Consider the following 68405-nt stretch of genomic DNA (forward strand, 5'->3'; position numbering starts at 1 on the left):
CATACGATCGCCTTTGTGTAATGAAATTTTTTAGGGTTCCGATCCTTCATTGCCACCAATCTTACTATCTTCAGCAAGTCTTCTGCGTTTCTTCTTTGTCAAAGCGTGAATAAGCGCAAAGAGCGATGGGAAGGAAACCTTACTACATTTTGGGAGGGGAGGGTATGCTGAAAGAAGCATCTTTTTGCACAGGATTGGATAGCCGAATCATGTGCAAACTAGCGCAGGCCAAGTGTTGAGAAATTCGATTAGCATATCAGCTCCTGAAAATATGTAGATCAGAGTCTCTCTCATCGGTCTTACTTTCCTATTGCATTTAATTCTAGAATTAGGAAATGACACTGGGTCCTCAAAATCTGTTATTCCCCCTTCCCTACCAATGGGGCTAAAGATAATGGTGCACTAGCCCTCTGGGTTGAGTTATTTATAGCAGGATCAGTACTAAAACTCGGTTAAAATCCAATCAAAACCTATTATTAGGTGGCTGGTCTGCTGCAGTGTCACATACCTATACAGCATGCCCCTCCAGCCCTCTCTAAGTTATATTTGAGAGAAAGACAGTTTTTGGTCTTACCTACCATACAAAAACACAGTTAGCCCAAGGCATACAATTGTTTTTAGTTAAAGGTACTGGTAGGTCACTCGCATAAATACCAACAACACCCACAATTCCTCTATTTGCTCAAAACGTCAGCTTTCCAAATCTTTCACAGTGGTAATGAGACCTTTATCAACACGTTTGATAAAACCAAATTTTCCCATTTTAATCATTGTTGGTGTTTAATTGAGAAATGTAATTTTGGGGACTTCTAACCCACATTGCTGGACATAACTGATGCTTTAAGTCAACAGCACAAACAAAACTCGGATTGGTCCAAACTGGGTCACAGACCGGAAGTGAAAAACTAATTAAAAATGAATCAAGCTTGAATTAATTTCAAAATGTAAACTATGAAATAAAGTGTTCAGTGGTTGAACAATAGCTTTGGATGGTGTCGCACAGAGAGTTGTAGGCAAAATATGTTTAAGTCACTACTGTGATCCAATCTGTGATCCGGTCTAGTCCGGTCCAATGTGGATTTTACAGATGCCACTAAGAGGACACTTTCGGATTCTTAATTATCAATATAGGAGTGCATCAAATTGGGTGTGCTTTTGGATACATCTGCTGTCAGACAGTCTTTATGAGTAAGGGCATCCTTTTTGCTGCATTTAAGAGATTATTTTAAGATGTAAATGTGGTCACTAGAAAAATACCGTACCGCTGATTTTCATCCTTGAAGAAAAAATTAAGTGCAAGGAAAAAAAGCACAATTCTATGCTCATTTGAAAGGCAGAAAAAAAACTGAAAAACTACTGTAACAGTACATTCCTTTTTTGATCTCTTCTTTCATTCCAGAGTTATTGTTGAAGGCATTTCAAAGAATAATTTATTATTGTCTTGACCTGACCAGAAGTCACAAAATTAGTCAAGAGTGTTGTTTCCTAAAACTTGGAACCATTACAAATATTATTATTTCATTATTCATTCAAAATGTTTAGAACTCTATTTTTGATTGGCTTTGATTACCTGTATAAGTTTAGTTCACTGACAAAACAATGCCCATAATTTTTATATTGCAAGGCAAATAACCTATCATTCAATAAAAATTGTTGGATAAATGACATCATTATTGTAGCCATGAATTTTTTTATAGACAGCTGCTTAGTAGAAAAAAAAAGGACGTAATCAGTTTGTTTTTTACATCTTTGCAAAATTTTTTTGAATGAAAAGAAGACATGCAATGATTAAATTATCATTTGGTACCAAGTAAGAATTATAATGTATGCAGATCTTAAAGGATCTTCTCTGCTTTAGCTGTCTGGGGTAAGGGCCACGATCTGCACAATTCTTCGTATCACAGGTACACACAAAATGACACCTACTAGACAGTCGCCATTAAGTTTATTTCATGTGAAATATTATTAGTATTCTACTTTTTGCCATTATGCACAATAATTGTTAACTGTGAGTGAGCCAGGCTGAAAGCAAAAATTGTGATGGCAACATCACAGTAGCCCATTTAAATGCACCTAGTAGACATGAAATATTTACACATGATATACATGTAACATCACCAGAAACAACTGTTATAAACCCTAAGGCAAAGTATGAATGACCTTACACAGATGTTTATATTGTATGATTTTGTGATCTGTGATTTTGGAATTTCAAAGATTTTTTGACAAAAACGTTCAATATCTCTGGAATGAAAAAATACTTCAAAGAGGGACACACTGTTCTCCTTCAGTGAAAGGTTGTTGCACCCTTTCAGTTGTGAGAGTAAGACTTAGAGATTTTACTCTGTCTACTCACTCATAAATGGGGGCTGCTTTAAACAAATGGGTTAAACCTAACTTGCTTTAACTTTACATGGACTTTTAAAAATGCCTGTGCTTCAAGTTCCTATTACTGTATGTTTCACAAAGAAAACTCCACGAAAACACTCCTATCAAAATCTCTCAAACTGAAGCAACAGGTAACATATAATAGAAAGCTCTCTCTAGTATTGCTGTAAAATTCTCAAAATATTCAGAATAAATTTCCAAACGCCAAAATGGAAAATGCATAATATGAATGCAAAACTGCATAAGATATCAATGGTCAATTTTCAGACCTTTAGAAGCCTAGTTGCTAAAAACAAGTAAAACATCTCTCCTTGTACATGCACTCAATATTGACACTGTGTTTCACGAGTCATAGTCATCATCTTCGTCATCAAATGAATTGCCCATCATTCCTGGTATATGGCCAAGCATTGGAATGCTCATGGATGCTGATGATTTAGACCTAAGGAGAAAACAGACGCGTGTACACAAGCAAATAAGTTACAAAAAGTGCACACCACCCTTAACCCGGCCACTGACCCCTGGGAGTGAGACTTATCTGACTATACTCTGTCAAACGCCAGACAATTTTGCACCTGAGGAGCCAATGGGTGACAAGAAAACAGAAGTAAGATTGTCCACTTGAGTGTAGTTCTGGGGACGGGCTGTTGTTGATAATAAAACAAGGCTGCTGCCTAAGAAAATTTTAAAGGGGTCCTCAGAGCTAAATGCTGAGAACTTAGGAGCCCAACATATGAAGTGAAAGGTGTTGCTGTGAAAAATTAAGGCGCCCAGAGCTATTCTTTGGGAGCCCCAGGCTACCGGGCTCCTGTTAGGCAACAGCCTTGTAAAAGCACTTGCAATGGACAACCTGATTGTTATCAGTGGATTCATCTAGGGGCCACAACTTGATTATCTTACTTCACCAGGGCAAGATATCAAGGTCATACATGGATTATACAGCAGTAGCCAGAGGCGCCATAGTATGCTTTCGGTTTAACATTTTCCTATTTCCCCCTTATTCACAAGAACATATAATAATATTATTATAAAAGGAATAGAAACAGGGCAAAAGGGAAAAAATGGTTTAAAATTGGTTGGGTAGGCGCAAAGCAAAAATTGGCTAGGTAGGATTGAAGCACATCACTTGAAAGAGCCTTTTAGCAAGGCAAGATAATGGTGGACTTCTGAAACTACAGTATCTGTTCAAACAAAAGACCTTACACGTATGTGTAGAATAGATTGGTGAGATGCCTGCCTCGCCTACAAGCAATATTTTGGACTGAAAACGGTTACTAAGAAAAGAGGTACACATGTAAAGATAAACCTTTTTGCACAGCAAATGAACCTTAATCAGAAACAGCAGCTGATTCATTAGTTATTCATATATCATTAGTTATTCATATATTTTCCTTAATATACATTAGGCTACCCCAATAGTGGGTGCTGAATTAAAGAGAAATTAGTCTCACCATAGAATTAGAAACTTGCATTATGACAAAAGACTGAATGAATAAGTCACCATTAATGTACATGTAGTTGTAAGGTAAAAAAAAAAACAGACAAAGAGGAGAAAACATTTAAGTTGCACCAGCCTAAAGAAATATAGTATTAATACAAAGCTTACTCCTCATTTTCATCTGTACTGGGTCTTGTTAGTGTTATTGATGGTACTGTGGATGGTAATGATGTACTGCTGGAACACTTTGCTGTGGAATTTGTTGCACTGGTATGATTGCTTGTTCCTTCCGATGAAGAGTCTTCTTCCTAATTGCAATTAAACATATTTATTTAGTACAGTGACTGGTAGGTTTCCAGGTGTTATATGTAAATGTAAAGTTAATGTTGCTGATTGGCTCAGCATAATTTTCTTTCAAGTAGGGGTGGAGATAATTATTCAGCACATCCGTGAACTGCACACGAAATCCTTAAGCTCGATTTTCTAGGGCTTTTTATTTACACCAAAATTACAACTTCTTGGACCTCCTGTCTAGATGGGTTTTAAATTAAGATATCACTTCCATATTGTCATTTCTAACAGATGATTGTACTGCCCCAAAATACTGTGAGAGGAATTTTTCGTCAGTCTTCGAAGACTAATTTTATGACATCTTTTCTGCCCAAATCAAGTATGAGATAAGAGTTTTGACTTTGGTGCGTGATATTTCCTTCAATTCCCAACACATCAAAAATTCTTCACATGGCAGTGGAGTGCATTCATCTGTGACTGAGATGCAACAAAGTGCGGTTGTTTTTGCAATAAAGCGAAGGGACAGGAGTTTGAGGCCTCAAACCTAAAAGGCAATATTAAATACCAAAAACCTAAAACTTTATTCAAATAATTCAATCTATTAGCTTTAATATGATATAGAGTTTAACCCTATACAAAAAATAGCGGTGCAACAATTTTATTTTTCCGCAGACACCTCATTTTCCTTTACTGAGACCTTTCCTCAGGAAATGAGGTTTTAAAAGATGTCTTGGCCTGCAGTATCTTGCAAAAAAGAAGAATCAAGTTCAAGAGCACACAAAGATGTTTAGCAGGGACTGTGGAATACAGAAAGCTTCACTCGCCAATTGCTGCACATGTATTATTTGACTGATAATAATGAAACACTGGTAATGCACAACATAACTTGGACACAGATAAAACAAATCAAACTGGCAAAAAGAGGTTTCTAATAAAATTAACAACCTCAGATTCAAGTTCATCTTCAGATTCATCAGACACTGCAGCAACAGGCTGAGGTTTCCTCTTTTCTGATTTCTTTCTTTCCTTGTTCTGAGCCGGAGGTTTTTTCGGTGCCCTTTTTCTAAACAAGCCAGATTGAATGCAATAGGATCATTATTTTATAGTATTATATACGGGTAGATACAGATCAATTACCAGGATTTCTCCTTTTACTAAAAAATCATATCTTCACCTAGCACAGTGAACATAATTATCATTTTTATCTTTCACATGTCAGAATATAGGTGTCGTCATGGTAAAGAACATGATTAGCCAATAAAATTAACCCGGGTAGAACTCTGTTGAAACATCTCCCCCTCCGTTCAACCACCATTGACCACATATTATTTCCAAACAGTGGAAAGTTCTTCGTACACATTCATCTCATGCCGTGGTCTATTTCTTTATTTTCCCACAGCCTTGCTCACATCAAGAATGACACGTCACACATCAGAGCGCTCCAAATGGTCACGTGAGCAAGTTGAAATTCAAATGCAATAAATCATTTTTTTCAGGGTGCAAACAGTTTGGTGATTTCGGTAGTAAAATCTGTATCCCCACGCGGCCATGTAATATTCTCTATGTATTGTATATGTTAAAACAGCCAAAAAGCCAAGAAATGTATGGTGAAAAAAAGAGCCTAACAGGGCAAAGTCATAATTCAATAGATCTATTTGTACATGTCTACCTGAGTCAACTTGACTTGGCATCTTTGGTTTTCAGATGATCGTAACACAATAACAAAGGATAAAGTGTGCCATTAAAAGTGAAGTCCTCTTGAATTTTTTTCTGATTGCCTTAGGCTAAGCAAACTTGTGGCAAATATTTTAAGGGAAACCGTCTCTAAAGGGCGGGGGGGAGAGTGGGGGAAGGGGGGAGTGAGGGAGAGAGAGACTCTCTGAACTGTTTCATTTCTTTTAAATGTTGTATCAACTGACTATCCAACTGTGGATCCACTTCCATGTCTTGGGACAATTCCCAGAGAGATTCAATTAGTTCCATTTGTTGATCTGACTGTTATTCAACTTTGCATTCTGTTCCATTCTAAATGCAAGATAGTTTTGCCTGCTAATGATCACTAATCTAAAGTATCATGCAACTTAAATAATATTGAACGACCAACCTTTTTGGTTTAGGTTCTCCATCTTGTTCCTCTTCATTTGAAGGAAGATCGGGTACATTTGCTACCAAGTCTTTTAAAAAGTCAAACTGGTTTTCGGACGTAATACACCTCTTTCTGCAGATTCAAGCATTTAAAAAATTAACCTAGCAATGGTTGATTTTCAATTTTAACAGCCTTCATTGTTGTCAAAAGATATGTGCAAGTCATAATAGATTGTGTGCAAAGAAAGTGCAGTAACCATTTCGCAGAAAAATATGTGCAAATCAAAGAGGAGAGCACAATCTTATCTACGACTAGGGATGCTCTCCATTTGACAGAACTGACTGGCCAGACTGAACATTTGGAAGTACTAACTCTACAACGCCTTTAAATTAACACATTTCGAGGATGACATACATTGTATACTCCTCCAGAAGAATGCAAGGTATCATCATTCAAGTGATCCTTGAATTATTGCATTTTCTTTGCAAACTGGTGGGTTTCTGACAAAAGGAAAGCACCCTTAGATCCTTTCTTTTAAAAAATACTATGTTACATGGGTTTGATATTAAAATGCCCTACACGACCATTCCAGAGGGTCAAAGGGAATTGAATAAGAAAGATAAAATTCCTCGGAATAGTCTTCCAAAGCAAGCAGTCCTGTGAACATCTACTTTAAAAATGTAACTGAAGGAAGTTACAATAGTCAAAATTTTAACAAATAAACAAAAACTGATATCTAACTTAATAATATACATGAAAAAATTACTTGATTCTGATTGGCTGAGAGCAGTGCCTTTCAAGTGCAACACAGTGCAAAAAGTGTAATACCAGTGCAAATTACACATCCGAATTCTTGATTATGATTGGCTAACAAAAAATAGGGTTTGGTCAGAACCAATCAAATCCTTTGTTTTCAAATCAAGCAAGGACCCTGGATGGCGTAATTTATCATGCAATTTTTCCCTGATTGCGTGATTCACGTCAGTTCTTCCGCTTACCCATCCTAAATTTTTCACATATATTATTAAAAGGTAATCACATGATTGTTCTCGCGCAATTGGGAATAAATAAGCAGGGCAAATTGCACTTGCCCTACGGGCTTGCGCAATTTTGGTCGTCTTTGAAAAAAATTATTTGTGCTTATTTTCTTCCAAATTGCACTTGACATCGTGTGATTACCTATACTAAACCAAAGTGCAAATACGGTAAAATATTCATGATTTAAAGACATTAATCAGCAGTCATTACAGACTGAAGAGATCCTTGAAATTCCAAAGAAATTCATGAAGCTTTGAGTGGATATAACATTGGTCTGCAATACAAATATTCCGTCAAGCTTTCGAAAATAATCATTCACGATCGAAACACATTGAAACTGTCAGATTCGATGAAGCAAAGATCAAAAAAGTAACATTTTACACTTCAAGGATAATTTATACTTTTGTGGAGTTTTTAAACTAATCAAAACTACTTACAGATGTGCTGGTGTCATGGTTTTAGCGTTTCTTGATCTGGTGTATTCGCTAGCTCTCTCCACCAGCGACTGCAGAAACATTTCAAGAGCCTTAGCTAATCCAAGAAACAAATTAGTTAAAGGGAAAAACAATATTTGTGTCGACGAAAGCTATATTACTTGCCTGAGAAGCTAAGGAAAAGACAATGTAAATAAATTCGATTTCAGTACATCATTTTTTAGATTCAGGAAAATACGAGAGCACGTACACTGTGATAACAGTGGGATAACAGTCACATTAATACAATATAAATTTAATCAAGAACGGGTACGCTAGCTATTTGGTACAACATCCCTGGATCCTTTACTTCCTGACACTACGTGAAAGGATCTGAAAACTTTGCGAAAGGTGAGCTCACTGCTCGAGGATCCCAAAAAAATTACAGTAGCTAATATGAGTATTAAACACTCTAAATTTGAAATGGTAAGGATACAAATTATCACAGGTACAGCCGCAGCAACCTTGCCCACATCCTCGTCTGTTTGCATAATTTTCTTGATCCGAGCCTTCAGAAACAAAAGTGAAAGATTACAATATGCTGTTATTTGTTATCAAAGAGCCAAAAACGATTTTACCGGAGGGAATCGGGCATTGAATTTCTTCTTTTTGCTTGGCATCTTGACGGATCCTTGCGTTTAACTCCCGCGGTACCAAACAAAGATCGGTCAGATACCACACGCTTAAGAGCATGAGCTTAACATTCGGTCCCAGTTTTAACTCAACCCTCAACAACACAGGTTTTCAAAATCCCTGAAACCAAGAGTACTGCTGTGCCAACAACTTACGAAACCTTGCAATGTTTTTGCGCGTTCTTCCCTTGAAAACTCGTTGAAAACGCAGGAGCAGTAATTTATGTTCTCGTTACGTTCCGTAGTTATTTTAGACTTTGTTCCCTGTGTTGTAAAAGTGTTTTACAAATTAAGTAGTTGGTTTATTTATCATACCTAAAGAGTAACTTGTTAAAATGTCATTTCATTGACTGATCTCTACTTTTTTTAATCATTACCAGCTAAAATTGATCACTTAAGTTGCACGTCTAGTACGCGTCGTTTCCATAGTAACGAATAAAAAGAGGCATTAAAAAGATTTACTCTTGAATTAATTACGTCATATTGTTTGCAATACGGTCCGTTTTAATCGAGCTTTTATCTAGATTAATGTACAAAGCATACAATAAGCGATTCTCTTGGGAAAAGATGTTGCTTGGTGCTAATCGAGTTCATTTGTTTGCTCCATTATTTCTCTGTGTGCGCGTGTTAAGAAAGTTGGCGAAAGTGCGTCTTTTCTTGCACAGAAAATGACTGTGGGTTTGACAGACTTGCTTGATTTAGCCATAAGTCCACAGATCGGACCAGTAAATTTCTTTCATTTAAGAAATCTACTGCATACAATAGTTGAACATTTTGGCATCGGCGAAATAGAAGCTCAGCAGGCACAGATAAGAGGACCACACTCGGTGAGGTCTTCGTCGTCTCAAGGTGCATCCAGCAGTGATGAAGATTCACAAAGCGAAAAAGAAGGTTGGTTTTTCGCTACGAGCCTTCATTATTTTTCCAAATCCGCGTTATCAGTGTTCATTTCATGCCAACTTGGGCGATATGTTTAGAACTCATTGAGGATTTAAGGATTTAATTTTCAGTCCCCGTGATAACACTTCAACTAAATCACAAAAATTCATTTAACACCAAATTGCCCAACGTCTGCTGCGAGAAGAAGAGCCTCTGATCTTCTATGACTCCCTAAAACCGCATGTATTCTTTGTCAATACTTCACTTAGATCATGTTTTTGTCAATTTCCTTCTTTTGTTTACACTCACAAAATGTTGAGAATTCTATCAAAACAAATTTGGTTATTTGTTTGTTTTCACTTGAAAGTGCCGCGTCGTTTCCGGGTAATGTTCACTATTGCGCATTGTTCGTATTTTTTGCTCACTTGGGCGATGTGTTTGTCGAATACGATTTACAGGTTTTTTGTTTTACTTTCATTTCGTTTTTGGCCAAATCTTACTTTTGACAGGTAACAATTACTTAAAACGAAACACAATGAACGGACCGACAAACAAACTTGCTGTCACTAAATTGACTCGGCCTCCAATGAAATGTTTGCTGAAAAAAGCTAGAAATTCAACTTAAAACATCTTTTCACATTGATGGATTAACTCGCTCTACGGATGCAGCAAAAAATTGCAACCAAACAAAGTCTCCGAAAAACTAAGGTTTTGCTAAGTTAAAGTCCAAAAAGGTGCTTTATGATACACATGTATCATGTTTGGAAAACACGAAAACAGCGACATAAGCACTTTAAAACCCAAAATGATCCATAAGCATAGGATCAGATACACGAACTAATTTTCATGACCAGTGCGAGTGCGGGTGCGAGTGTGATCCACGTAGTGCGAATTCGCCTGCTTTTAAAGAGCGTTTATGTGTAAAACATGTGGACACATTGACAAAGTTCTGCTAAATCGTGGCACGAACCCGAGTTCATTCCTGCACTCCTTAAAGATGATCTGGGCACCCAAAAGGAACCAATGTATACGGTTGCTATGCCACAGCCGCACCCGAAAATGGGTAGGTGCGCTTTGCCAGATTTTGAGGCATTGTGAAGGGAGATTTAAGTAATCGATTATGGACTTGTTACAATTCGTCGTTTGTTTTTCTAATACAGACCGCGAGACCATTCTCATGAGAATTTTTTATTTCAAAGATAAACACTTGCTTGCATGCGAGAAGACAAAAAAGATAAAGTTCTGTTAGATGGTGAGACGGGTACTAAAGACCGCATGTATTTGTGCAACAACACGTGACATCAATCGGCGGATGCATAATTATGTGAATTGTAATGTTGGCAGAAGTAAAGAACTAATCTGCCTCGTTTTAACTTAGTACGTGGTCTATTTTGTGAATTATAAGCTAATATTAGTCACTTTTTCTCTCATAAGATAGTCTGCATACATTGCATTCCCCATTTATGATATTCCGCAAATGTCACATGTCATCTTTGATCCCGACAGCCGCTGTGATGATACGAAATGGGCACTCAATACCTACTAAAGAGGTCTGTTAGTCGCGTTTTTTCTTGCAGTTACCAATAAGCAATAATCCCTAGCGTCAACAAAATCAACTATAGTTTCCGGAACAGGAGAAATTTGAACGGTTAAAGAACAGTGACACGAAACTAGCAAAATCAAGGATTAGTGAGGTCCATTCTATTCCAATTTGGGTCGTCGACAAGGCATTAAAAAGTAGTTGTATACTTTTGGGGAGAATCGTTTCGTACCCTTTTCTAGTATTTGTTCAGTAACGAAGGTACTGTATTACACTATAAGTATTTTGACTGTGATCTTGCTGCTAACAATCTCATTAAAAACAGGTTTGGCATACATGTGTTATAATAAAGTAAAATCGATTCCTTCGCAGAAAGCGAAACAGATTCTGTGGAAGATGACCACGTAGTCGAAGAGGAAGTGATGCAAACGATAATTGATGAAGACGGACAGGAAAAAACTGTGACTGTAATGATACAAAAACCAGCCAAACCCAAAAGACAAGGAACAGAATTGCACGATAAAGACAGCAACGAAAAGGACGGAGAACGAAGGAAGAAACGGAAGGACAAAGAGAAAACAAGATACAAAGATGACAAGGACAGCTCACGAGAAAACCTCGTAAAGAAGGGAGACGAAAAAGACGACAAAAAGAAAAAGAGAGATAAAGACAGGAGTAGTGGATACGGCACTGACTCAGCGTACGGCAAGAAAGAGGAGAAAAAGAAAGAGAAAAAAATGACTACGGACTCTCTTAGCGAAGCTCCAGAAATGATCAACATCAACCGTAGATTGGAGGCAGCTGAGACTGGAATCAAGGGTTTAAGAAATATTATCGACTCTATGGTCAATCAGGTTGATTTTGGCGACGACGTGGGAGGAATACTAAAGGCACAACTTGATCAGGTTCAACAGCAACTCAGTAAAGTTGAGCTTCTGCCAGAGGGTGAAGCTGCGAAAAAGGAAAAGAAAAGAAAAGGATCCAAAGGGAAAGGGACCCAGGAAGTAAAGAAAGAAGGGATCATTACTGAGGGATCCCAACAAGCCCTAGCGAATGATGATCAGTCCATAAACAAAATTCCCGAAGTTATTCCACCTCCTGCTGCGAGGGTGTCACAGGATTTACCGAAACTGCAACCGGGACAAATTTCTTCACGCCAAGACGAAAAACGTAACGTCAGTTTGTCAATGAAAGGGGAAATAACTCCCAGCCAGGGAGAAAAGACGCCTTTACGTAAGCGTACAACAATGGAAGATTTAAAATTACGTAAGAAAGCGCGCGAAGAAGGAGTTACCATAGAGGAAATTGAGGCCCGTCAAGAAGCCCAAGAGAGCAAAAAGGAAAATAAAGATAAAGAAACAGAAAAGGGAAAAGAGGATGAGAAAGAAAAGGCAGAAAAGAAAAAAGGTGAAGAATCGAGTTCGGATGATGAGTCGTTGGACTCAGAAGAGGAAAGAGAAGCGATGCAAGAGATGATACTGGAAGAGATAGAATTAGCTCTGGAAAATAAAGACGATCCAGAGTCACAAGCTTATGCCCTGCGACTCAGTATTGAGCGGATGAATAACATGAGAAAAAGCTTTGCACAGTCACAAGAAGAGTTCAAGAAGGAAATGGAAAAGAACAGGAGAGCTATTGACTCAATCGTCAGGGATTTAGCGGCTTTCCGTTCGGCGAGAAAAGCGCAGGTTAGGATTAGCTGTGATTTTTTTGAATTCTTTAAAATTGCGGAATTTGAAATCTGGGCGAAGAATTTCCAGTTTCGAACTAAAGTTTCTCACGCATGAGAAACAGAGTCCACTAGGGATTTTTGGAAACAAGGCAGTTGCGTAGCTAGGATTCTTCAAAGTGGGGGTCACATTCTCTCACATCCAGGGTACTTACCGGTCAAACACGGTGTTTTCGGTAAAATTGACAATTTTTCGAATGAGCAGCGATTGCGGGCGGGGGGTGGGGGGGGGGGGGGGGAACAAGCCTACAAAATAGCTGCATATTATCGATCTTAGACTCCGTTCACGGACGTCACGTGATAACATTCTTTGTGGCTCTGCAGTTTCGAAAATACCGATCACGTGGCGCTATTCCTTCGTTCTTTCAACGGCCGAGAAAAAAAAACCTGAAGGAAAGTCTCCACCTGCCTCTTATTTCCTCAGGCAAGGCTGCTCCTGGGTTACCCGTAATAGCTTCGGCCGGTTTTACTCGCCGTTAACGTCGTTTCGCGCTTTTCTCTTTGGGGAGAGCAACAGAAAATAGCGTCACGAGATCAGTATTTTCGAAACCGCAGAGCCACAAAAAAATGTTATCACGTGATTAGAATTTTTCACCGCAGACTGAAATCAACGGTCCGTGAACTGGGCTGAAAAAAAGCCATTGTCCACGGACGTCTGAGATCGATAGTACATGAAGCAAGTTTCAGGTGACATAAATTACTCTTTTCCAGTCTCACAGATATGGTTTGTATTATGTTGTTGACAGTCACAAAGGGGGGGTCACGGGCACCCCAGGACCCCCCTGGCTAAGCCCCTGCAAGGTAAATCAGTCATTTTGATCTCAATAACAGGGAAACAAAGCAGTTTGGACTGAGTACGAGCTCGGAAACTAAGGCTTTTCTTAAAGGAAACAAAGAGGATCTCCAGGGAAATTTCTCAATACTCTTTACGGCCAAAAATAAAAAGATCCTTTTCAGTTTACACTTTTTTCAGTATAACACTTATACATCTTACGGTTTGTGTTTGTGATTGTGGGCCAACTTGAATTAACATCCGGAGAGTTTGTCCAATCTATAGATTGGCCAACAAGTAAGGTGAGGCAACGTGCACTTTCATATGAGCGGCGGATGACTTTTCAAACGGGTAAATGTCTCGAAGCCCCGTTAGGCATTTTTTTATCCTTTCAACAACGCTGCTTTTCTAATTCCAGTCCTTTTACGTCGAGCCTCGCTCACATGCATGCCACGGGTTGGGGTTTTTGACGTTACGTCATTGCTACCATGTTGGTGAACGAAAACAACAGATCTCTCTTTTTCGTCCACAAAAGAAGTTGTCCTGAAATTACATCATTGTCATTTGTGTCTCAAGAGATTGGTTGCCAAGTCCTTATTGTCAGGTTTCAATAATATAGCGTGATATTCTGTTTCATTTTTTTTTAACTGAAAGAAAAGAAGACGTTTGCATTGGAAAACAGATGAATTCCCATAAAAAAATGAGGACACCAAAATGGGTGCCGGGATGTCCCGTGAAAACCGACGGTGGAACGACAACGATGACTAAAAGAACGATATTCTGAACAATAAGCTTACAAAAGAAAAACAAAGGTTCTGAATGCCCCGCATGTGCGTTCTACATTTTTAGTGATACGTTCCTTTGCCGTTCTTGTCTTGACAACTACCTGAAATGACCAAATTTGATTGACGTTAATGTAGAGTAAGGGAGCACTTGACAGTAAATTTCCCTTCCAAACAGCGACACCGTTCAACCAATCTCGTTCCCTGAACCTTGATACACACTTTCCTTGCGGAAGGACCTGGAACAATTTCAAAATTATTTCAAAAACGGGAAATACTATTTTTAGACAACGTGCCAATAGCCGTCGTTGTGGTCCTTGCTTAAAGCTCCCTATCTTCGATTTCTCCAATCAGCGGTCATGAATAGCACTATTCAAGGACTTGACCTAAAAAGATCGCAGCCCCTGGTGACAAGAATGTTGATATCACGACATATGGCTATACGTCACGGAGTGGTGGCCCATTTGTACGCCTGAATTGGTGCCCAGACCAATAATTTGTTACTAACAAGAAAACACCCTGTTTACTTATGGGATTCATTTGACCTCTACAGTTTATCTTGTTTCCTCCTCGTATTTCTAATTTGCAGGACGCTGAAGGATTCAACGCTGTTCATCATGTCCATAGTATGGTTCTTGAATTGCAAACCAAACATGAGAAGCTGGTCCAGACCACTACGGAGCTTGTAAATGAGTACAACAGACGCGAAAAGAGCCTGGAAGAACTTTACAATGCAATGGATAGACTGGAACAGAACAAAGCTGATAGGGAACACGTCAATCAAAAAATCGGCATCAAGGTAACTGAGTCAGGGTTATGATAACAGCATTTAGTGATAAATACCTGGTAAAAAGTTTAGACATGGTAGCAGTTTGTCTTCTCGTTGCCATCAACTGCAGATAACAAGACGCCTGGGAGGCGTTCACCCGGCCGTGTGGAGGCTTAGATGACTAGATTCATAGATTCGGACAAACACACCGTAATCAAAGACTACAAAATAACGACCACGACAGCACAATTAGCTTGCGGTCAAAGAGCACTCACTCGCAAACCCGTGCGAATTTTGCAGCTTTGCCATGCCGACGATGACGGCTCGTATCTCGATTCCTGCCTTACTGGCGTGGGGGTTGCGCCTTTAGAAGTGTATCAGTCAACGGTCACAGAACATGGAAAGGCCTGTTTTCTTTAACAACAACAACAACGATAACAACAACAACAACAAAAAAGGACAGGAACAGCATTAAAATGAAGTGACTGTAAATTTAAAGGAGTTCTTTACAAGACTACTTTTGACATTATTCATATACGTCTCCTGCAAGTGGAGGATTGTTAAAAAAATGAATGATTTGATGATCACCTAAAAAGTGCTATAACTATCACCATTCTCTTAAAGAAATAGTAACTGCCGAGGCTAGGAACTCCGCGTTTGAATAACTTGAACTACTTGCAGAATAAGACATCACGTCTCCGAGTATCACATTCGACGCACGTATAAAGTGTGCACGTATAAAGTGTAAAAATAAAATATTATTTTATTTTTACACTTTTTATACGTGCGTCGAATGTGATACTCGAGACGTGATGTCTTATTCTGCAAGTAGTTCAAGTATCACCATTCTTCTTGTTCTTTACCAACAGGCAGACAAAGGCGACCTGGAGTCAAAAGTCAGTTTAAACCAGTTTGACGAAAGTTTCAACCTTCTGGACCGTGGGCTCAGCGACGCTCTGGAGAAAATGGAGAGTCAAATGAGCATCGAAGACGCACTGAAAGAAACACTACAGGAATTGCAGAGTAAACTGCACCTGAAGCTGGACAGACAAGAACTGGATTCGCTCCGCGATCAGCTGGAATCACGTATCAGAGAGGTACAGGTAATACGAACAACAGTGAAGGAGAAACACACCGACGATGGAGAGCCAGCTGGATTCAGAAGGTGAGAAGAGTTTCTTGTTTGGATATGACCTTAACCTCGAGAACAGGGTTTCTCTTTATCCAGTCTCGCCCAATCCCTAAGCTCCTAGATCAGAGGCCCTTTCTCAAAGCTACCGAAACCGTTTCGGGCTTATTTAGGGAACAAGAATTGTCATAATTTCTTGAAAAAGATGACGTATCAAAACCGAAAAACTCTATTAAAGTTAAGGAAAGCTTAAAAGAATTAATCCTTTTCGACGTTCAATCTCATCTCTTTAGACCGGAGAGGTGAAGGGAGGGGCTTTTTTCAATTGAGTGTCGAAAGTAATTGGCGAATTGCTTTGGTTTATGATTTCTTTACTCAGAAATTGGTTCAAAGTTCTCACGCCACTTTTTCAACCAATCAGAAGTGAAACCAAAAGCAAACGAGGCTTGCGCGTGCACATTTTCCCGCGCTTTTTGTCGGCTACGTGTAATTACTTCGAGTTTTGATTGGTTTACCGGATTGTCTCCTTCCTTTTTGATTGGCCAAAGTAATTACTTTGGTTTTGGTTTTACGACACTCGATTGAACCTCTCTCTACCTTTTGAAGTCAATTTGAAAATATAGCATTATGCCTTCTGTGAGCAAACTCGTATGTTAGTGAGACATAATGTAAACAATAACGTCAGCAAAGATTCCCCTATAAAAAGCAAGAAGACAGAGGTCGATAAAATTTAGGCTTTCAATGAATAACAAGCCACTGATCACGTTTTCTTAATGGTTACGAAAAATAAATTGAAATAAGTAGTCTCGTTCTGTTTCCAGCATGAGGGTCAGGAACTGACGTTTTATTGTTTTGACTGCAGGAACCGACCGGAGAAAGTTCATTGCATCTCATGTGACAGGCCCTTAGAGGTACAACCGGGTGAGATTGGGCCCAACATGCCCAAGATGCAAAGCTTGCCGGGTCAGAAGTCTTCCAAGCCGTACACGACATTTGAACTGGAGCATATCCGACAACATCAGAAAATGAACACGGGGAAAAAACCTCCAATAATAGCTGCTGACCTCGGCTACCACGCACAAAAATTAAAGAACGAGGTGGCAGCCATGACGGGCCTGGTTGATATGATAGATCTTCCTCCTTCGCAAAGATACTGCGGGGGCTCACACACAATCATGCACCCATACAGACGCTCATTCAAGTCAGGTGGAGCTCATTTTAATCAATACGTCGTAATACGCGAAGAGAATGAAGCCTCGGTGGCATTACCTCGCAGAGACTTCATTGTACCGCGTGACAATAATCTAAAGCGTTACACAAAACCTAAGCTACCAGCCATAGGCCAGTCAAATACTAGAGAAGCCTCCCCATCTCCAGAGTATATTGCCGAATTTACCGAGAGGCCTCTCAGTGCCCCAGCCACGCCCTCAGTAGGTCACAGTCCCCAGCGCCAACTCAACTCACCCCAGCCTCTCAGAGAGACAGTTAACCAGTCTTCATCGCCAGTGGAAATGGAGAAAATTACAGTTACAATTCCTTCTCCAGGCGGCGAGTCTTACACGAAACAAGAACTTTAAAGACCAACCATGTTTGGTTCTGTTTCGGGACTCCCTCAGGCTTACCCCGCCCCATTTTCAGGGCGGGGTAAAAGGGAGGGTCTCGGAACAGGACTAAACCATCTTTACGCTACAGCGAAGGTCGTGTATATAGACGGGAGTTAACGCCATAAACTTGATGTGCATATGGATGGAAATGGTTCAAACGTGAACAAGTGTGAAAGTCATGTTAATAAATCAAACGATACCCAATGCGCTCAAGAATGATAAGTTCCTTGCTTTTGCTTTGCTAAGTCTGAACTCATACAGCTTTTGGTCGAAAATAAGTTTGCATTTGCAGATAACAGCTAGATTGTAAATTGAAATATGGGATGAAGTAGCGAGGTGCCATCCAGAAATTTTCAAGGATCGCGTTTACTTTTGGAAGCGTTTGAAGCGAATAGGAATAAAAAATGCCATCTGCAGTCAGAATGAAATGAATTTGTTGATAGAACCCGTTGGGAAGTCGGAAAAATCCGAGCCCCAGATGGGATTCGAACCCACGACCCTCCGTGATCTAGTCGGATGCTCTAATGCTGAGCTACTGGAGTCTCTTTATAGTATAGTATAGTTTATTCACCGTACTCTCGCTGCAAAAGCTGAATTACAGTAGGGGTTAATGACGAACCGTAAAATTATATACACCACATACATTTAAACATAGCGCATGGTGATAAAACTCCCGAACCTTTCGGTACGCGAGTTCACTTTAACATCTCTAGCTGACCCAGATCTTAATGTGTAGCCATGGCTAACTTGAGTGACCAGAGGGATAACATCTCTTATGGGTGGGATCTCCTTAGCCTTACTAAAAAACTTAGCTGACAGATTTGCACGGCGGGCTTCAAGAGAGGCAAGACCAGTACTAGCATGTGCAGCCTCATATTTAACCGAGGGACAGATTATTCTTAATGCTCTCCTCTGCACTGACTCAATAACGCTACTAAGGTACCCAGGAAGGGCGGACCACACTGGTGCGCCGTATTCTAGAACAGACCGGATCAAAGAGCAATAAATGCGAACAAGATCTGCTTGCTGAACGCCAGCCTTCTTGAGTACCCTTAATGAAAATAGTCTTTTGGTGGCCTTCTTAACGATGAAGTCAACATGCTCATTCCAAGACAAGTCAGAACTAATGTAGACCCCTAGGAGCTTATAGTTGTCAACTTGCTTGGCTACTGCGTCACCAACCACTAAGGGCTGGAGGTTAACGCATTGATGTTTTAAGAAGTTGATCTCCATCTCCTTATTATTTTTTTTTTATTCAGTCGCATGCCTCTACAAGTTGCGAACTCATTGATTTCGTCAACTAAGATTTGTAGATAACTCGGGCTACACCGAGGCACGACCTCGCAGATGGTTGTATCATCTACACACTTGGCACGTAGTGGCCAGGAGGAAACTAATCGCTTAACAAGTATTGCAAAGAGCATAGGGGCTAATTTACTCCCCTGGGCCCGGTTGTTCGAAAGCCGATTAACTTAATCCAGGATTAGCGTGAACATTTGTTTTATGTTTTCAACTTTTTGGTAAGAGTATTTTTTGCTTATTTTTGTTTTTCAAGATTGACTTCTAATGTAAAGTTTTGTCGAATATCAGCGTTGAACAGCATTTGGGAGTAGAGAAATAAACTCCTTGGTTAATTTTTAATCTGGGATTAGCGTTGATCGGCTTTTGAACAACCGGGCCCTTGGGAATACCACCAAGGGGAAAAACGGGGGAGGATAAGGAACCCGCAATTCTACAACGCTGAGGCCGTTGAGTCAAAAAGGCACCTATCCAGCGTATAATAGCACTATGCACATTCATGACCTGTAGCTCTTTCAGCAAGGCACAGTGGTCGACCAGGTCGAACCCCTTGCTGAAATCCGCAAAAAAACATCCTAATTCGATTACCACCCTTATCTAAAGCCTCTAAGATTGAATGAAGTATGTAAACTAGCGCGTGCGTAGTAGACTTGGGGCTAACTGAAAATTGTTTGATGTCTAATTGCCCTAGAGTCTGCGAAATTAATAAGTCCAATGTAAATCCTTCCATCACTTTGGCTACAGGAGATCGAGATGTGAGTGTTATAGGCCTTAAGTCTTCCTCCATGACTTTAAGAGGTATTACCTTAGGTGTTGGGGTGACAATAGCCCTATGGTGATAACTCTTTAATAACTCTCTCCAATAGTTCTATGGTGAGCAAGGGTCAAAAGTGGGTCTTTAACTCGAGCTGCATCAGGCAGCTACAGAATCAAATAACGACTGACAGCATAGCTTATAACTGCATCGCGCAGTCACCGTGAAGCATATCTAAGATGCCGCGGCTAACCAACCACCCAAGTGAGCGAATGTGAGAATGACATACACATATGAAGTGAATTTGTTGATGAAACCCATTGGGAACTCAGAAAAATCTGAGCCCCAGTTGGGACGACCCTCACATTTCACCCTTGCTCACCATAGAGTCTCCAGTAGCTCAGTGGTTAGAGCATCCGACTAGATGGACGTAAAATGTACTTAGCGTGGACGGAGGGGCATACAATGCACTTGGCGTGAAACACACGTCACTAAAGAGACAAGCTAATATAAATAAAACCTCTCTTTTTTTGGCAAGTATTTGTTCGCTTTATAACAGTATATCGACTCCAATGATCAAAAACAACTACCCTGCGAGCAAAGTCCCTTTCGATCTAGGCGAAAGAATCGGAGAAAGGGAAGGAGACATCATGATTACCATATCTTTATTTACCCTCTGATTTTCGAGTAGCTTGATATATCTCCGAGGATTCACCCTCCCAACCATGATACACCACATAGGACGGACCACAACTCCGGGAACTCCATGCCCTACTCTTTGCGAATAGTGTGTGGGTTCTTTTTTACGCCCCACAGGATTATGAACATTGAAGGGTTGTGAGACGGGGCTTATTAAGGCTTATCGTCCTTATCCGAAATGACTAAAGAGTCTAACCATTTGCAGATGTCATTACAAAGGCAGCACTTTCTCCTCAGTTTTTCAAAGACCCTGATTGTTGGTTTGTTCGGATTCGAACTGCATGGCAGCCCGGTGCTCAGCCAACTGAGCCTCCGGTGTGACTACTCATCTGACTTCTACTACACCCACTCTTCTTAGAAGTAAATGCGCAACGGGTTTGTCAAAAGTTGTATTTTCTAGCTCCTTTCACCTCCCTAAGTTTTCTAGGAAGATCAAAGAGACTTTGTTTGGAGGTTATATTTTAAAAGAATTGTAAGATCCTCTCTACATGACCTTAAATAGAATCAACTCGGTAGCATTTGCACATTATAAAATGTCATGCCTTCTGGATTCAACAACCATTTACAATCTTTACAAAGTTGTTCTAACGACACATGATTGGTACCCCAAACAATTTATTGTTGCTAATCTACGTTTGTCCAGCTGACGGACAACGACAAATATGACAAATGAGAATTAACTGACAATGACAAATATTCTATTAAATAAATGACGCAAACCTACGAGAGGTGCAGTTCTGGGTGTCCTAAGTACTGGCTTTGGGTTTATCTCGTATCAGCAAACAACTGGAACAGACTTGCTGTTGCTACAGACATGTTAAATATTAGATAAATGGCATTTTTATAGTTGGCTTTTCTTTCCTCCAGACGTTAAATTGAAATATTAACGTGAGGTCTCTTTCTCAAAAAGCACGAAAAGCCCCTAGTGAAACTACGATCTACCACATGTGGCACCCGAAATACGCTCGCAAAGCTTCGGATATTTTAAGGACCAGGCCCTAGGTACATGTAACTTGGTCGCTAGACGATGACGAGAAAACTGTGGACGCCTTAGAACTGCGCAAGGCTGTCTCTCTGTTGGAGGGTGGTCCACGCCGCCAATATCTAAGCCGTCACACTTCTACGGTGTAACCGCACTCTTTGTCGAGGGGCTGCTTTGTTTGTTGCTATCCTTTTGGCTGTTGGTGGAAACCGGAATCTGCTGTTAGCGTTCAGTCTGGCTAACTGAAAATGGGTTTTGGTTTGGGTTTCATCACTTCAATTAGCCTGCGACCAGGCTTTCCAAAGCGAAGCGGGGCAGGGAGAGGAGAGATCGCCCCGCCTCACTTTGGAGAGCTTGATCGCAGGCTACACTTTAACGCCGCCTCACACTAGCCCATTTCTTGTCAGGCGACATGAAAATCCTCACTAGTCGACTAGTGTGCTGTGAATACAGACAACTCTGCTTATCGGACGATAGTGCTAGATCCCAAGATGTCTTGTCAGGCTTTGTCTACGGTGGCCATTTCGCGCTCAGTTTTCCTGCTTCAAATTTTTAAACTCGACATTTTGAGTTTAGAAACTCGAAATTCTGAGTTCACGAACTCGAAATTTTGATTTCACAAACTGGAAATTTTGCGTTTGTAAACTCGAAATTTCGAGTTCACAAACTCCAAATTTTGAGTATACAAACCGGTCAGTGTAAAATACAGACTTCAGACAAGGGGTAAATGAAGACTAAGGTTATAATGCAACTGTTAAAAAAGCCCAAACCCTTCAGAAGTGCTAATCTTAGTCCTAATTAGGCACAAAACAATATTTAGGCTTAACTGTAAGCACTTCTAACTTGGGCTTGGGCTTTTTCAACACTTACATTATAACCTTAGTCTGCATTTTACCCCTAGTCTGCATTTCACACTGACCAGTTCACAAACTCGAAATTTCAAGTTTGTGAACGCAAAATTTCCAGATTGAAAATTTGAAGCAGAAAAACTGATCACGAAATGCCACGTCCCCTACGGGCCACCATACTTGTCGGGTAGTGTACGGTGGACCAAGATTCTTTGTCGGGCCTCGCGAGCGCCGCAACCAAATTAGGAAGTGTCATAAGAGTTACGTGAGCAAGCGTCTTTTCCAACATGGCGGAGATCGAACAGATTTTTCCGAATAGTGGGCACCAGAAAAAGAGGACAAGCTTGCTGCAAAGCTATTGGATGAGTCGGCCCCAACCCTCGGAGCAGTTAGTCGCGACAAAAAATCGGTTTGTGTGCGGCCAAGCTGGTGGCCCGTAAAAATTTCAGCCGATTTCTCCCCGACAAAAAAATTTGCAGTTATTCGTCAAAAAATAGGCTAGTGTGCGGCGGCATTAATTACCATAACATAAGATCAAGGTATCTATTTAGGGATTACGAAATTCCACTAAGAATCGGCCCGCCCATTCAAGCCCACTAAATATACATCTCTCTTACTTTTCTCTCGCTCTTAACTTGGATACTTTTTCCTCGGTAGCCTAAAATTACTGAACTCTATCCAGAAATCAAAGATCAACGACTAGCAAGAAAGTTCAGCCTCCAGCTAATTAGAGGTATGGAATAGCAATGAAAAAACTCAACTTCAATTATCGCGTTCATGAAGCGTTAATTTACTGTTATGAGCTAGGGAACCCTAACCCTGATCCAAACCGCTTACTGCGCGCCGGTACCCCTCACACCGTCCAGTCACCGTTGTTGCACATGCTGTCATGTGCAAGCACGCTGACGCTAACACAGGAGAAGGCAAATTGTAATAGTCATCAAAAATGAATTTGGATCACGCATAAGACAAGCTCTTTGAAGAGTGATGCATTTTTTCTCCAAACACAAGTGAACACTCGAATGCTTGCAAGATAGTGAAAGATTTGATTAGCAAAAGAAGAGATAAACTGTCAAGGTAAGTAACTATTATAATCTATTCAACTGTTAAACTTACTGAGAATGCCGTGCAGGAGTTTTTGTTTTGTCTGGAGTTGGGCTATCAGGCTTTCTTGGCGAGCTGGTTTGGTAATGAGGAATCTATAAAGTAAAGAACCCGTCATTTCGTCGCATTGTGAAGTTTTTTTTCTTTTAATAGGCACGCATTGCGTACGTGTGGTAGTGCAGACACAGCGCTGTATTCCATAATTGTCAACTGAGCTGCGTTTTGTCTTCCAGGAGACTCAAGTTATCTTTGCGTAATATGTAGCTCTAATAGTACACGATATTAGTTGTGTTATTACCGTATATCACCATAGTGCCATGGTGATCAAATTACCTTGTATGTTTACTCGCGAGACAAAGGATGGCAAGACACCGGGTTTTTGTTTTGTTAGTTTGTTTGTTTTTTCTTTCAAGTGTTTTAAAGGTTGACAAGAAATGTGCGAATTCAACACAAAGATCACAATCGCCCAACTCTTGCGGTTGACCACTGTTTCTGCAAAGTCAAAACTTTACTCTCCTAGACGAGGTTATTTATCACCAGGTAATTCCATCGTTTTGGACATAGCAGTTGCTTTATTATTCATCAACGTCACAAAGTCTTTCCGATTTTGGGGCTCATTTTGTTAAAACTCAAACTTCCAACAGACTTGTTTATTTTCGTGATTTATGCACGTGCTGCGGGCCTATTGACCCACGGACTCACAATCTCTTACAATCCGGCGATATAGTGTGTACTACCACGAAAACGCATTAGAAAGAGGCAGTGCAGCCCACTGGTTAGGGCGCTTGCCTTGAGATCCGGAGATCCCGGGTTCAAAACACGTTTTGACCACTCGTTGAATTTGTTCCAGGTAGTCTCTGGTTCAATTTCCTGGCTGCACTTGTAATTACAAGGAAGGATTACGTTTTTGCAATCGTTGGCCGTGAAGCATTTGAAGAGACTTAACTGGTTAGAGTGTAATGTGAAGTGCTAGGTTTCCACCCCATATGAACCTTGTGAGCGTTAGCCCTACTAATGGATATGGGTCCACACAAGGACAGAGAAAAACTCTGACCAGGGTGGGAATTGAATTGAGTGCTTCAAGGCCAACGTTTGCAAAAACGTAATCCGTCTGACCTTGCAGCTCAGTCGGTAGAGCAGCGGGTGATCTAACCCGAAGGCCGTGTGTTCATTCGCGCCCTGATCAGAGTTTTTCTCTGTCCTTGTGAAGGCCCATTTCCATTAGTAGCGCTAACTCTCACGTGGTTCATATGGGGTAGAAACCTAGCACTTTACATTACACTCCAATCAGTTAAGTCTGCACTTGTAAATAGCCAACTGGTTTGCACTGGCCAGTTGGGATTCTTAAAGTTGTTCTGTTCAATGCTCGGAGATATTAGCTACAACTGCAGCTACTTATATTTGTTTACTACGGCTTTCATTCTCGCATCTTTCAATGTTTTCCGGCTTCGCGAATATGTTTGAACTTTGTCAACACAAAGGAGGTGTGACTGTGATTTGACGACTGAGTCAATGCAGTCATGCCAGGAGACCTAAGGGAATAAAGAAATTCCCCGATAAGGGTCAGTTTGTTATCAACGGCCGAAGCCGTGGCCACTTTGGTGATAAAGCACCGCCTTCGCACGCTGTTTTGTTACAATATTCACAGCCTGACGTTGCTCGCAGGACTGCTATTGCGTTGATGGTGGGTTGAGAGAAAAGTCCAATCTTTGTCAATTGATTATGATGTGAAACTGTGACCGTGGGAATATTTTATCCAGGAATATTTGACTCAAATTGGTGGCACCTGAGAATTAATTTAGTCTCCAGCCTTGGGATTTTATTATAACCGTTGACAACCACGAAATTGTGAAATGGCTCAAATCGCGTCGGATCTGGAAAATATTAAACCACACAGGAAGGAAGTTATCCATGATGGCAATAAGGTTTGACTTTTTAATTGAGATTTTTTCATATAATTATCTTCTTAAGTCTCATACAAATCCTAATATTTTTGTCGGCCATGTTCACACTGAGCTTGGGATACCTGTGCTTTAATTTAACTTAAGCACCACGTTACAACCACGTGACCATGATTTTCCCGCCATCTTTCGAGTTTTCCGGTTGCCGCTTGTCGTTTCTACGTGAAAGCATTTTGTTCTCGTTTTTCTTCTACATATTAACAAGTTCTTCATGGAAAAAAGAACCCAAAATTATTTTCCGGTAAGTCAAATTGGGAAAAGCCAATTTTTTTCGGCCCGTTGATGACCGCATTAATTAACGGGGTCCACTGTACGCGAGATTAGGACCATTCCATTCTCTATTTTCGAATTCCCCATAATACACTTTGTTTGACCCCCAAATTTTGATAAACCATTGTTTTCAAATGCTCTTGGGAATATGCAGTGTACCCAACAGCATTTGAAAACAATAGTTTATGCAAAATTTGGGGAGCAAACAAAGTGTATTATGGGGAATTCGAAAATAGACAATTTAAAATCCACACCACCCTGTTGACGAGATTTTCTGAGGGGGGTCTGAAGAGCATTTCTGAGGGGGTCCATGTGTCGGCACTCTTTCATCTTTCAAATATTTCTGAAGGGTATTGGGAAAAATCCCCATTCTTCTGAGGGCGGAAATAAAATATCAACTTTTTCTGAAGGGGGGGATGGGTCGGCACTTTGATTTCCTACTTCTTAAAGGGTGACATTCACACAATCTCGTCAACAGGGGTGCGTGTGGATTTTAAATGCACGCCGACGTTTGTTGTTAAGCTTACTACTATTTACGTGAGACGAAGGCCAACCGACAAACCAACCTTGTTTTGCCCACATGCATTTTTCTGCACTTAAATAATAAATAGAGCCAGCTGAATATATATGCTTTCCATGTGTGACTGGCTGACATTTAAAATCAAGTCTACGCACAGAAATTTTTGAGTTTATGGCACCCATGTATTGGCAGAGCTGCTGTATACAAAATGCCCGGCTATCTCAACGCAGCGTTTAGAAAACACTGATGCTATTACAAGCCCTTGCTTACCGAGATCCTGATCTCTCGTGTAAACTTTTCCAGCAGCTTTTTCATGTCCAGCTTACATGTTCTCAAAGGACTTAACGACAAGTACTGCAAATATATTCAAAATTGTATGGTTCAGCTTATGTGACATTGGGTTGCCTCTGACCCCTGAGAGTGAGACTTAACAGATTTTACTCTGTCTAACACCAGACGAGTTTACTTGTCGGCAGGGGATGTCGTAGTACACCTAAGGAGACAATGGGTTCTACTGGCAGTTAAAAGAAAGCCCTAGGTGGAGACCAGGATTGGTGGAGACTCGATCTACGCTGGACCTGTCCAAGGACAGAGCACTTAATTGACTGAATGAAATCACGCATCACACTTCCAGTAAACCACATTCTAATAACTCATCATGCTGATGTGGCCCATAAAATTTCAGGCCTGGAGAACTTCTTACACCCATCTGAGTAAGTAGCATACATGTCATGAACAGTGCCCAGTTCTCCACTGAAAATGTTGGGTGGCCTGTTGAGGTCTGATGAAAAGCATTTATACCTGACCATACTGAATACTCACCTTCCAGTGAATCCTCTCACAGCTATGAGTGTCATGGACAACAGGGATACTCAGTTTAATTTTCTTTACAACATGATGATCTGAGTTAAAAGAGAACATTGCAGATTATTTTTAAGAAAAGTAAGTCAATTTGTCAGCTGTTAATACAAGTACACGTATAAAATAGAGGATATAATACATGGCCGTGCGGGGATACAAATTTTATCTTCGACTGCTAAAAGTATCTGAGATACTTTCAGCACGAGAAGATAGAATTTGTATCCCCACGCGGCCATGTTATGTTCTGTTTATTATATAGATATTGTCGATGAAATGTCCAGATTTGAAACAAATTGTTTTGCTCATTTTCGAAATGATGAAAAAGTGGTCATCAACCACTAAAACATACATGTTGTGTAACATGAAACAAGATATGAAAGTTATGAAAAACAAATCATGAAAATGTAAAATTTTGCAACAAAAATGTTAATGTAGAAGAGAAGAATTATATTAAAGAACAAAATACCTTACAATGAAGAGGAAGCTTGCATTTTATTGGCTTATCATGTTCGTTACCATGACGATACCTATATTCTCACATGTGAAAGATAAAAATGATATGTTCACTGCGCGAAGTGAATTTATGATTTTTTAGTAAAAGGAAAAATCCTGGTATTTCATCAGTATCTATATAATAATTATATGACCACTACCCTATAGGGGCTTTTCAGGGCCAACAAAATGAGCAGAACAATAGTTTAAGAATCCCAACTGGCTGCAGCCAAACCAGTTGGATTTACAAATGCAGCCAAGAAATTGAACCAGGGACTACCTGGATCAAATTCAATTAGAACTCTCCAGAACTCAAGGCAAGCACATGGAGCAACACCACCTCCTGCTAATGATGAACGAAAAAAAAATATGTAGCAACATAATAAGGACAAAGCCTTTGTACATACACTTGTTGTACGACATTGTGAAGTCTTCAAGCAGGTCTAAGAGGCTCTGGTGAAAAAAGGCCATTAAAAAACCATAAATTATTTATTACACATTACGCAGAATGCTCATTATTACTATTCAACATTGTTTTTGTGACATGCAGTTTTGAACATGCATGCACCAAAGCCAAGAAACATCCCCTAGGGCAGGGAAAACATTGTTTGCTTGAAGGATGAAATTTCTGTAAATTTCAATTACTTAAAGTCATGAAGATACAGGCAGGAAATTAAAAAAAAGAAATAAATTTCCTTAAGCCATGATAATGGACTCAATAATTGTTATTCAGGAAAGAACTTCATGATTATGAGAGATTTGAATCATTATAGAGATAAAAGACGTTACCTGAAGCATTATGTATTTATCTGTAAGGTTTACCGTATTGAAAAAGGATCTTAGCTGATCTACAAGAGGTCAACTCAAAGCTCAGCTCAGATCTATGACCTAGCTTGTCCACAAAGTCCTGGATTACACCTTAAATTTTGGATTTTGGTCTGACTTAGGGTGTTCTGGGCAGCCCCCCCCCCCCCCCCCCAACCTCCAGGAAAAAAAACACAGAAGGTGCATGGTTGCCATTTTTGACCATTTTCTTTGTTGCTCAACATGCATGCATCCAGTTCAGAAAATACCTCATAAAATCTGCAAGTAAGTCTTGCTCACTGTAAAAGACTACATGTGGGTAGATCTCACCCTTTTGCACGTCTATTAATCCTCACCTTAAATTTAAGTGGTTTGAACATAAGGTCATCTCTTCTGCTGAGTCCCAATGTACCAAATCTTCCATTATGGTGAACACCAAGAACAACATGCCTGTTAAGAAAAGTAAACAATAAAGGGGTTGGGTGGAGTAGTATATTTGGTTTCTAAGTAATGCAAAAACCTGTAATCAGTTTAAGCAAACTGGAGTCATGTTATGGTTAAATTATAATAATTTGTACCTGTAGAAGCGGGCATTAAACCTTGTCTTAAAGCTGATCGTAAATCTTTGCAGCTCTGTAATTCCACAAGTCAGATATCTATAGAGGTTTTAAAGTGTTAAGGTATGGGTGCAGTTTTAATTATTATTAAATAGTTTGAGCTGAAAATACCATTCTCTCTGATAATTTGGCCACTTAAAATGTAAGGAATTATTGTCCTGCATTAATTATAATGAGGATTTCAATGAAGCAACATTAATTTTTGGATGAGTCCATTATGCTACCCTATGAAGGAATGTCAATCACACGCACAAACAAGATAGCCACGAATAAATTTAGACCTTAATTTTCTTTCACAGGTAGATTTCCTCGTTAATTCATACCATTTGGGCTTATATCCCCCACTGATTAAAAATTAATTTTTCCATTGGGTTGATCTCAGAAGGAAAAAAAGTAAAATTTTAAATAGAATGCTCTCCATTGACAAGTGAAATCGTCTGGCAATAGACAGAATAAAATCTATTAAGTGTAACTCTCAGGGGTCAATAGGTTAATTAAATATTATTTCAGTTTTGTTATGGTAATTTTCCAGCACAAACATACCTCAAATTGCGTAAAAAAAGATATTAGCCCAACCCAAAATTATGGAGGGCACGTGTAATTGTTATTGATAATTTTCAAGGCTTTCAAGATAATTAGAGTGCATCCATTACTTAAGTGTACAAACTGGTGAAAAATAAAAGGATACAATCCAACAATGACAGCTTCAAGACATTTTATGGGCAAGGACTCTTTTATTATCTCCCGTGCAGTGTCCATTAATCTAATTTTACAGGATTGAACACAGATTTTGAGAGATTAAGAATAGGAAGAAATGATTATTGTACTAGTTGTCACATAATTATAAGTTAAGATAAACTCTATTTATAGCGATCATACTCACTGTTTTACAAACAATTCTTTTGATATTTATAATTTGCCAACCACAGAACAAAAGAACCTTTGTTTCGACAGCTAATATTACAGCCAATAGATCTCTGGTTGGCACATTAATGACAAGAAGTGATGTAACGTTGAGTGTCGCCACTGGGAAACATAGTTGCAGGCCATATTAATTTTTTTTTTTTGACTTTGCATTTTGGTTAAATTTCTAAATATTTATTGGTGAAATTGGTCCTTTCAGCGTCATGTGAAATCATAAACTGCAAGGCAGGCAGTGATAAGCCTTCACTCTTATAGTCAACCTGAGCGGAAGTCAACTGATCAGGCAAGTTATTTATCACGTACATGTAATGGATGTACGAATGGCTAAATCCGAGACTCACTGAGACATCGACTGACCCCTAGCTGTCTGCAAATCCGAGACCAAGACCAAAATATGCAAGACTAAATCACACCAAAATAAATGCAATATAAACAAGACTTCGAGACTTTGCACAAACTTAGGCTGTCAAGATTTCGAAATCAGATGAAAAGTTTGCAAGTGCCCAGATTTGGAAAGTACCATTCGCCACCCCTTACATATTGTAACATTAACGCACTCTCAATAGTACTTTAGTTGCATTGATTTAGTTACCCTGAAAGTGGCCTCCACTTTTTAATCTCAAAAAACTGAGTGCCAGTGTGATTATATCTGTTATCCTTAATGTCAAGGAAAAAAGGGTTTCTCCTCCATTTTTACATGTATCTTACTTATAACTCTCATCTTTTTTCTGGCAAAAGCAATAGGGTCAGGCAGGACATGACAGTAATTGTTGTTGCTTCTTTGAGTTTAAATGCATCTGATGATTTTCTTTAATGATTTTCTCAAGTTGTCAGTGCAACGCACACAACCTGTAGCTCATCTACAAGTGGATCAGGTTTCTAACCAAATTAAGTCAGCCGATCATGGACTTCAGTGAGAATGTCATTTAATATACATCCACAAAAGATTGCCATGTCAAAATCAAAAAAAACTAAATCTTAGCTGTTTGAAATAGTTGCTAGCAAGATGCAAACAGTTTTACAAGACATGTTAATGTAACACAAACGTACAACATTTAAAAACTTGCTAGAGAATGTTTAATCGAAATTTCAAATTTAGCGGGCCATATTCTACAGTATGGCCAATCACTGCATGCATACCACCCTGTGAGCAGAGCCTGTCTAAAACTCAACAGAGGGCAAGCAAGAGAGACTCTACAAAAATCGTGTCAAGTCTTTTAAGACACTGCAGCCCAAGTTTCTGGGCTAGTCACTCCAGTCAAATCAGTTTAAGCAGCACGCACATCATATTATTTTTTGACAAGGTGAAGGTCAAAATCAAGCCTTCAGAATGAAAATCAATATTGCATCCAGGAGTGTGAAACTGTCTCCAAGCAAAGGCTTGCGCATACTCAATAAAAACTTAAGACGATTTCTGCAGAGTCCTTTCTTTCTCGTCGAGTTGAGAAAGGCCCTGCTGGCAGGGTGCATGCATGCTATCTGACAGATAATTATAACAATATAATTTACAAGGATACTGAAGTTGCTGTAGATAGCTCTGTACTTGTCCCAGTTTTTCTTCAACTGATGAGATTGAAGTGAACACAGGTGGAGCAACATATGGTACCTGAAGGTTGAAAAGGATGCTTTAAGGTCTCGCCAAAAGAAAATGAGGTGTCCGCCGCTATTTTTGTATAGGGTTAAAGTTTGTATCATACTAAAGCATACAGATTGAATTATTTGAATAAAATTTTTATTTTTTTGGTATTTAAGATTGCCTTTTAGCTTTGATACCTCGAACTCAGAACAACCGAATCTGCTGCAGAAGCTCTGGGCCCTTCACTTTATTGCCAAAATAACCCCACTTTGTTGCATCTTAGTCACAGACGAATGCACTCCAATACCGTGTAAGGAATTTTGGATATGTTAAGAATTGAAGGAAATGTCACGCACCAAAGTCAAAACTCTCATCTCACACTTAATTTGGGCAGAAAAAGTGCCATGTAAAATCAGTCTCCGAAGACAAACGAAAAATTCTTCACACGGTATTTGGGGTAGTACAATCAACTACTAGAACTGAAAATTTGGAAGCAATATCTTAAATTATCCGTCAGGAAAGGAGCTCTAAGAAGTGGTAATTTTGTTGTCAAAATACACCCCTAGAAAATCGAGCTACTTGAAAGCCAATTATGCTGAGCCAATCAGCGTTCGGGCACATGCTAAAATGGCGGATCGCGCGTGATGGCTGTCAATTGACACCCAATCCTTTCACGTGTGATTGACATTATATATTAATATATCAATCATTTTTTGTGTGCAGATTATGGAGGGAAAGAAAGAAAAGCGACTTTAGTGTTTTTAAAATTAAATTTTCAGATTTGCAAAAACAAAACATTTGAGCAAGACGCCCAAATTTGCCTTCACCGAGACCTTAATGCAGCCATGAATAAAGGCCAGATTATGCACTTGTGAGGTTTTATTGAATTAAGGCATGAAAGCTTTGAAATACAAGTTATTTATGTGAAGGGTGGAAACTGCAGGTTAGGGTTGCAGGTCATTGTTTTACCACAGCTGAAACAACCCAAACCTTTACTTAAATGCAAACAATTAGGCCTAAACACTATGCTTTAGATAATGTTTAAGTCTAAACTTAGGATTGAATTTTTTGTAAAGGTTTGGGTTGTTCAGTTATGGTAATAAAAACAATGACTTGTAGCCCTAAGCTGCAACCTGCACCTGCCCAGTGAGTTATAGCCAACTATTGGACTCCGAAAGTGAGGGCGTGGGTTGCCATGTACAGATAAAGGCTGTTCTCCTTTCAGAAGTAAATGCTAGCTGTTCTCAATCTTGTGCAATAATCAGCATATTATCACTAATACAATAAAACCACAGAGAAAAGCCTAACTGCCATGCAATTAGGCCAGGGTACACATAGCACATTGCTCTTAAAGATGGTCTATTGTCTTTCTGAGAATAGGGGAGGGAGGGGTCAAGGTTCTGAAGGTGCTGCTGTTACTTGGCAAGAAATTTTGGATTTAAATAAGCTTCTACTTCAGGTTGTCATGTAGTGTTTTATAAATCCTCTGAGTGAAAAATGCAATGAGAAGAAGTCACTGTTATTCCACAGATGAGCTAGTAAGAAGCATGAATCTATCCCTGAGATGATGTCACATACTAGCTGCTTTGAAATGAAGAACATATTTCAAAACTGGCATGCAAAGAAGTTTGTTACATCATCTGTGGGATTACTAGCTTATAAATAAGCTTTGAGATTTAGGCACTGCCAACCCTTCTGAAATGAATTCCCAGGGTTTTGGGAATTCCTAGGAATTAATTTTGTCAACTCAACACCACTTTTCTGGCCTAGTGGAAGCAAAATATTTGCAAGGAATTTACACAGAGATGTCAACTTATGGAGATCTAAAATCTAGAGATTTTGGAATATTTTTGATTTTTTCTTTGCATCAACCCTCCCTATCATCTATCCACCCCAGAATTTGACACCCCCTAAATTAACTTTCCCCTCAGCCCCCCTTCAACAAAAAAATTGACCGGTTCCCTGCAGTATCAAACTGCACTGCACACCTGAAAAAGTGGTCTAAGGGAATTATGATCTTCATCTTTTGAACTGTAAAATTTCTACTAAATCTGCCTGAATACAAGGGGCTTAGGCCCGGGTTAAACGCCGTACTTCACATGAGCAGAACTCAATTCAACTAATTTACATGAATTAAGTTCATGTGAAGTACGGCGTTTGACCCAATTAAGTTCGACTGGTTTTATTTGGATAGGCTGAGGCGTTCTTCATGGCCACTCCAGGCGGGAATAACGGCTGAAGATCGCCTTTGGGTCAAACGCCGATCTTCACATTAGCCGAACCAAATGCATAATCATGTTAATGTATGAGACAGTCTCGATCTCGGTTTTGATATTTATTTTCGTGGTCAGTTAAAGTTCGGCTGAATTAAGTTCAACGTTTGACTCAACAGGCGAACTTAATGGCTCAACCCGACTTAACCCGGGCTTTAATTGTAATGTAATATAAGCTCCTTCTGTATGCAAGAAAAATCTACCACCATAGTATTAAAAATCCTGCATAAATGCCCTCACGAGTTGGCACAGCCAGAAGCCAGCAATTCGTGGATTCTGGGAAAATTTAGGACTAAAATATTTGATTTCCGGAGAGGAAAGGTGGCCGTCCAAAGTCACTTTATCCGGGTCAGATTTGGTGGCCCATACAGGCGGACATTCGTTTACTAAGCGGGACTCCCTGATAATCCGGGAGAGTTAATACACATTTTAACATGAAATTTATGTCTTGCTGAAATGAAATTTGACTTTTGCAAATTAGGACCTTTTGGGTTTTGGGGGTTACTTTAAAAACCTTGATTGCAAGTTTCTGAAGCCTGTAAAAGTTGTGCAGGGTAAAATGGTGTTGACACTAGCTAATCACCGCTCAGATTATGTTCTCTGATGACACTCTGTGTCCTATTAAAACTATGCTAGACGTTTACTTATATATCAACCGCACCTTGTCTAGACTCTGACCATTCCGAATGTTCTGTACCATTTGAGGTCCCTTGGGATGGACCTTTTCAACATGGCGCCACATTCTTTCCCAGGTTTTCTCCTTGATGGGGAAGCCATCTTTATTTACGTAAAACAACACACCACTTTCATCCTCACTTGGAAGATCCTTGTTATCCTCATTGTATTTGTTGTCTAATGCACTTGACGTTTCTGGGTCGCTCATGGGGAGCGAAAGTCTGGTTTACTCCCGATCTGCAGATATGCAAAGTAAATCAACTTCGATCTCTCCACACCGTCAATTTTTGGAGCGACAAGTTCATGCCAGCTACCTTTCCAGGAATCATTCCTGATGAGCGTCAGCTTTTTTTCTTTTTCCGTCCGGAAAAGAAGGAAAACAAAAACAATGACTAGTCACTGTTGCTATGCAACGAATCCTTTTCCTAATGGTAGAGTACACTGTTTTACAGCGGACTCATGAGATCCTCGAGCAAACATGGACGACTCAAGTAGCCAATCAGGGCAGCTGTAACATTCTGCCACATCACACAGCCAAAGTTGCTCGAAGGGTGAGCTTTTGCACCGATTTTATCCTTTCATTTATCCTAAATATGTCCTCATGGCTGAGCAACAACCTAACAGGCAGTCTTTCAAGTATCTCTAATATAACTGGACAAATTTCTTCTTTTACCCGTGAGATATTGACAGAAGGTGCAGACGAAGTATCAGGTATGATCTGTTAAGCTTTCTTGTGCCTAAGTCTAGCCTGTTTAAGCGTTATTTTTAGCCTTTTTAAGGACAAGAAAACAGCTTCCTTTTTTCCTTTATATTTGTTGTTGTCACTCGCTTTAGATGATGACCATCTCCAAACATAATTTGTAGTGCACAGCATATTCTTGATTTCTGTTCTTGTTAACGTAATTCATGCCAGTTAAGCTCATCCATGTGTAATCTTACAACGCAGATCCTTCAGCAGAGCTCCAAGTTGCACAAGCTCGTATAAATGATCTTGAAGCGCACCTGTTGACACAAAAAGCCGAGGTAGGGTTTGCTTAGTGAATTAGGAAATGGGCCAGGGTTTATTTACGTCCACCGCGTACTAATGTTTACATATGAATGGTGTGCAAATTATGTTTGTTACATGTACAGCCGTATTTCCCTCGTTCTTTAAACGATGCCGCTACAAGAACACAATAGTGGCCAGGTATTCTGCAGTCACTCCCTTGGTTTATCTTCACTTTAGGCATGCTGCATCATAAATATGTGTACGAGGAGTGAGGAACATGTACTGTGTATACAATGTATGTTGTGGTTCAAATTTTTCCTGGTTCAAAAATTTACACCAGTTCAATTTTGATTTTTCTCTGTTTCAGTTTATGATGATGAATATTAGCCAAAGAAGAATCAAAGTTGATTTGGTTTGAAAATTTTTAAACCAAGAGAAAATTTGAACCACAAATTACCGATATATTTACTACATGTACTTGTCTCACTTGACTGCACCTGTTTGTGTAAATTCTCTCAAATTTTACTTGAAAAGGGTTTGCTTACAAGCAGGAAGTTGTCATCAAAGGTAACCTGGTATTGTTATTCAAAGCAACTGAGGCAGTGAGCAGGGTCTCTCTAAAAAGGCGAGCAAGAGAGGCTCTGCAGTCTGTCAAGTCTTTTAAGTCACCGCAGCCCAAGTTTCTGGGCTAGTCACTCCGGTCAAACCTGTTTAGGCGGCATGCACATTACATTTTTGACAAGGTGAAGGTCAAAATCGAGCCTTTAGTACGAAAATCAATATGACGTCTGGAAGTTTGAAACAGTTACTGTCTCCAAACAGCGGCTTGCGCATACTCAATAAATACTTTACACGATTTCTACAGAGTCCTTTCTTTCTCATCGCATTAAGAAAGGTTCTGCTGGCACGGTGCCGAGGCAAAGGTACTATTCAAGACCCTCTGACAAAGTGTCTTCAATAATTATTATAACTTTGTAAGTTGTACTCATTACTCCAAACCTGATTAGTATCAAGCTATGTCTGTCAACCTGGTGTCAGCGCAAACCTTAATCTGCGTTATTGTAGAGGCATTGAAAAAAGGATTTGGTAATACAGAGTAGGGTTGTCAAATGTACATACATGGTATATGCAGCTATTAGCAAAAATCACCACCTACCTTGCACTTGTACATATACTTTGTGGTCATGATTGATATTTTGTTCCACCTCCTACCTCTCAAACACTACTGTCCACTGTGAACTAAACAATTTACACATGTAGTTTGGCTGACAAATGGTGAGTGAGTTGTAATCTTGCTGTTGCCAAAAATTGACAGAACACATAAAAATTATCTTACACGCGAAATTTGAGAGGAAACGCATTTAAGGGAGATATTTTATGGTACTTTGATTTTTCAACAAAGTAGCATGATTTGTCTTGGCCGCCATGTTGGAGGGCATACTCTTGCCCTCCAACATGGTGGCCAAAACTACTTTTTGCTTATATCTTGTTAAATGTTTGATAGTTGAGTTCAGATGTGCCATAAACGTTACCACATCATCTTTTCAACATTTTCCTTAAAGTTCAAGTGCAAAATTTGTGTCAGAAAGCGGTAATTCATAATTTTAAAAATCAAGTTTTGGTCACGTGACCAGCTATGGACTTTCTCATTTTAAGCAAATGGTGCGGGTTTGAAAAACCAAATCACTATTATTCTGTTTGAGAGATGACCCACTAATAGTGTTTCGAAGGCAAAATCATGTAACTTTCATTTTCATGAAAACGATGTCACATGACCTCTTAGTGCAAGTGGCCTATTATTGATGTTGTCCTTGTAGATTTTGAAAGCAATTTCAACAGTTATTTATAGATTGTCAAGTGAAATTTGTTCTAGTGATAAGTTTTAGTGTCTGCATTAATTAAATGATGGCACCTCCTCCAAGATTGGACTCATGAAAAGTTAGAGATCTGGACTGAGCTAAGAAAAATCTTGTTTGCAGCAAACATGGTTACTTTTCTTTTGCTGTCTTACACTGCAATTCACTTGCAATACTTGTAGTAATTTTCAGTCAAAATTATTAGATGAAGGACTGGCCCTTCATGTACATGTAGAATGACACTCTCAGTAAGAGTTTTAGAAGATTTAGACTGTTCACAGTCCCCTATTTTTTCATTTGATTGTCGGAATCGAGCACAAACTGCCACCATCTTTGTTTTTAAACAGAAAGCACAAACTGGGAAGAGTGAAATAACTACTGAGTGGGTGGGAGGAGTGAAGGGGTTCGGCGGGAAAAATAGAGAGACTGTCCGATCTTTACTGCGACTAGTGTTCAGCAAGTCCCATTCCACCGGCAACAGCAATACCTGATTGGTCCATAACACAATGCATCTGTCAATAAAAATACAGACAAGGCTCTCAAGTTTCAATGGCTAGACTTTCGTCGACAACTACCAGCGACAGTTGTCTCTTGGATTCATCCCACAACAACCGAAATAAGTCTCTCGACAAAGCTTGCTCAGCGGAAGCATAAATGACTTGAAATTTTTGTTGTTCTTCATTTCATTTAATACATCTACAGTTTTCTCAAAACCCTTAACACGCAAATCAAAATCATTAGAATTAATCTGTTCCTCACCTATATTTTCGTAACAGTACAATAACCAAACACGAGGGCTGATCTCTCCGAGAAGTGCTTTCATTTTCCACTTGCTTGACAAGTACAAAGCTTTGGTAGATCAAGCTCTTCTTGAATCCTGTAGGAAGAACAGCCAATACATCCTTGCCTTGCAGCAAAAGCGTAATCACTTCCTTCTGTTCTTTTATTAGGACTAATCCACCAAGTCGCCAGATGGCCTTTCGAAAACTTGAGACTCTTGAGATTCTTTCTCTAGATAAACCATGTGGTTTTTGAAACTTGAGAGCCTTGTCTGTATTTTTATTGACAGATGCATTGTGTTATGGACCAATCAGGTATTGCCGTTGCAGGTGGAATGGGACTTGCTGAACACTAGTCGCAGTAAAGATCGGACAGTCTCTCTATTTTTCCCGCCGAAACCCCTCCACTCCCCCCACCCACTCGGTAATTATGCTGCTCTCCCCAGTTCGTGCTCGCTGTTTAAAAACAAAGAAGGTGGCAGTTTGTGCTCGATCCCAACGATCAAGCGGGAAAATAGGGGACTGTGAACAGTCTATAGAAAATTAATCACATCATTTTTGTGCACAACCATTTTTCCTATTGTTCCATAGTATGAAAGAGTTAAACACAACAATGAGGAACTTCATGTTAGATTGGAGGCATCTGAACTTCAAATCAGCAATATTTCAAAAGAGTACAGAATGCAGCTGCACAACCAGGAGGTAATGTTAAGTGAAGCATCCTTTTTCCTGATTTCTCTTGACTTGAATAGTGTTAACAAAGAAGGATGGGGTGGAAGTTGCGTGGCAGGGTTTTGTATAACCAGGACACATATTAATAATATTTATTATTTTTTACTGAGCAGATTGTCTCAAATGGTTCATCTTTGCTGATTATTACTGACACTAACTTGCTTTGTTCTTTGTTTTTTGTGCATGCCTAGCAAGAACTCATTAAACTCAGAGAGTCAAGCAGATTTCATGAGCAACATGACCACAGCTTTGGGCAAAGAGAAAGACATGACTCTGCAGACAGCAGTGATGAGCCTTTGGAAACCAAAAGACTACATAATGAGATATTAAAACTTCAAGCAGAATGTCAACACTGGAAATCTGTTGCACATGGAGCAGTGAGTTGTAAACTACGTTTATTCCCCCTGATAAATACATTTGTCACTTGCCATCATTTTTTTGTCTTCTAGGAAGACTAGTATTACATCATTTTGAAAAGACCTTGTTTTACAGAGGTTGATCTTTGTGTAGTACAAATTGTTTCCCTAGCAATTTGGCATGCAGCGAAAGAAATAACCTTTCTTCCAATTTGCAAATCAGAAATTCTGTTACGTGAAAATGCAGGGCTTCAGCAGGATCTAGTCCACAATTAAATTTTGTTTAATGTGGTTAAATGCAATTTACCTGCCAGTAGGTTAGCAACAAAAGGTTGTTGGCTTTTTGTGTGTTTAGGTCAACAACTAGAGCTTTTAACTTCATAGTGGTCAGCAGTTTGTTTCCTTCTGTACACCTTCTGCACAGGCTCATGCAGGCCAAGCAGTGTCAGTATAGCAGCCATTTTTTATCTACGTTGGTGCAGCTTTGTGTGGTTTTTCTTGTAGCATCTAAGGAGTTTTTATCTTTTCTGCCTTCCCCACTACTTCCATTTTCTTCCACTGTTGACACAGTCAGTTTGATAGGTGCCCAGATGTCTCTGTGTGGGAGCTCGTGGCTGGGTTGCCGGGATTGATAGCCATGGGAGCGTTTTACCTTCTAGAGGTGGGCTGATCACAGTGGAGACCCCTGGAAATGCCAGGCACCCACTGTCCATACAGCTCGATGCAGTATTTACATTTGTACTGTACCAGTGCTTGTCATTTTCTGTGCACTTCATAATCACCTCATTTCTTGAAAGAACATGTTATTCCAGCAGACTGACATGCATTGTACTCTAAGTGGCTTTATACAATGTAGTGCTCATGGCATTTGGGACTGGGACCATGTTAGTACTGCAGAGGTCATGGATTTGAATCCTGTTGAATCTGTCAATGTTTCATGCTTCTTCAGCTTATCAATGGCCTTTCAACTTGAATTCATTCTAGTAACTACTTTGTGTTTACTTAACAATTTTTGTTCCAGACGAAGGGAATTCCCTATGAAAAGAATTATCGATGTTACAAGGTTGGAAAAGAAAAACTCATTATAAATTTCCAGTCCATTAATTTTCCAGTCTTTCCATGAAGGGCAATTTAAGGTTTAAAGTCTTTTGGCTACATTTTTTGCAACTTGCAAACATATCTTTTTTTAATTGTGTTCTGTAAACTGTATATTTGTTGCACCTGTGTGAACATTTACAGTACTACACTTACAGTTCACATGTCTCTTATTTCTGCAAGGAAAATCAGGATAAACTACATGTTAAAGAAATTGACCAGTATCAACAGGAATTGACAGCTTTGCAGAGTAGTTACTTGCAAAAGATAGCAACCCTGAACAAGAAGCACAAACAAGAACTGCTAAAATTGCAAGACGAAAAGGAAGAATTGACACAAAGATGCGAGGAGTTGGAAGAGCAACTTGTTATAAAAAATAAATCAGGTGTGTGGATTAAATTGTCCCTATTGTTCCTTTTTGTAGCCTTAATTATGAAGTCAGTAATGCAGTATTATAGCCTTATACATGTAGTTTTTTTTTTATGATTCCTCGTCCCATTTTTGTTTAATATCTGTAGTTTTTGCCTCTTAACTGTGTCAAAAATCAAATAAAATTAATACTTGTAAAGCAAATTAATCAATCATTGTGTATCGATACAATGTAAATAACTGTAAACGTAGAGTATTCATTGGACAATGATAAGAAAACAGTCAGCTATGATTGTTGACAAATTCATGGAATAACCTCAATGAGGACCTGATGGAAAACTGTAAAAAGAAATTTAGTTAGGTGGATTGACTGACTAATTGTACATACATCAGAGACATGATTGTATTGTAGGGCAAATGCTGTAAAGGAAATTTTTACCATGAACTCCATTTTTGTTTCTTCCTTGCAATATTGGAGCTTGACCTGATTCTTGTTGTTGGATGTAAAACTAAGAAAATTGTGGCTTTCCTGTGGGATGACTTAAACGGGAAGCATACATAGTTCTACCAGCGTAAATTTCCACATGAGTATTAAGTTTCTTTTGGGATTCATACATGTACACACATGACCACTTTATGCGTATTTGTAGGGGTTTTTTCAGGAAATTTAACACTTTTGTGCAGAGGTGTTTTTACTCAGTGGTCTTGGTCTTATTTATCTAGTGGTCTTGGTAAATTTAACAAATTTAAAGTGGTTCCGCGTTGACTGTACTCTTATTGACAACGACACTCATCATCACGCGGAACCACCTTCGATTTGTTTAATCTTCACCACAATATTCAACATGAAAGAAAATGAAGTGTTTATTTCAGAGCATGACCAAAATCATGACATTAAGAAAGAGCAAGCATTGTCTTACTTTCTCGCAATATGATTGGTCTGTTTCACAAAGTGAACATTCCTGATTGGGTATTACATTGCTTGACAAATTGACGCGAGCATGATGCGAGCAGTGTTGTCTAAACTCTCGTCGATAATGATAAATTAGCCAATCACATTGCGAGATTACAAGCAATTGTGGTAAAAAATAAATTTGAAACTACAGCTTGAAGTAAGGTAATATTGCTTTCTAGCTATTTTGGGAAACCCGAGTGTGTTTCTTTTCAAGCAACAAAGTACATTGCTAAATTTAAGGGAAGTTTGACAGACTTTTATGATAACAGGGAAGAATTAATGGAATATTATTATAATATAATGATTCTGCTTCTAAGGGCAGCTATTAATATTGATAGTAATATTGTTTACAGCTAATGGCTCAAAAGTCCCATTCTAGCTCCATGTCAGTAATTCAAATAAAAAGGAATAATGTAAAAATCTTTGTTCTTCACAGAAATTGAGGGGGGTTATCATACTCTTGCTACTGTGGATGACATGGACAAAGTGTTTTCCTCATCATTGAAAGAGCAGTTGGTTGCTGCAGAAAAAAGTATAATACAGCTAAAAAGTGAAGTGCAAATACAGGATGAAAGAATAAAGGTCTTGAATAATGAGCTTCAGGAAAAGAAAGATGCAATTGAAGCAGTGCAGAAGGATTTGGATAAAAGTCAAGCAAAGTATGAAGAATTAAATAAGTCTCATATTGATACTATGTCTGCTTCAGAAAACAGTTTAGAGGTAAGCAAGAAATATGTAGAAAAACTTCAAACTGAACTTAAAGATCTAAACCAAGAACTCATTGGTTTGCAAAGTGACTCTGAAAGCTTAAAAAGGCTACAGGAACAGTTTCATTGTGTAGCGACGGAAAATACTGAGCTCAAGGGACAGTTGAGTTGTACCCAGGCAGAGGCACGGAGGCTGCATCGCTGTGTTGAAGAAGTCAAGTCTGAGCTTGATCAACTTAGCTTTTCAACTATGGAGTTGATGGAAGAGCTGCAAATTTCTCATGGTCTGCAACAAGAACAGAAGATTGAGCTGGAGAATTTGAAAAGTGTTAAGTTTGTCAAAGGAGAGGCAAAAGAGGAGATGGGTAAATTTAGGAGTGCTTTGGCCGGTGAGTTTCATTTACAGTTTATGATGTACATGTAATTATACATGTATAGTATAAAGAAGAACTTCAACAGTGCTTGTCATGCCTGACACAATAATATACTATTAGACCTAATCAGCTAACTCAATGTTGTACCCAATGAAAACCCTTTAGGAATAAAATGTTTCGTTCCAGGCATTTCCATATCATTTAAATGTGAATGCTACATTATAATGCAAATACGATACGCAAAGGATCTTAACCCCAGGAGATTTGAATCTTGTACAACACTAAGTTAGCTGATGTGGTCTATCATCTCCATTGTTTAGCATTGACTGAATCATAAGGGGATCTATAAACCCTGATGAGCTACAGTGCATGTTGCAGCTGTAGTGGAAACCAAATTAAAGTTACCATAATAATTATGGTACATGTACATATACTGAAGTGCTGAAGGCATTGATTAACCGTGAGCCAGTGACTAATTTTGTTTCTGCCAAAATTTTAATGTATCCTCGGAATGTGCTTGTCACACAATTTACTGTACATGTTTTATGTGGCTTTGTTTAATTGAGTTAAGGTTCTGTTTGCCTTTCTTGTCATAAGCAGCCAGTGGCCATCTTTTCTAGCGCTCTATTGCAGCTGGTTTCTTAGAGTTTTATAACAACTGTAAATAACCATACATGTGGTAAATATAGCTGGCTATAGACTCCTTTCCTACTGTACATACATGTACCTTCTTTAAATCACAAAGACTCTTAAGGCTTGTAAATTGTTATAATAATGTAGTTTCTACTCGCTGGGGATTTTCAATTAAAGCAAACAGTATAGTAATAATAATATAATTACACCTCATTGCAGTTTCAGTGCGAAGATCTGTCAGCAGGGAGTTAGCAGGGGTGAATTCAGGGTTTTTACCAGTTGGCCTATAATGTGTACATTACATGTAATTTATTTCTTTCCTATAAACACAGCTATTTAAAGCAGGATTAGCTCTAATAGAGGCTAATAACTTGTTACTAAGCCAATTGGTAACATGTTGGTTTTGCCAAAGTTCAAACCCAGTGTTGGTGCAAATTGGGCTTTGAGCAACATGGCACTCTGAAATGTAGCTATCCGGGAGATGCGAATGCATTGGTTTATGATTCCTTCACTCAGTGATTGGTTCAAAGTTCTCGTGTCACTTTTTTAACCAATCAGAAGTGAAACCAAAACCAGTTGTGGCTCACGCGTGCACATTTTCCCGTGTTTCGAATAGGCTACATGTAATTACTTTGAGTTTGATTGGTTTATCGGATTGTCTCCATCCTTTTTGATTGGCTAAAGTAATTACTTTGGTTTTGGTTTTACAACACTCAATTGAAACTCGCTCTAATCCCTTTCTGACAAAGGATGTTTTTGTGTGTTGCAGCTCTGTGGGAACGTCACCTGTGTCTTGCTCAGCTTTACCAGCAGGTCAGACAAGAGTTGCACACCAGTAACGCCAGGCTTGTGGCCATGTTCCAGGCCCGACATGTAATGCATCATCAAACAGGATGCTGTGCAGGGTGACATGGGAGGGAATACTCTGAAACCCTGCTTATGTGTTCCTTATGTTAATTTTGGTTGTCGGGTACAGTGAGCGGAGGATAAATGTAGCCATAGTTTGGCTGTGTAATGTACTTTTGTGAGTTACATGTTTCTACTGTAGCTCATTCTGGCTATTCATCGATTGGAAAAGGTCATTCTTTTGTGAAGTTACAGTGGCAAAAGATACAAATGTAACTGTGCAGTCGCTGAGACTGCTGTCAATGAGAATTTCTTTTGCTTTGCATGTATGATGTTTCATCATTTGCTAGAAAAAACTGAAAAGACTGAGTTTGGACAACAGATGATATAGTACTACAGACAAAGTATAGTAGCGGCTGCTCCTCTTACAATTTACACCTGACTCTTCCTTGTTTCAAAAATTCCCATGCATGCATTTGTGACTCATCTAACTTCTCAAAAGTAAGTTTTTCCTCAACCAATCAGCCTCCATCAGCAATTAATAAGCATAAAAATATGAAGATTTGCATTTAAGCTCTCCTATAGATTGTTTTCAGCTAATAAAGTACATAATTATACATCTTGGTGGTTTGCATCTGATGTCGCGGCAGCCATGTTTGTGTACAGAACAATGCAGTAAAATGTCTTTTGGGAATGTGACTCTATTATTACCGGTATGCAAGACTTGTGGGGTCATTTTCTATCGTTTTCTACATCAACATGGCCGTCTCATCACGTGGATGCAAACCAAGAATACAGTATCAGAAGTTCATAACCAAGACGTCTTCATCTGCAATGGAATGTGGCCCATCAGTTTATGGTGTGTTCTACTTTTAGAACGGCTACTGCTAGATTTTTGCGGGAAAAAAATGTAGCAGCATTGCTTTTCGCGCATGATCTTGCATTTGGTACGAGCAACACTCGTGCGACTACTTGGTTACGGACCAATCAGGGGCATTGCAGTCATTAGGCCCAATCTGATTGGCCATTATTTAGCAGGACCTGTTTGTTCTACATTTAAATAATAGGGACCTTTAGATTGGAGGACGAGGAAGACTACGAATACGAGTTTTCGGTTCTGAGCATGCGCACTTCGAAAATATCAGTCTCCAAACCTTATGCACATGCTCAGTACGGAAATTTCGTACTTGTAGCCGTCCTCCTCCGATCTAAAGGTCCCTAATACCATAAACTGATAAGCCTAAGGCCAAATGAGAGAGATCAACTTTGTTCTGAGTTATGGACTTCTGACAGTATTCAACCACCATGTATTTTTTAACTGACAAATTTTGTTCCTGTCATTTCATAATCTTTTACTGTATGGATCTACAGCTGCAGTTGCGTGAAAAGTTTTACTGAGTAATGATTATCAAAGAGCTAATAGCTTGATCTAGGGCTGTACTAATGGGTTTTTCTGCTTGTATTGTGTAACACAGTCTTCCCCAACTCATATTGCCTTGCCCAGCATCCTTTTTAGTCATACGTGTGTTTGTTTATCTTTTAACTCTCTTAACTTATTTTCTGCACTCTCAACACTTCCACACACTCTTTTGTCTGTATATTGTACAGTACATGTAAAGTTCACCAGCACTCTTTTTTACTCAATGCACCTCACACTTGCACTTGGCACGAGCTGCACATTTTATAAGATAAGGTTAGGAGGGGGAACCACTCGGAAATTATTGGACTACAAGAAAAATGGGTAATAGGCAACTTTCACCATGGCGTCATTTGACTACAAATACCAGAATTCAGTTTGTTTAAATTTTGTATTCCCAGTGGGGTTAAAATAACAATAGCTTTAATTATGAGACAAGCAAACCCTGAAGGATTCTGGTACTTGTAGTCAAATGACGTCATCATGCAAATGTCCTATTACTCTGCCGGGTTTCCCTGTCTGTTTTTACTAAAACAACCTTTATCAAAATTTGGGAAAAAGTTAAGATTCACTAAATTCCACTGAATGTCTTCGTTGTCATGGTAACTGTAGTTACCGGTAATCTTGGCCTCTTTTCATCAACATATATATGTTGCACCGTTTTTCCCCGATGAAAACTAGTGGTAGCTTCCGATAACCGCACTGTGAAATCTTTCAACATTTAAAGAAGGTTATGACGAAAGTTAATGGGATATTACCTTTGACCAGATGAAATCGACTTTTAACTCATTTTTAAGGTCTAATTGTCATTATTTTTCACAGCTTAGTACCAATTCCGTTCGTGAAGACGTTAAAGAACTTAAACAGCGGCTGGTACAGCGTAGTAGGGCCAAAGTGGACCATGTCGTGAAAGAAAAAGAATCTCTAATGAGCAGATCAGCTGAGCTGAGAGTTACAGTGGAGGAGTTGGAAGGTGCTGTGATGGACTTACAATCAGACAACGAACAAGTTGCGCAAGAAACAAAAGACCGTGTGACTGAGATGGGACGGCAGCAAGACATGGGGGATGATGATGACGACGAGGCACCTGATATTGTTGGGGCACTGCATGCAGAGAAGGCTGTGTTGGAGAGTACTATTGTTGGGCTCGAACAGAAGGTTCAGGATCTACAGGAGCTGGTAAATGCTCTTCAGAATCAGAAAGAGTGGAGCAATGATATGGAATCTGGTGGGGAGCAACCGAGTCCATCCGGGTCATCAGAGAGTGTGGCAAGCTTCACGGAAAGTACTCAACAGAATGATGAACTGCTCCAAGGCATTTCACCTGAGCGGGAAATAATACAGGAGGCTGCAGTGTCACTTGAGGTCGAGCCAAAGAGTCTAAGCCAAGAGCTGCAACAACATATCCAGGGACATCAGCCTGAAATATCACAAGAGACTGCAATGTTACTAGAACAGACAAGCGAACTTGGCCAGGAGTTAGAGCAGCAACTGGAGGATTACCAGCGACAAGTACAAGAGTTTGAATTGGTGCAGAGAGATTGGGAAGGAGAAAAAGAAGCGCTAGAGGGCTTGGTGCTGAGCCTTAGACGCCAGGTGAAAGAACTGGAAGGTCTTCCGCATAACAAGTCCGAGGATCATCAAGAAATAACACGATTACAACATGAAAACTACGAAATAATGGCAGAGAAAAAACAGATTCTTCAGGCTTGGAAAACTGTAGAGGATGAATTTGTGACTCTGAATATCAGTAAGCCCCTTTCACAAAATGAAACTGAGTTTGACAAGGAGCGGGCAGATGTACTGCGAGCTAGTCTGCATGAATGGGCATCATATCACAGGCAGTCCATGATCGATTCCAGTGATAATATCAGTGTGAATGAGGGCTCACAGACCGATGAAGGCTTCCTTTTGCATTTGAATAAGCTTCAGGAACTGGAAAAAGATAATTCTCTCATGCGAGAACAAACACAACGGCTTATTCAGGAAATAGACGAGAAAACTTCAAAAGTGGCTGATGTTCAAATTGAGCTGGAAGCGAAAAGTGCTGAGGTGCTTTCCATTAGAGATGAAAAACGGGATCTGATGGATATGATAAACGAACGAGATGAGAGGATATGTGAATTGGAGGAAAGTTTCAATGCTCATTTGCTGGATTTGACTGCTTCAAAAGATAACGAAATAAGCTTTTTGCGAACGGGGCAAGAAGATGTAGCAAAACTTCTTGAGGAAAACAGGAAGGAGTGCAGTTTGCTGAAAACGAAAAATGATGAGTTGCTTGGCGTGTTAGGACAAAATCAGCAGACCTATGAAGAGGTTGGCGAACAAAACAAGAGCTTGGTTATCCAGTTAGCTGAGAGGGAAAGATATCTTGAAAGCGTGAAACAAGACAAAGGCAATTTGCAAACGTTTCTTGAGGAAAAAGACCACGCTAATAGGTCGCTTTCTGCTGAGAACAATAAACTCTTGATGGAAAGAGAAGTATTACAAAGTTTGGTCGATGAGTACAAAGACAAAGTCAATGCTCAGTCTTATCAAGGCATTGAGATTTCCAAACTAGAGAAGGAAATTGAACAACTAAGTCAGCAGGTTCAAATGAGACAGGAAAGGTGCATAGCCTTGGAATCGATGCAGGCCACTATTTTGCTTGAAAAGGACAACCTTGAGGCTGAGCTGCAAAAAAGCAGTGCAAAGGTGGATAATTTCGCTTCTGAACTCAAAGAAGCGTTTTCCGAGATAGAAATGTTGAAGGTGGAAAAGACCAAGCTCGGTGATGCTGTTGAAAATCATGTTTCGGCCTGCAGAGACTTGGAGAAGAAGTTAGCGGACACCACAATGGAAAAGGAGGAGATCCTGAGTCAGTTGGCAGTTCAGGACTTACAAGTTGATAAACTCGAACTTGACGTAAGGGAGAAAGGAGCCCAAGTTGATTTACTGAAGTTGGATATAGGAAAATTGTCTGTGGCACTCAAAGAAAAAGAACAGTTGATTCATACTCAAGTTGTAACGGCTTCAAACCCAGACGATGCTAGCTATCAACGAGTACAGCTCCTAAGATTGTTGGAGGGAAAAGATCAGGAGATAGCTGCTCTAAAGCAAAAGGACGCTTCATTAGTGGAGCTGGTGAATCAAACAGACGACAATTCGCGCAGATCACTGGAGGCTTATGAAAGCAAATTACAACAAATGAAGGAGGATAAGGAGAGGCTGCTATCGGATTTGAGCCTGCGAGAGGAAGAGTTGTTAAATGCGGGTGACAGATTAGAAGCTATGCGCGAGAAGATGCAGGGAAAAGACCAAGCTTCGCAGCTACTGCACACCGAGCATGCGCGACTACTTGCCTTGAATGAGTCACAAGCAAATGAAATGGGTAAACTAAGAGAAAAGGTTTCGTTTCTGCAAAAACTTGTTGAGGAACGTGGTAAGGCAAAATCTGAGGAAGACCAAAGAATTCAAAACGAAAACGCTCTGTTAAGGCGTCAAATGGGTGCACTGCAGGTGGAACACGAAACTTTGTCAGTACTTATACATGATAAGGACAAACAGATTGCCGCTTTGGCGCAGTTGGGAAGTACAATCACTCCCATTCCCTCCTCTCAAGGGTCTGATGTGCAAGTCAGAATGCTTCAGGACGAAAGAGACTCAGTTTTTAGGGAAAAAGTAGCGAAAGATGAAGAAATTTCTCGACTGCGGGAAGAAATTCTCTTACTGGGTGAAGCTTTACAACAGAAAACTGATTTAGCTACGAGGACATCATCTGAAAATGAGAAGATGAATAGAGAAATGGAAAACATTCAGTCACAACTTAACAGGCTCTCTGCGGACAACATGAATGTGGTTAGGAATGATAACAGAATTAAGGAGTTAGAAGATGAATTATTTTTGTGTAAGAATGTTATACTGAACAAGGAATCAGAAATTAAGCAGATTTTGGACGAAAGTCAGAACGAGAAAAGTCTTATCTTGGTTGAACTTGATGGTGTTAAAAGCGAAAGGGATTATATTTTAGAACAAAAAGAAGTTGAAACGAACGAGCTAAAGAATAAAATTTTACAGCTGGCAAATTTGCTTATTGATTCTGAACATGGGGGAAGTGTTGATGACATTGATAACAACTTTCAAACATTACTTTACAATGTTAAAAACCAAAGAAGTAATGCCCTTAGAGAACGAGATAACAAAATCCAATCTTTACGGGAGCAACTTTCGAATGTGACCCTTCTGACGCAAGCCAGAGGAGATCGTGACTCAAGGTTGGAAGAAGTGTTGCGTGACAAAGAGGATTTGCATCGATTATTACTGCAAACACAGAATGAAAAGCAGGATCTGTTACAAGAGAAAGAGTCTATAGTCGCAGATTTGCAAGATCAGATCGTCAGCTTGAGTAAGGCGGTGAGTGAGAAAGATCGTGCATCACAATTGGATCTTCAACATGTAACTCAAGAGAGGGAACGAATTGTGAAGGAATTAGACGAAGCACAAAGGATCAGGGAGGAGATGGACACTGCTAAGTCCCAATGCGAAGCTGAGATAAGCAGATTACAGAGTGAACTGTACCAGATGAGAGGCACATTGTCCCAGGAGCGGGAGACAATTACCAAGCTGCTTGAAGCTGTGGATCAACACAAGGTGGCGGTGGAAGACAAAGACAGGATGGTGAAGGGATTGACGACGGAAAGGGAGCAGTTGGTTAGGACAGGAGAACAGCTTCGCAACAGAGTACAACAGCTACAAGAGGAGTTATCTGTAGCCAGCAATGGACAAAAGATAGCTGAGACCAAAATGGCCCAAGAGTTAGACAGACTCAGGAATCATCTTGTGCAGGTATTTACGCCCGTGTTGAACCCACTTGAGCATAAGCGCTAACTGGAAACGCTAATTGCTCTTAAAAACGTTCCTTTCCATCTTTTCTCATTTGAAAAATATTCCTGCGGAACGAGGAAGAAGTCAAACAACGAGGAAGTTATCGATAGACAGCTTTTTGTTGAGTCCAGAATAGGCGTGTTCGAAAATGTTGACACTGACCGCGGATATATCAACTTATCCATTGGATAAAGTTATCCATGCAGCCTGTCTACTACTGGGGCTTGGTGACATTTTACATGTAGGTAATTTTTCAGTGGAAGCAGTATTTGGCAGTGAGTTCGAGAAAAACATTCGAAGTCATTAACTCTGAGTTAGGGAATCAGAATGCTTGTAACAGAAGCAAAGTTAAGTTGAGTTTTATAAAATAATACAGCCTTAGAGAGAAAAGAAAAATTCCTGTATAGCCAGCATCGAACTGTTACCATTTTCCGAAGACGCGAATCTAATTTTCGGTCTTACGTGGAGACTGTTTTTTCGCCGCCGTTTTAAGGTTTGTTGACGAATACCAACCCCTTTAACACTGGTGACAGCAACCTTCACTGAGGTTGCATAAGCAGCTGTCCTACCGACAGGTGAAAGTCCCCTCGGTGTATGGTAAGAACAAAGCGAGTGTCTTTTAATCTTAAGAAAATGTGAAGCCTTCCTCACTCATCTTAACTGGCGCTCTGCAAGGCTTCGCAGCCGTGTGGTTACAGCACCGGACTTGGAACTAGTACTCCCAAAGAGAAAAGCTCACAGCTCTCTCTGTGATTTGAAGCAGAAATCGTTCTGCGCCGGGGTAAAAGAGTAAAGAGTTTGTATTGAAACACGGTCGTATTTAGAATTTTAAAGGTTTTTGAGCCGTTTACAAAATGCAACTATTTAAAGTGCCCCTGTGACCAAAAAATCAATTCATATTTTTCTTTGGATTTCAAAACTATGTTAACAAAACACTAAGTGACCCACGTTTTAAGCCTTGATTTCAAAAAGACACCTCTTTATTTTAACTGTAATTTTCCTATTTAACGGTCCGCTATTACTAACATTATGTTCTTGAGAGAGCTGGATCGAGGAGAAAGTGACCTCAAAGGCTCACTAGTTTAAGAATACAATACGTGTGTACGCCGCAGAATTAATATGCAGCACGGGGATTTTGGGCTTTCAGACTTTTAAACTCATGCTTTGCATATATAATAAGCTGCGTTCACACGCTGAAATTTTAAGCTAGTGAGCCTCTTACGTCACTTTTCCCTGGATCCAACCGTCTGAGGTCCAATCGGTCAGTTTTGAACGTGAGTAATGGCGGACCGTGAAATCCAAAACTTGCACTCAAAGTAAACGGCCTTTGATAAAAGTCAAAGCTCAAAATTTTGCCAGTCAGGTGTTAAGCAAACACACTTTCAAAATCTGAAGGAAAAAAGGAAGTGGTTTTTTTGATCACAGGGGCACTTTAAGTAAACATGACGGCAGAGGCCCAACTGGAAAGTATCCTACCAAACAGACGAATCCAGGTGATGATCGGAGCTGGACCCGAAGGATCCATCTGCATATCCAATGCTCTAACCAGAAGCCATGTCACCTCCCCAATCCCACTAATTGGTTCGATGTCTATAAAGAACCAACTTTTGGTTTACTTCCTTCCAGCTGAGATTTTTAGATGTCGGTTTTGTTAATGACCTGTTTCTTTGTTTCAGTTATCTCGACAAAGTTAAGCCCTTGAACTTTTAACTTGATCTTTCAGGTTGAAGAAAGTTATACACATGAAGCACTTGAGGCCGAGGAACGTGAAAGGGACCTCAGAGTGAAAATGGCCCAAGTTGAAGAGAAGCTTGTGTCTAGTTCACATTCTATGCTGGATAGAGAGTAAGTGTTCTTCCTTCTTAAGCCAAGTTTTTTCTTATTTAAAAATTTGCCTTTCTCAAGTATGTAAAACCATGTTTTCTGCTACTGATTCGTCAAACACTAAATCGACATTTTCGTTTTCTCAGGGTTCTCGCGCAGTCAAGTTTTCAATTTCCATGCAAACGACTATATGGCGGATCGTAATCTTCCAGTGTTTTTCTTGATCACGCTTTTAACAAGTTCATCAATTGTGGCCGCTTACCACGAATACTCTCCTTTTATTTGTTCTTTTATTCAGCCGACAAGCCTCTGTGCAGATTGAAAACCTCCAGAAACAACTCCAGGCCTTTGCGACCCAGCGTGACCGCGCAGTCATGGATCTGACCATATATCAAGAGCAGGCGGACCAGTACCAGACTTCTCTTAATAATTTGCAACTTGTTCTGGAACAGTTCCAAAGAGGTAAAGTTGCTTCCAATGCAAGAAAATAATCCGAGTTTTGCTAATTGGGAAGCGTCCCAGAAATATTTTGAAATTGTTCCTGCGGAAGTTGTCTTGGCTTGGTTCCGAAAAAAAGCTTTCTCTTCAACTTGAAGGTGTGTAATTGTGGTGTTTCCTCCTCTTCAGCCATTTTAATTGCGTCTCCTGTCCTGTCATCACATCAGTGTTTTCTGTTGCTCTCAGACTTGTAAGTCTTGCAAAGCGAGTCGCCGGGTTGTTAGTGATCTCAGGAAATTATGGAGAACTGCCTTGCATTTTGCCAGAGGGCGCATACCACTATGTTGGTCGGGCGAACAAGAAATGAAGGCTAAATTGGAAACGCCTTAGATCCATACTAATTCATGTTGGTGTTAACTGACTGCTTGTTTCTATGGTAACCCAGAGCGCGAGGCACAACTAAAAGGAGCTCAGGAGGAAGCACAGAAAGAAGTTGTGAAAGCCTGGGACAAAGTAAAAGAGCTACAACAAAGGGAGAATCACTTCAAGGTGAGTACATAGTTTAGTGGAGATGATATGAAGATAACTTGTTTTGAACATTGTTTAAGTGGTAGGTATGGTCATATTCACGGCGCTAAGAAGCGGAGCTTAAGAAATCCACTTTGACCTTACCTTTTCATGTTTCGAACTTGATTGATTTCTGGTTACCTCAAATTAAGAACAATGTAGCTTCAGAATTACAAGTGACGAAAAGCTACTATTCAACAAAAAAACTGACTCGAAATTGTTTAAACGTTTTTTTGAGAAATTTCCACGTTCTAGGATATCCCGGAAATCAAAGAACGTGGAACTTCTAAACCCGAGCTCATATTGTGAATGGTTCTCTATTTTCTTCAATCAGAGCTGCTCTTTCCAGCGACTTTCTACGGTCAAATCCTTGTGGTGAGCTCTCTAGTGCCCGTGTGCACTGACGCAGTTCATTACACTCCTGCTTTCCACCAGCACCTTTGAAAATCTTACAAAAATGTTCTTCTCAGGCTCAGTAAATACTAACCCATGGCCATGCTCGAACACGAGTATCGTTTTCTGTACTGAGCACGCACATTGAGTTTAAAGGTCGACATTTTTTAAGTGCGAGTGTTTAGAGCGGAAACGAAATAGTCGTACTCGATTCCAGTCTAAAATATCTCCTTTGTTGTCAATAAATCCATGGGTTTTTCAGAAACAACTGGAGGCTGCGGCTCGTGTAACGCAAGATGTGGTGAATATTCGAAACGACCTCAAGGAAAAAGAAGAAGAGCTTTTAAAACACAAAGAAGAAGGTTTGCGGCTGTTTTTTTGTTTTGTTTGCTCTAATAGTTTTACTTTTACGTAACGTAAGTCTTGCTTTAACGTCACAAATTTTTTGCAATCTGAACTCTATCGTTGCCTTACCCTGGGTGCCAGAGAAATTTTTGTTCACGGACGGAAAGAATGCTCAGTCTCGACATTTCGAATTACTAAGCGTTCTCTCCGACATTGAAAAAAAAATCCTCTGGCACCCAGGGGATCGAGAAATCGAATACCCGGATTACTCTCGAAATGTTTACTGACGCCTTTCTTTCGGAACTATGCAATATTAGTAGATGGCATCATTGTTCAGAATTCTTAGTGTGCTTTGTATATTAACAGAAACCCATAAGGGTTGAAACGTGTAACGGCCCCTTGTGTGCTGGGAAACAAGCTTCTGAATATTCAATTTGCTAAGTACCTTATTTGGAACAAGAGGAGAGAAACATTCAACCAATCAGTTCGCAAAAACACCGTGACGCAATACCACCAATGTTCTCGCACGAAGTTAACTGGAGCGAGGGGTTTCCAAATATGGTACTTAGCACTGAATATTCGGAAGCTGTGAACGCGCGTTACACGTTTCAACCCTTACGGGTTTCTGATATTAAACAATTATTCACCGAAGTGGAGGTGAATATTGGTGGATAGGTAAACATCCACTCCTTTCCCCGACACTGTTTTAGTATGTACCGCATAAGTTGAATCATCAGCCGAGTTTATCGAAAAAATTTGCTCCTCTGCAATGGAAGCGAAATGGGAAGCCATTTTGTTTTTCTCCGTTTGCTCAGAGGTGAATAGTACTTGCCACTCACTTCCGCGCTAGCCAGTCAGAATGCACGGACAGCACTATTCACTAAATTTGTATATATTTGTTTTTGTTATGATATCTCTGCAGTGGCTCGTTTGGATGAGGAATTACGCGTCAGTCAAGAGCGTATTAACAGCCTCAACAGTTTGTCAAACAGCAAAGTGGAAAAGTGAGATTAGGAGTTTTTGTCTTATGGTATAGACCGATGGATAAATGGCGGTCAAAAAAAATGTTCTTTTATGTGCTAAGTAGACTCACTAGCCTCGTTTGCATGGACACTAATACAAAAGAAATGTTGCTTGAGAGCGAGGCTAGTGAGTCTAATTAGCACATAAACAAAAGAACACATCTTTGGCCGCCATTTATACATTCGGTCTGTTGACAAATAATGTGGCTTAAGGCGGTTGTGGCCATTTCAAGTGATTCTTATTAAATGGATTGACTCTACAACAGTTTCAGTTAACGCAATGTTATTGTACCACATGAAACATCAGTTATTGCTGAACAGGATGCGTTTATTATTATGACGTAGTAGGTCACCATAGCAACAGGAAGACCAACTGAAAAGACCATATTTTGTTCTCAAATGCTCAAACGCTCTTATTTACAAACAAAGATGGTGACCCCCAATTTTTATTGCTGGAAAGTGATCTGCAGGCCAAAATGAAACTCTCTGTAAAGTTAAAGAAAATCCGCTTCCGTCTGAGAATTTTTTTACCTTTTTTGGCAATGAGTTTAAAGGAAACTCACTTTCCAGCGATTAAAAATTGGTGTTACCGAGTTCAAGTTGTTTTTGAGATATAATCATTTTGAAGAGATCCATATTTGGAATCGTCCGGTTGTCCCAGATGACTCGTACGGACGATTGAAACTACTTACTCCAGTTGGCCTTTGGGCGAGGAAAACTTTGATCAATTTTTATTTATTTATTGATTTATTTATTTACTTATTTATTTATAAACTTTGCCTCTAGACAGGGTATCTCCACAGAGCAAAGCTCCACTACGAAGATCCTATGCATGTATTTGCCAAATTTTCGATGTTATGTACAATGTACTTTCGTGCTGATCACTTGTCGTACATGTGGAGCTTATTGAATGCAAAGAATGTCTGTAATGAAAACGTAATTTGGGGGCCATCTTTGATGTCGGGGTATTTTCCAGGAAAGCATTGCAGGATCACTTTTCTTATTATTGACTGCTAGTACTCTTGGTGAAACCGCGTTCCCTCGCAAAACGTGACGTGTGACTTGTTTGGAGGGCGTTCGGAAAGGAAAAAGAAAAAAACGCAAATGTTAAGGTTACATAAAGTTGAACCACGGATCGATTCAACTGGAAACATTCTCGTTTAATACCCTCTCGCAGCTTAGCTTTTATTAAAAACAGCTATTCTTACGTTCTGAACTTGCTTTTGTCTACAGATCTCTGGTGAAAAACATGCTGTTGTCTTATTTTAATACCCCCGAAAATAAACGCACTGAAGTGGTGCGAGTTGTTGGAGCTTTGCTTGGCTTCACACACGAAGAACTGGAAAAGGTAAGGCTTTAATTGTAGTGGCAAAAACTATTTAAGGAGTACAGGCGCTTATTCAGCGGGGAGAGGGGTTTGGGAGGGGGGGGGGAGGACATGGCGTGACGGTTGGGACGACGATAAGGCCGGGTTTTGAGGGACGATTATGGTGCTTACGTAGCCTACGAACAGGCTTTCTCTGCGTGCCCTGCGAAAACTGTCCTTACAGGTTATTGTTTACCATATAGTCTTCTTTTAGGTCATTCCGACACTTTGTGACTGTTTGTCGTACGACAGCGTAAACGTGTCTGGATCCTCCCTCCCAGCTATGTTGAGGATCAGTTCTTGGGCGCAACTTTCAGTGGCAATTTAAGGACCGATTTACACGGCACTATTTTTGTCGCATGCGACAAGCTTACGATAGGCCCACGACATGACTTAACGATTGTCGTGTACGTCAGAAAAATGTAGCATTTTAAAACATGTTTTAAAACGCTGCTACAATCATGTGTCATGCTGTAGGTCTGTCGTAAGATTGTCGCATGCGACAAAAATCGTACCGCGTAAATCGGCCCTAATACATCAACTTTCAAAGACGTAGAAAATATGTGAGTCCCCGTGAGACAGAAACGGCTTGGGACAGCAAAGGCACTGTTGGCTGAGTAGATTATCCTCTTCCTCTTTCTCCTCATCCCTACAACTCCTTTTCCTTCCTGTCTTCATAAGAGGGAGGGCTTTAGCAACGGCAACGCAAGCGAAAACATTACCTGAAAATAAACTTATATGCGCTGTCGTAACAATTTTGCGGTTTTTATTCCATCTTGCTTGCGTTGGATGATGATGATGACGAAATAACATTCATCTTGATTGGAAGGCGCGCCATTAAAAGAATAACGTATTAAAGTTTGTTTGGTAAGGTTATTGCCAAAACCTTGAATTTGTTTATTCCACGTTGTTGGTTTTTTAGTGGAGAGGAGGTGAAATTAAGGATGTACTAAAATACATGCTGTTTGCGTGCTGCAAATTCTTTTGCTTTTGTTTTGTGTTGAATTCATTGTCCTTGCCGCTGTCGTTGTTAAATAAAGGATCCCCAATGTCGTTGTGAAAGTACTGAATGGCAATTGAACTTGTCCTATAGACCACTTTCATAAATGGCGACCAACTTTACATTCTTTTGTATTTATGTTAATTAGACCTACTGTCCTCGTTTTGAAACAAATATTCTTTTGAAATTTGCATGTCGTAGCGAGGCTAGTAGGGCTTATTAGCATTAAAACAAAAGAATAATCTATTTGGCCGCCATTATGAAAGAGGTCTATTGTCCCACAAGATGGTAGTCTACTGTGGCTGCAAGCCAGCAGTCGGCAAGACTGGGCTTAGTCACTCTCGAGTGATTCAAACACGACTTAAAAGAGGTTCCTCGTTGTGTTTGTATGAGCCATTCGTAACCACTTTCCGTGGTATTTAGTTTGACCATGGTGAGTTTTGATCTCTCCCAGGTGGGCACTGGATCGTCGGCTCCAAAAGGATCCTGGATTTCTACTATTATTCCGTTTGGTCACAGCGCTCCAAAGACACCGACCAAAACAACAGCTTCAGGAGAAAAGGTAATGTGCGACACGATAAAAGATTTATCGAGTTACTGCTGCAAACCAGTCGACTCTGTTGCGCATGCCTTCTGGGGGATGCCATGGGTGGAGACCATATGGAACACGGACGAATCACTTTGGATTCACTGTTTTAATACTCCGTTCTTAGAGAGGTTGTATTCATCCAAATCAGTGTGATCTGGCTCAATTTGTTGCCCTGACATGGTTTTTCTGTCAACTCTTTCGTCGTTCAAGTTAATAATAACCGCTTTATGAAATCTCCAGGACAAGTGCAAATCAAATGTTTGGTCATTTTTTTCCACAACAGAGGATAACCTGAGTGGCGGTTTGGCGACTGACACTACACTAATCACTGAATGAACTCTATAAAGATGACAATGACTTCCGCTCATGTTGTCGAAACGTCGGTCAATGACACCCAAGACAGTCCTTCTTAGGACTACACTCTCCCGGATGATCGTACTTCCCGTAATTATGATATTTTATTATTCTCTCATCCAGTCCTCGTTATTCTGAAAGCTTGAGTTTCAAAATAGACTGTTTTGGGGGAGTGAATCATTATGGTGATATTTCTGTAAGAGATTCACTGAAAAGATGATGTTTCGAAACTAAGTTATCTCTTTGTCATTGATCAGGAGGAAACGAGTTGCTCAGTTCTTGGTGCACATTTTTCTGAGATTGTTTACGCTTTTAAAAGTCACCCCACTCTTTTCGTTCAGGGCGTTTTTTTCAAGGTGAATTAACTAAAGTTACTTGTGACTTATTTTCAGACATTTTCAGAGTTGTTCGTGAGTTTTCTTGAGAGCGAGTCAGAAGTCCGTCTGTCTGGCAATGGGAGAAAACAAGCTGTGAACCTTAGCAACCCTCTCCTAACAGGCGCTGCTGCTCATCATGTGATACAGTCTGCGGGCCGGCCTATTGCTACTTCAACTCCCGTGGGAACTCCTGCGAGGAACAATATCCCTCCCCTACCTACATCTGCTATTGCAAGACCATTCACAGGACCAGTGTCGGGTGTGAATGCAGTGACAAGGTGCGTCTGATGTTTAACCGCTGTGAGATCGCGAAATGGACTTGAAAAGCTCTGTTCCCAACAAATAGCCTTTTATAGCTGACTAAGGGTGGTAGGACATGGAAGTTTGTTGTATTCTTCAAATATTTCGTCGTCTTCAACTAAAAGCGTCATTAGTATCAGCGTCATCATCGTCACTATCATAATTTTATTTCGCAATAAGTCACCTTTTGGAAAAGGTCTTCCCAACAGACGTGTAACACTGTAGAATTGTAAGCGAACAAAATGTCAAAAGTTAAAAAACGAATAAACAATTTAGAATCAATATTGGTCGTGTGACAGATAAGAAAATGTTTTTATTACCGTTATTACAAGTGGATATGATGCGTGGTCCTTCTTAATTTTTACCTTGATCCGCGTATTTTTCCTTGTTTTGCAGATCAAATCTTTCTGGCACGAATGGGAACCCGTTGCTCGTGGGCTCACTAACTCCGGTTCAGGATCTGCCAGCTCTTAACAGCTCCAACTCATTGCGAACCTTACTTGAAGGAAACACGTGACAGGGCGTCTGAAGTTAGCTCCTGTGGAAAACGGAATCCGTCACCGATGCCTCAGCGCCCCTCCGACACATCACATCCTGCCCAAAGTGGCTGCGGAAAGGCGGTGGCGTCGAGTTTCCTGCGAGTGGAACCTGAATGAATTTTTCATACCGACGGCTCTCTTAAACAAATCAAGGGACTTTTATGACACGAACTTGTTTTATCAGAGACAGATCAAGGCGATTTGAAATGTTTTTAAACCATTGTTCAATGAACTGAGATTTGCTACTATTTATTGAAACACCATAAAAATACAACGTGGGACAGGGACTTGAGGTCTTTCATGTACCAAGCTCCTGATTTACCTCGAATTTGGTTTCGCAGTTTAGGGAATCCTGAGACATAACAGGCCCAAGATCTCGGGTTTCTTAACTTACGACACAGGGGTCGTTTCCGCAAAACGCCAGAATGGCGATAACATAGAACGGTGCTGTAAGAAAATTCAGTGGTCTAATAAAACGATAATCGTAAATGCTAAAGTGAAAAATAGTATTTACTGCGCAAAGCTAATTAAGCCCGGGTAAGCGTGAGGTAATCAGGTTTTCCCCTGGAAGTTGGTAAGACCAGCCCTATATTTCTACATGCCCTGTGTAACTATTACTTTTCCTGATGAGGAGAAAGCTTGACCTTCAGAGAAAAAATAGGGCATTATTTCGCGCCTCATATGGTATTAGTGCCTCGGCGTTAAACTGTGGTTTTCAAGGTTCACCATAAGGGAACTTATTCAGGAAACTTAAGCACGCGCGTTTTTGAGACGCGGACGGCAACCGGAAGAGAAAATTTCGCGTTCCAGGACAGTGGTGTATCGCAGATTTTTGTACTAATCATTTCTAATGGAGAAAAGATACTTAGCAATATAAATGTGGCTGCGTGAAAAGAGGTTAAAGGAAAAACAGCTCACTTCCGGTTTCCGTCCGCGTCTCAAAAACGCGCGTGCTTAAGTTCCCTAATCATTTGAGGATGACTTGAGGCAGCACTCGATAAGACGGTAAATGAGTCATTTAAATTCCACTCCTCAGAATTTTTTTAGTGTAGACCGTCAAGCGGGTTGAAAGTGTCAGTCTGTGAAACGGAATGGAAGTCCATAAGGTAGTTCTCGAATCTTTGGGTGCATGGGGTCCGTGCACCGTGTATAGATTTGCACCATGCCTTCATTGCCTCTGAAAGTATAGCGAGAACTTCAATTAACCAATTGTCTGCTAAAAAAGGGTTAATTGTTGACAATTCATACTCATCTTCAAAGATCAGTAAAGATGTCATGCATGAGCCTTTGAATATTATGGAAGCAGCTTGGCTTTGGTGCAAAGTACAACACGGTGGAATACCAAAATAATAAACAAAAAGAACTGATAAAATCGAACTTTAAGCTGTCAAGTCATCCTTCAAATTAATTGCTAGCGTGACCCGTCTTTCATCGGTTTTTTATTTTAACAGGTGCATCCTTTGTCGTAGGAGCAATCCCTTGTTATCATTGTTAATGAGTAGGAGCGAACAATCGCCATAAATTCCTCTCATCTCGTTTTCGCAGACCGATTTCTTTTAGTTTGAATTTCCCGCGAATAAGACTCCCGCAGGAGACCGTTGACTAATCACAAGCAACTAACTTGACGTCGTAGCCCCACCGAACCGGAACTGCCTTTGTGTTTGTTTGCTGAAAAGGTAGAAGACGGGTCTGTAAAAATGCGGTGGCATACACTTAATATGGGAGTTGTTTGCTCCTAGTCATGGGCTCCTGTTGTTGTTGTTGTAATTAGGGAATTTAAGAAACGGCGATGGCTACGACTACGACAACGCCACAAAGGAATAATATCATTGGTTAAAAGAGCATAAATAATCGTGTTACACGTGCAGCACGGATTTTAGCAAGTATCTTAGCGGTCCTCTCCATAACGACGACGTGAAATCACCAAATTTGAGGTTTTGACGACAACGTAAGCATGCAACAGAGAATCTTTCATTCTCTGTTTTAACTTTGAAACCGCCGGTACCAATTTATTTTTAGGATACTTCGCCCACATTGTAGGGCGCGAACGAGACTGAATAATCGCGAAAGACTTATGATAGAGGCAAGTTATATTTTGAGGTGACGTTTTCGTCGACCGTCGCCGTCGTAGATCTTAAATTCCCTAATGAGTCAAGGTTGACAGTTGAGCTGGCGACGCAAGCGTGAACACAAGCAGCATCGCAAACTCAGTATCGTTTGGCCAAGAGCATCTTTTGTTGAGACAAAGTACGACTATAAACAACAAATTAATGACGGTGCCTACTAATTCAAAGGTAGTTTTGCCCCGATTTATGATTATGCAGGAAAGGGAGATCTTCACAGGTGTTATTGAAATCCAAAAAGAAAATTCGGGGTAACCACGCATTTTTCAAAGATAATTCATGAACAATATTTGTAAAAAGCTCTAAAATACAAAGAAATGTATGGCGTTTTTTCTCAAATTGAAGCTTAATTATCTCTAAAGAATGCATGATTACCCCCAATTTTCTTTTTGGAAACCAAGATCTACATTTTGAGCATAGTTTTAAACCGCGAGAAAATAACCCAGCAAGTGGTACTGACCCGTTAGTGTACATCCATCGATCCTTTCTAAATAGTTTTGTGTTTCGCGGTATTTGCGAATGTGAAGTTTATGACAAGATTATGACTTTGGATGTGGAGAAATCGACGATTGGCATTCCCAGTAAATGTCTCAAGCTTGCCGCCAATCACATTTACGAAGCCCTGACGATAGTTTTCAATAATTTACTGCAACTAGGCATATTTCCAGATGTTTTTTAAAATTTCTAAAGTCACGCCTGTTGATAAGGGGGGTAACGATCTCGATCCCTCAAATTATCGTCCGATTTCTACACTTTCAGCCCTAACAAAAATTTTTGAAAAGTTAATATGTGAGCAGCCGGTGAATTACTTGGAGAAGCGCAGTATTCTCTACCAGTATCAATTTGGATTGAGAAAGGGGCATTCTACAGCACAGGCTATGGCAGAAATTGCTGATAACCTACGGAAGTCTATCGATAATAACATGTATACTTGTAGGGTTTTCTTAGACTTTTCTAAAGCTTTTGATACTGTTAATCATAGCATTCTGTCAAAAAAAATGGAACAGTATGGGATAAGAGGGGTGCCTCTTCAACTTTTCACCAGCTACTTAACAAATAGGCAACAGTATACCGCGATGGGGAATACCGTCTCTTCGAGGCAAGCAGTTACCTGTGGTATTCCCCAGGGAAGCTCCCTTGAACCATTTTTATTTTTGATTTACATATAATGATCTCCCTAATTGCTCCAGTGTGCTTGCTTTTAGAATATTTGCAGATGACACGAATGTCTTTGCCTCAGCACGCGAACTTAGGAGCCTTGAGCAACTGATCAACACTGAATTGAAGAAGGACAAGCTTTGGTGCGATGCTAACAAATTATCAGTTAATTTTTCTAAAACAAATTTCATGATTGTCAAATCACCCAGGAAGAAAGATGTGGCAGTAAATATCAAGATAGAAAGTGAAGACGGTACGAGTTCCTTTCTGGAGAGCAAAGATCGAGTTAAATACCTAGGTGTGCACCTTGATGACACTGTATCCTTCAAACATCATATATCTATGTTGCATCACGAATTTCCCGCAGCAATGGGATAATAGGTGAACTCAGACATTTCTTAACTCTCTCTCAGTTGAGACAACTTTATTATAGTATTATTTATCCTTACATTTCTTACGCAATATTAGCATGGGGAAGTGCGTACAAATATCATGTTAAGAAAATACAAACTAAACAGAACCATGCTATTAGGCTTATATTTTTTGCACGTACACTAGGCGAATTAACTGAGAGCGCTCTTCTGCTGCTTAACCTTCTTGATGTTCTAACAGTAAATAATGTGTATCGATTGCATTTTCTAAAATTTACGCATCTTTGGCATAAAGGTCTTGTTTCAAAATTATTTTCAATATGCAAGTAGTATTCATGGGTATAATACCAGATATGCTTCCAAACAAAATTTATATAAACCTAAAGAGCGATTAACTCTGGAAAACAAACAGTTGCCTTTGCAGCGTCTGTTCTCTGGGATGATATCCCAGTAGACTTAAAAAACCTAAATGCCTTCAAATTCTCAAAAAAAATTAAAATATTATCTGCTGTCAGAGCAACATTCTGAAACTTTGTCCTAAAATCTTCCACTCTTCTGTTTTACATTTATTTATTTATTTATTTATTTATTTATTTATTTATTTATTTATTTTGTTCTCCATCTTTACTTAACTTAAAGTAACTGGGGGCTAACTTGAAAACTACCCAGTTAATTAGCCTCCAGACTCAATATTTGTGCACTATTCTAGTTCTCTTTTTTCATATTTATATATATTTAAGCTTGTACAAGAGTGAATAAAGTGTTATCGTTGTTGTCGTTGTCGTTAAGCATCACCGATAGGAAACACGAGTATCTGGAGATGCGCAGAACGTATGCGCAATAACAATAGTAGGCACCGTCCTTGGTATAGATTTGGATTTTAATCCCATGATACCTAATTATAACTTTGAGTATGTGCCGACGCCCCTTTCAGCTGGAGGTGTTGGTATATACATTGATCAAAGATTCAAATATACAGTTATTGAAAAAACCTCTAATGAAGCTTATCAGGCTCTCTGGGTTGAGTTGCATTTGCCAAAAAAAGCAAATATGATTTGTGGTGTGGTCTATAGACAGCACAATTCACCAGAACATTTTCAAGAATATTTTGATGAAACAATTGAAAAACTTAGTGCCTCTGGGAAGATAATTATCTTCATGGGTGATAGACCATAGATCTCCGTTTTCATTCCTGTAAATATGCTCAAAACTTTATTCTCTCCATGCAAAGCTTTAACTTGACGCCAACAATCGATAAACCAACACGAATGTATAATTATTGACAAATCTTTATAAGTAATCTTGAAGATTATATAACCAGTGGCAACATAATTTCCGATCTGACCGATCACTTTTCACAATTTTGTTTTCTTCACTCGGATAAAACTATTTTCAAGCATGATTGTCATAAAAACCTAGCACAGGATTATTCAAGGTATTCTGGAACAGAATCTCTACACGACCTTTCCCAACTTGACTTGATCCAAGCAGTCTAAAAAACACTGATGTGAATAAATCTTTCTCTGCATTTTATAATAAATTAAATAATCTTCTCAACAAGCACGCACCGTTAAAGCCAGACTCAAAGCGCATGATTAAGCGATTATCAAAACCTTGGATAACTAAGGGAATTAGGAAATCAATTAAAACCAAAATCAACTTTTTACTTTGGGTGACACTGATGCCTACAAAACCTATCGTAATAAAGTTTTGATGCTCACACGAATAGGCAAAAAAGTGTATTTTCACAAATATTTTGAAGAAAATTTGAAAAATACTAAAAAAGTTTGGGAGGGCATCAATAGTCTTTTAGGTTGTAAGAATAAAGCTCACAAAGTTATAACCTCTTTAAAATGTCCACGAACCAAGCAAGTATCTTATAATTCCTCCGAGTTTCCTGATATAATGAATAAGTTTTTCTCTTCAGTTGGATGCAACTTGGCGTCTAAAATGCCATATCCAATTAAACTATTTTCCGAATATCTCCCTCAGGTAAATTCCCCTGGTTCTTTCTTTTTCAACCCCGTCTCCTCTCCTGAAATTGAACTGGAAATAGTGACTATTCCTCAAAATAAAGCACATGGACTGTATTCCTTTCCCACTCATATCTTAAGATCAGCTACACACATTATTAGCCAACCTTTGTCTGTACTTCTGAATAAATCACTCGAATACGGAATTTATCCAATTAAGTTGAAGCTTGCTAAAGTAATTCCGATTTACAAAAACGATGATCCATCTGATCCTTCTAATTATAGGCCTATATCACATCTCTCTGTATTCAACCGTATCTTTGAAAAAATTATGTATTATCGCCTAAAATCATTCCTCGAGAAAAAGAATATATTTAATGATTCACAATATGGTTTTCGTGAAAAGCGTTCCACTGAGCATGCTGTCCTAGATATAATTAATCAAATTGAAAATAACATGGACAATAAGATGTATTCATGCGGCATATTTATTGATTTAACGAAAGCTTTTGACACGGTAGATCATTTAATATTATTGCAAAAATTGAACCACTATGGTGTACGCGGGGTAACAAATAATAATTTTTTCCTCTTACCTGCTTGGTCGGCAACAAACAACTCAATTTGGTGCCAAAAACATATCAAAAAAGGAAGTAATATTATCAGGAGTCCCACAAGGATCGGTGCTAGGACCGTTGCTTTTCCTCGTCTGCATAAATAATAAGAAGTTTAAGAAACGACGACGGCTACGGCTACGGCAACGCCAAAAAGCAGTTAAAAGAACCAAAATGCTCGTGCTGCACGTGTGGCACGCTTTTTTGAACATTTCTCTCCCGTACTCGTCAAAACTACAACGTGTAATTAGCAAATTTAAGGTTTTGACGACAACGTGGACAAACTACAGTGAATTTCTTTACTTCAAATCCGTCCGTACCAATCCAGTTATAGGACACTTCGCCCATATTGTATAATATAAACAAGATGGAATAATCAAGAAATACTTAGAATAGCTCAAACTTATATTCTGAAGTGCCGTTTTTTTTCGTCGCTGTAGCCGTCGTGGTATCTTAAACTCCCTATTATATCTAACAGTTCTGATCAGCTTAAATTTTATTTATTTGCAGACGATACTAACCTCTTGTATGCTGATAAAAACCTTAGGGAGCTAGAGAATAAAGTTAATACAGAACTTAGTAAGATGTATGACTGGTTAGTTGCTAATAAGTTATCATTGAATATAAAAAAATCTAACTTTTATATTTCGACCAAGACAAAAGATCTTGAACTATCAAGTAAACTTAAAGGTGTTTGACCATCACACTAATAGGTATATCTCTTTGGAGCGTAAGAAGTTCATCAAATACTTTAACCTGCGATCAAGCGTACTTTTCTTGAGACAGGGCGCTAAAAAGTACGGCGTACCTTTCCGCACCATGTCTGAGGAAAAGGAGATAAACTAAGAATAAAGCCAGGATCCGAGCCAGGATTCGAGCCAGGATCCGACCTAGGATCCGAGCCAGGATCCGAGCTAGGATCCGAGCCAGGATTCGAGACAGGGTGCGAGCTAGGATCCGAGCCAGGATTCAAGACCTAACCGAGACCTACCCTAACCCTAACTAGACCTAACTAGACTAGAAGCAACCTAAATAGACCTAACCTAACCGATTCGAGAGCTAACCTAACCGAGAGATTCGAGAATAAATAGCGGAGAAAGCTCATCTTAGCTCGAATTCTGGCTGGAATCCTGGCTCGGATCCTAGCTCGAATCCTGGCTCGGATCCTATTGTAGCTCGAATCCTGGCTCGAAGTTGAGGTATCCTCGAGGAAAAGTACGCCTGATCGCAGGTTACAAATACTTAGGCGTGCTCATCGATGAAAATCTTTCATGGAGTTACCACATTGCTCATGTTGCATCAAAAATAAGCAAATCAATTGGTATTATCTCCAGGATAAGGCATTTTGTACCGCTGAGTACACCATATCTACAGGTCACTCATTCAACCATACTTAATGTATGGTATAGTAGCGTGGTGTAATACTGTAAAAGTTCATAGAACTAAACTTTTGACCCTCCAAAAACGAGCTCTTCGCCTAATATATTTTGCTGATTACAAAATCTCATGCAATACCTTTTTTCTCGTCTTCTTCCTTTAGATATGCTCTATTTTAAATCTGTGGCTGTGATGATGCATGATGTCTCAAACAACTTGACACCTCCTAATATATTTAACCTACTCACCCATCAAGCTGATATTCACCCTTACGAGACGAGATCATGGCAAAGAGGAGATTATTTTCTTAAACGTTCGAGAATAGATATTCAAAAACAATCTCCTCAAGAATTGGCGTTAAAATTTGGAATAGCATATCTTGTTACATTGATGTTTCGATAATATTGGCAAATTTTGACTCCTTAGTTTAGTATGTCATTAAGTTAAAAATTTATTTATTCAATTTAAATTACTTTTTTCATGTTTATTTATATAAAACTGTACAAGTTTTAAGCTGTTCTCCACTGCACTAACTGTATTCTAAAACTAATTTATTTTATTTTATTTATTTATTTATTTATTTTTATGTGAATGTGTAGTTATGTATTTGTAACCATTTTATTTGGAATATATTTGTAAGCAATGCTCGCCTCGACTAGCTATTGCTAACTGCGAGCATTGCATAGCTTTGTGATTATTTTATGCAAAATACATGATAAAAACTGAGAACTAAGTGCTTGTGCTACCGTTTCACATCGTTTTTCTCTAATCGATGGTTATTCTTAATTTGCTCAGTGTTTGAGAAAGGAAACGCTAATCGAAGAGTTTAAGATTCGAGATGAGGTTAGAGAAACTTCCGAAATGACTAATTGAAACATCTTTAGCACTGAGAAAAAATGAAGGAGATACGAAGGTGAGATGTGAAAACGTTAGGGAGCTTTAAGAGGGGGACATGGGGGGCCCTAAACACCGCAGCACCGCAAAAAAAAATAACGAACACCGCATCACCGCAAGAAAAGTAGACGAAACACCGTCACCGCAACAATTATTTTTAGCTAAATGATTTTAACGTCTACACTTGACATAACACGTTTATACCTAAACAATTTTCCACAAAATAAACACAACTCCTGGTGGCAGCGGTCAAGTTACTTATCAAGTTACCTATTTATCAACGAAAACAGCTTCTCATTGGCAGCTTAAGCGTATTGGAGATTAACTCGACAATGTTGGTCTGTATTTTCTTACAAATTAAACACAATGGTACGTGCTTGTCATAAATTATCACGGATTAACGAAGTTTACGTGCTGAACTTAGGTCTGAGAAAGATAAAAAGAAACCACAGCACCGCAAATGATTTTATTTCACCGAACACCGTAGCTTGAGAAACACAAACATCGCACACCGTTGGGTTTGCGATCACCGCAACACCGCAAATTGAGATTTTATTCACCGCATCACCGCATTGAAAAAACCATCAACACCGCAACACCGC

At 39.6% G+C, this 68405-nt stretch overlaps 5 protein-coding genes across 8 annotated transcripts in view; 2 read left to right on the forward strand and 3 right to left on the reverse strand.

The window, feature by feature from the left end:
- The window catches only part of LOC138027152 (N(G),N(G)-dimethylarginine dimethylaminohydrolase 1-like), a 949-nt gene extending 839 nt beyond the window's left edge, over positions 1 to 110 (reverse strand). The window contains exon 1 of the mRNA XM_068874665.1: positions 1 to 110. This exon is cut by the window's left edge and continues 839 nt beyond it. Coding sequence (XP_068730766.1) covers positions 1 to 50 — 50 coding nt within the window. The 5' untranslated portion in view covers positions 51 to 110.
- A 1816-nt stretch (positions 111 to 1926) lies between these two features.
- Positions 1927 to 8380, reverse strand: LOC138027153 (dr1-associated corepressor-like). The gene is made up of 7 exons (XM_068874666.1): positions 8293 to 8380; positions 8151 to 8223; positions 7679 to 7772; positions 6222 to 6335; positions 5063 to 5180; positions 3995 to 4134; positions 1927 to 2830 (listed from the first exon to the last, which is right to left on the reverse strand). Exons 1-7 carry the CDS (start codon positions 8332 to 8334, stop codon positions 2731 to 2733), a joined length of 681 nt encoding a protein of 226 aa, XP_068730767.1. The 5' UTR covers positions 8335 to 8380; the 3' UTR covers positions 1927 to 2730.
- Positions 8381 to 8513: 133 nt separating this feature from the next.
- On the forward strand, positions 8514 to 18882 carry LOC138027151 (glutamine-rich protein 2-like). 2 transcript variants are annotated; one of them, XM_068874663.1, is made up of 5 exons: positions 8514 to 9237; positions 11138 to 12453; positions 14638 to 14847; positions 15687 to 15982; positions 16809 to 18882. In XM_068874663.1, the coding sequence occupies exons 1-5, from the start codon at positions 9015 to 9017 to the stop codon at positions 17521 to 17523; spliced, it is 2760 nt and encodes a 919-aa protein (XP_068730764.1). In that variant the 5' UTR covers positions 8514 to 9014; the 3' UTR covers positions 17524 to 18882. The 2 variants fall into 2 exon arrangements, with proteins under 2 accessions (XP_068730764.1, XP_068730765.1); XM_068874664.1 differs by lacking the exon at positions 8514 to 9237 and adding an exon at positions 9357 to 10288.
- Positions 18883 to 20898: 2016 nt separating this feature from the next.
- LOC138027906 (tubulinyl-Tyr carboxypeptidase 1-like) lies at positions 20899 to 34656 on the reverse strand. 2 transcript variants are annotated; one of them, XM_068875528.1, is made up of 12 exons: positions 34524 to 34656; positions 34196 to 34446; positions 31203 to 31291; positions 30278 to 30334; positions 29450 to 29524; positions 28723 to 28800; positions 28501 to 28594; positions 27748 to 27793; positions 26810 to 26889; positions 26258 to 26341; positions 23249 to 23331; positions 20899 to 21480 (listed from the first exon to the last, which is right to left on the reverse strand). In XM_068875528.1, exons 2-12 carry the CDS (start codon positions 34415 to 34417, stop codon positions 21423 to 21425), a joined length of 966 nt encoding a protein of 321 aa, XP_068731629.1. In that variant the 5' UTR covers positions 34418 to 34446; positions 34524 to 34656; the 3' UTR covers positions 20899 to 21422. The 2 variants fall into 2 exon arrangements, with proteins under 2 accessions (XP_068731629.1, XP_068731628.1); XM_068875527.1 differs by having other exon boundaries at positions 34196 to 34598.
- A 20-nt stretch (positions 34657 to 34676) lies between these two features.
- On the forward strand, positions 34677 to 59786 carry LOC138027905 (thyroid receptor-interacting protein 11-like). 2 transcript variants are annotated; one of them, XM_068875526.1, is made up of 17 exons: positions 34677 to 34920; positions 35156 to 35232; positions 38424 to 38534; positions 38756 to 38941; positions 40199 to 40400; positions 41776 to 42435; positions 43823 to 43866; positions 46139 to 50140; positions 51903 to 52024; positions 52302 to 52465; positions 52887 to 52990; positions 53664 to 53763; positions 54669 to 54750; positions 56002 to 56116; positions 57589 to 57696; positions 58470 to 58732; positions 59151 to 59786. In XM_068875526.1, exons 1-17 carry the CDS (start codon positions 34803 to 34805, stop codon positions 59269 to 59271), a joined length of 6579 nt encoding a protein of 2192 aa, XP_068731627.1. In that variant the 5' UTR covers positions 34677 to 34802; the 3' UTR covers positions 59272 to 59786. The 2 variants fall into 2 exon arrangements, with proteins under 2 accessions (XP_068731627.1, XP_068731626.1); XM_068875525.1 differs by having other exon boundaries at positions 34696 to 34920; positions 43823 to 43926.
- Positions 59787 to 68405: the final 8619 nt, after the last annotated feature.

The sequence above is a fragment of the Montipora capricornis genome, chromosome 12, assembly GCF_036669925.1.
Source record: "Montipora capricornis isolate CH-2021 chromosome 12, ASM3666992v2, whole genome shotgun sequence".
NCBI classification, from domain to species: Eukaryota; Metazoa; Cnidaria; class Anthozoa; order Scleractinia; family Acroporidae; genus Montipora; species Montipora capricornis.

Excerpts from the sequence above, each read along its gene's own strand:
- LOC138027153 (XM_068874666.1), bottom strand. The coding sequence starts at position 8,334 with ATGCCAAGCAAAAAGAAGAAATTCAATGCCCGATTCCCTCCG. Across the intron at positions 8,224-8,292 it reads TCAATGCCCGATTCCCTCCG|GCTCGGATCAAGAAAATTAT; the intron begins GTAAAATCGTTT and ends TTGTTTCTGAAG. Across the intron at positions 7,773-8,150 it reads GGCTGTACCTGTGATAATTT|CTAAGGCTCTTGAAATGTTT; the intron begins GTATCCTTACCA and ends TTCTTGGATTAG.
- LOC138027151 (XM_068874663.1), top strand. The coding sequence starts at position 9,015 with ATGACTGTGGGTTTGACAGACTTGCTTGATTTAGCCATAAGTCCACAG. Across the intron at positions 9,238-11,137 it reads TTCACAAAGCGAAAAAGAAG|AAAGCGAAACAGATTCTGTG; the intron begins GTTGGTTTTTCG and ends ATTCCTTCGCAG. Across the intron at positions 12,454-14,637 it reads GTTCGGCGAGAAAAGCGCAG|GACGCTGAAGGATTCAACGC; the intron begins GTTAGGATTAGC and ends TCTAATTTGCAG.
- LOC138027906 (XM_068875528.1), bottom strand. The coding sequence starts at position 34,417 with ATGAGCGACCCAGAAACGTCAAGTGCATTAGACAACAAATACAATGAG. Across the intron at positions 31,292-34,195 it reads ATGGTCAGAGTCTAGACAAG|GTACCATATGTTGCTCCACC; the intron begins GTGCGGTTGATA and ends TTCAACCTTCAG. Across the intron at positions 29,525-30,277 it reads AAGTGGAGGCCACTTTCAGG|ATTAATGGACACTGCACGGG; the intron begins GTAACTAAATCA and ends CTGTAAAATTAG.
- LOC138027905 (XM_068875525.1), top strand. The coding sequence starts at position 34,803 with ATGTCCTCATGGCTGAGCAACAACCTAACAGGCAGTCTTTCAAGTATC. Across the intron at positions 50,141-51,902 it reads TCAGGAATCATCTTGTGCAG|GTTGAAGAAAGTTATACACA; the intron begins GTATTTACGCCC and ends TTGATCTTTCAG. Across the intron at positions 58,733-59,150 it reads GGTGTGAATGCAGTGACAAG|ATCAAATCTTTCTGGCACGA; the intron begins GTGCGTCTGATG and ends CTTGTTTTGCAG.